General features: G+C 46.6%; 2 protein-coding genes across 2 annotated transcripts; both read left to right on the top strand.

Moving 5' to 3' along the window:
• The first annotated feature begins 32,254 nt into the window (after positions 1-32,254).
• LOC149997567 (CDK5 regulatory subunit-associated protein 2-like) lies at positions 32,255-62,273 on the top strand. The gene is made up of 9 exons (XM_090257307.1): positions 32,255-32,319; positions 42,916-43,026; positions 46,475-46,551; positions 52,957-53,080; positions 55,737-55,891; positions 59,323-59,485; positions 60,552-60,605; positions 61,467-61,586; positions 62,050-62,273. The coding sequence occupies exons 1-9, from the start codon at positions 32,302-32,304 to the stop codon at positions 62,227-62,229; spliced, it is 1,002 nt and encodes a 333-aa protein (XP_090113433.1). The 5' UTR covers positions 32,255-32,301; the 3' UTR covers positions 62,230-62,273.
• Positions 62,274-64,698: 2,425 nt separating this feature from the next.
• LOC149997566 (protein PIMREG-like) lies at positions 64,699-69,105 on the top strand. Its single transcript, XM_090257488.1, has 5 exons — positions 64,699-64,911; positions 65,395-65,727; positions 66,982-67,277; positions 67,740-67,835; positions 68,425-69,105. The coding sequence occupies exons 1-5, from the start codon at positions 64,699-64,701 to the stop codon at positions 68,450-68,452; spliced, it is 966 nt and encodes a 321-aa protein (XP_090113614.1). The 3' UTR covers positions 68,453-69,105.
• Positions 69,106-70,342: the final 1,237 nt, after the last annotated feature.

The raw sequence follows: 70,342 nt of genomic DNA, 5'->3' as shown, positions 1-70,342 counted from the left end.
ACCCTGAGATGACTGGTTTGGAGCAGAGGAGTTCCTGATTCTTTCCTCACCACTGGAATTCAGAGTGATCCAGGATAAGGAATAAGCAACAGTCCTTTATTACTTGTCATGGCATCCTCCAGCCCCAGCCCCTGTTCACAGGGTGACATTTATCCTTCAGGTCTCCTGTGCATTTCTCTGCACATATATGGATTTAAATGCACACTTAAAACCTTTTTTAACCTAACCTGTTGGTACGTATTTGCAACATTATTTTTTTCTGGATGGCAACATGTCTTACTTCTCTTTTTATGTTATTAAGTACAAATATACCAAGATCATTTGGTAGAGTGTACCACCAGGTATGTATTACAGTTTTGCTCTATTGGTGGCCAGCAAGGTTACTTCTCGGTTTTGCTGCTTATAAACAGTGAATGCTTCAGTGAACAGCTTTCTAAATGCTTCTGGGTGCATTGTGCCTGCGTGAAAGCAAGTATTTCTCTGGGGGCAAATACTTAAAAAAAAAAAAAAAAGACGGGGTTGACATCAAGTGCATTACATTTGCTTCTATTTTATTGATTATGATATTACAGTTGTCGTAATTTTTTCCCTTTGCTCCCCTCTGCTCAGTACCTCCTTACTGTCCAGGAACTCCCCCCCTCCCTTAGTTCATGTCCATGGGTCGTGCATATAATTTCTTTGGCTTCTCCATTTCTTATACTGTTCTTAACGTCCCCCTGTTTATTTCGTACCTACCAGTTATGCTTCTCGATACCTGCACCTATTCCCCCATGATTCCCTTTCCCCCCTCCCACTGACAGTCCTTCATATGATCTCCATATCTATGGTTGTGTTCCTGTCCTAGTTGTTTGCTTTGTTTTTGTTTTTAGATTCATTTGTTGATAGTTATGAGTTTGTTGTCATTTTACCATTTATAGTTTTGATCATCTTTTTATTAAATGTGTCCCTTTAACATTTCATGTAATAAGGGCTTGGTGATGATGAACTGCTTTAGCTTTACCTTGTCTGGAAAGCACTTTATCTGCCCTTCCATTCTAAATGGTAGCTTTGCTGGCTAGAGTAATCGTGGTTGTAGGTCCTTGCTTTTCATCACTCTGAATGCTTCTTGCCAGTCCCTTCTTGCCTGCAAAGCTTCTTTTGAGAAATCAGCTAATAGTCTTATAGGCACCCCTTTATAGGTAGCTCTCTGCTTTTCTCTTGCTGGTTTTAATGCTCTTTACCTTTCACCTTTGGCATTTTAATGATGACGTGCCTTGGTGTGGTCCTCTTTGGGTCTAGCTTGTTTGGGGCTCTCTGTGCTTCCTGGACTTGTATGGCTACTTCCTTTGCCAAATTGGGAAGTTTTCCTTAATATGTACTATTTTTTCCTTATGATAGCCTTGGGTTTTGTTTGCTCTCTTCTTCTAGTTCCTCATGGTGTACTGTTAGGTTATGCTTGAGAATTTCTCCTCTTTTAGTATATGTATTTTCAACTATAAATGTCCCTCTTAGGATTACTTTCACGGTGTCCCATAACTTTTGGTATGTTGTGTTTTTGTTGTTATTTATCCCAAGATATTTCCTAATTTCCCTTTTGACTTGTTTAGAAGTGTATTGTTTAATTTCCACATGTTTGTGAATTTTCCAGTTTTCCTTCTGTTACAAATTTTCCGTCCCATTCTATTTTGATCAGAAAAAATACTTTGGGTGGTTTCAATCTTTTAAATCCTATTAAGACTTCTATTGTGACCTGATGGATTGTCTGTCCTGGAGACTGTTTTGTGTATACTTGGGGAGAATGTGTATTCTGCTGATGTTGACTGTCGTGCCCTGTATATGTCTGTTGTATATCATTGGTTTATAGTGTTATTATATGTAATTGGTTCATAGTTTTGTTCAAGTCCCCTCTTTTCTTACTGATGTTTTTGTTTTTTTCTACCCATTACTGAAAATGGGATATTGAAGTGTCCAAATAGTATTGTAAAACTATTTATTTCTCCCTTTGATTCTGTCATTTTTATTTGATATATTTTGGGGCTCTGTTATTATGTGCATATGCGTTTATAATTGTTTTATCTTCTTGCTGTATCAAGTTTTTATCAATATATATTGTCCTTCTTTGTCTCCTTTAACTTCTTTTAAAGTCTATTTTGTTGAACAAAAATATAGCCACCTTAGCTCTCTTTTGGTTATTACCTCCATGGACTATATTTGTTCATTGTTTTATTTTTAATCTATTTGTGTTCTTTTATCTAAAGTAAGTAAGTCTCTTGCAGGCAGCACATAGATGAATACTATTTTCTTTTTAAATTTAATATGCCTGTTTCTGCTGTTTAATAGGGGAGTTTAGTTCATTCACGATAACATGATTACTGTTAAAAGATTTACTTTTGTCACTTACCTATTTGTTTTTGGTATGTTTTATGTGTTTTTTGTCCCTCAATTCCTCCATTACTGCCATTTATTATTTAGCTTTCTTTTAAAAATTCTTTTTAAAGTATATTTTATTGATTATGCTATTACAGTTGTCCCAATTTTTTCCCTTTGCCCCTGTCTTCCCAGTGCCCCCCTCACCTGGTACCACCCTTCCCTCCAACAGGTGCCCCACCTTAGTTCGTGTCCATGGGTTGTGCATATAAGTTATTTGGCTTCTCCATTTGCTTTACTATTCTTAATATCCTCCTGTCTATTTTGTACCTACCAACTATGCTTCTTCATCCCTGTACCTTTTCTTCCGTTCTCCCCCTCCCCCCTCTCTGCTTATAATCCTCCATATGATCTCCACATCCATGGTTCTCTTCCTGTTCTGGTTGTTTGCTTTGTTTTTTTGATTCAGTTATTGATAGTTGTGAATTTGTTGTGATTTTACTGTTCATCGTTTTGATTTTCTCCTTTTTCTTAAATTAGAGCCTTTAACGTTTCATATAATAGGGGCTTGGTGATGATGAACTCCTTTAGCTTTACCTTGTCTGGGAAGCACTTTATCTGCCCTTCCATTCTAAATGATAGTTTTGCTGGCTAGAGTAATCGTGGTTGTAGGTCCTTGCTTTTTTCATTTTGGTTACTTCTTACTAGTCCTTTCTTGCCTACAAAGTTCCTTTTGAGAAACCAGCTGATAGTCTTAGGGGAACTCCTTTGTAGGTAACTCTCTGCTTTTCTTGTGCTGCTTTTAAGATTCTCTCTTTGTCTTTCACCTTTGACATTTTTAATTATGATGTGTCTTGGTGTGGTCCTCTTTTTGTCTATCTTGTTTGGGATTCTTTTTGCTTCCTGGACTTGTATGTCTATTTTCTTTGCCAAATTAGGGAAATTTTCTATCATTTTTTCAGATAAGTTTTCAAGTTCTTGCACTTCCTCTTCTCCTTCTGGCATTTCCATGATTCAGATGTTGGCACATTTGGAGATGTCCCAGAGACTTTTTATTCTCTGTTGTTTTTAATTCTTGTTTCTTCATTCTGTACTGGTTGAGTGTTTATTTCTTCCTATGTCCAAATCATTGATTTAAACCCCAGCTTTCTTCCTTTTACTAGGGGTTCCCTGTGGACTTTTATTTATTTCACTTAGTGTATCCTTCATTTTTTTTCCCTTATGCCTTTTCTGTACTCAATGAGTTCCCTGAGCATCCTTATTACCAGAGTTTTGAACTCTGTGTCTGACAGGTTGTCTGTCTACATTTTATTTAGTTCTTTTTCCGGAGTTTGGATCTGTTTTTTCGCTTGGGCCATATTTTATTGTCTCCTCAACTTGGCAGCCTCCTTGTGTTTGTTTCTGTGTATTAGGTAGAGCTGCTTTGACACCCTGTCTTGGCGCACCTGTTATGTTGTAAGAGGAAGAGCCTTAGGTATTGCCAAGGGGTGGCCCTCTGTTTCACCGCTTTGTGGCACTGTATGTAGATGGGGTCAGAGAGGGAACAATGTCGCTTGCTCAGCACTCAGCCTGTTTCCAGTCACCTTACCCACTTCCCATATGCACCTGGTACCTCTCTAGCTGTTTCCTACATGGTGGTTCCCAGAGTGGGTGCGTTTGCAATTATTCTGGGACTGTGGGGGCCCTCTAAACAGACTCTCCTGAGAGATGGGCAGTTTCTTCTGCCACCCCAAGCCCCACTGGTTTTCATAGCCAAAAGCTATGAGGCTTTTTTTCCCCAGCACTGGAACTTTGGGTTGCAGAGTCTCGTCTGGGTCTGGAATCGCTCCCCAGGTGTCCCTCCTGGCTTTTATCCACCAGACTTGAATGTGGGACCGCCTGTTCTGCCAGATGCCGCAGCTGCCTTGCCACCACCACTACACCATCTCCTCTCCACCCCAGCTCCCTGCTTCTACCCGTCCTACCCATCTGGATGAATATTTCTCCCTTAAGTCCTTGGTTGTTGGACTTTCATACAGTTCAATTTTCTGGCAGTTCTGTTTTTTGTTTTGGGGTCAGCTGTGATCCTTCTTATGGTTGTATGAGGCGGCAAGGTGTATCTACGTATGCCTCCATCTTGGCCAGACGTCCTCTCTTCTTTTTAATTCTCGAAGACTTCTGTTTAAAGAAAAATTTATAGGGGTGACGTTGGTTAATAAAATTGTATAGGTTTCAAGTGTACAGTTCTATAACACAGCATCTGTACATTGTATGTGTGTTCGCCACCCACAGTCAAACCCCTTCCTGTGGCCGTGTATTTGAACCCCATTGCCCTTTACTACACACCCACCCAGCCCCTGTCCTTCTGGCAGCCACTGTAGTGTTGTCTGTGCTTATGAGTTTTTAATCTGTTTGTTTGTTGCTTTCAGTTTTATATCCCACATGAATAAAATCATATGGTTCTTGACTTTTTCCAGCTGACTTATTTTGCTTAGCATGATATTCTCAAGATGTATCTATTTGTCGCAAGTGGCAGTACTTCATCTTTTCTTGTGGCTGAGTAGTATTGCATTATATGTATGTACCACGTTTTCTTTATCCAGTCATCTATCTGAGGACACTTAGGTTGTTTAACGTCTTGGCTACTGTGACTAATGCTGCAGTGAGCATAGGGGTACATATATATCTTTCTGAATAAATGTTTTTACATGTTTTGGGTGGAGACCCAGAAGAGAAATTGCTGGTTCATATGGTAATGACTCGATTTTTTTGAGAAACCTCCATACTGTTTTCCATAGTGGCTATATCAATTTACATTTCTACCAGCAGTGTATGTGGGTTCCTTATTCTCCACTACCTCTGCACCACTTAGTACTACTCGTCTTACTAGTAACAGCAATTTTAACAGTGTGAGTTGGTATCTCATTTAGTTTTGATTTGCATTTCCCTAATAGTTAATGAAGTTGAGCTGTGTTCATATATCTGTTGTCCTTTTGTATGCCTTCTTGGGAGAATTGTCTGTTTAGGTTCTCTGCCCATTTTTAAAAAATTAAATTGTTCTGTTGTTGTTGAATTGTATGATTTATTTATCTATTTTGGATATTGTCCTTTTATGGAAGGTGGTTGCAAATATTTTCTCCCATTTGGTTGGTTGCCTTTATTGAGTTGGGTGCATATATCTTGATAATTGCTGTGTCTTCTTGATCTGTTGTCACTTTTATCATTATGAAGTATCCATCATTGTCTCTTGTTACCTTTTTATCTTGAAATCTCTTTTGTCAGATATAAGTATGGCCATACCTGCTTTTCTCTGGGTGCCACTTGCTGAGAGAATCATTTTCCACCCTTTCTCTTTGAATCTATATTTTTCCTTAGAGCTAAGATGTGTCTTCTTAGGCAGCATATGGTTGGATTTTATTTTTTAATCCAGTCTGCTACTCCATGACTTTTTATCAGAGAGTTCAATTCCTTTACATTTAGGGTGATTTTCAACGTATGAGAATTTCCTATAGTCATTTTATCTTTTGTTTTCTGATAGCTCTGTGTCTGCGTTGTTTCTTTTCCCTTGTGTTTCTGTGTGTTTTAATTGGGTGGTATCCTATGATTTTTTTCCCCTATGTTTTCTCTTTTTTAGGTCATGTGTCTCAGTACTGCTTTAAAAAAAACTTTTTTTGTGTGTGTGTGGGGGGGTACTTTTAGGCTTATGCAAAAGAAGGTTTCATCTATACTGTAGTTCTTTTCTTCTATGTGCATCTTATCTCCATTCCCCTTTGCAATTTCAGACCTTTACCTCCTCCCCCTTTTATGTTTATATTTAAGTGTATAATACCCTATTCTGAATCAGGGTTGCAATTCCCTGCTTCTTTCTGTTAGTCTTCTTACTCATAATTCTGTATCCTTTTGTTTTTTTGTTTGTTTTAGTTATAATAACCCCCTTCGATATTTCCTGTAAAGGCAGGTCTTGTGGTTGTAAACTTTCTCAGTTTCTGTATGCTTGGACAAGTCTTTAGTCCTCCTTTATATTTAAAGGATAACTTTGCTGGGTATATTATCCTTGGCTGGTAATTTCTCTTTCAATCAGTTAAATATTTGATTCCACTCTCTCCTAGCTTGTAGGGTTTCTGCTTAAAAATTCAATAGTAACCTAATGGGCTTTCTTGTATAGGTTATTATATTCTTTTCCCTGGCTAACTTGAGAATTGTTTCTTTGCCATTAACTTTTGACAGTTTCAGTATAATGTGCCTTACAGATGGCATTTTAGGATTTGGATAATTAGGTACTTTGCTTGCTTTTTGGATTCGAGGATCTAGCTCTTTTCATAGGTTTGAAAAGTTCTCATCAATCATTCATTAGAGTAGGCTCTCTGTTCCCTTCTCCCTCTCTTCCCCTTCTGGTATAACTATTATATTGCTTTTTCTGGGGGAGTCAGGTAGTTCTCATAGCGTTTATTTATTTACTTGTTTATTTATTTTACTCTAAAATCTCTCTCTTCTATCTGCATCACTTCCAGAGTTTTATCTTTGATATCACTAATTATTTCTTCCATTTGGTCAGCTCTATTTCCTAAGTTTTCTAATTCATTCTTCATCTCTCTTATTGAATTTTTAATCTCCAGAATCTCTATTTGCTTCTTTTTTAAGGTCTCAATCTCTTTGGCAAAACACTCCTTCTGTTTTTTTATCTTATTTCAGTGTTCATTAAACTGCCCATCTGTGTTTTCTCGCCTCTTGTTGAGTTTTTTCAGAACTGTAATCCTGAATTCTCTGTCATTAAAATCACATATTTCCACATCTTTAAATTTATTTTCTGGAGCGTTTTCATGTTTTCTGCGCTGCCTTGTCACCTTGGTTACCATGGTATTTGATGGATTCTTTCTCTGCACAGGTATTTATAAGAATGAAATCTGCTTTTTAAAAAAAAGAAAAAAGTAAGAGTGCCACTTCTGTATTTAGTAAGTTGATTAGAAGAGGTCTTTCTGTTATTTCCCAGTAGGTGACACAGAAACGCAAGTTTTGAAGTTTCTCTTGCACTGCTCTGGCGTCTCAGATCTCAGCAGGGGAGCAGAAAAATGCCCCGTATTCCCTGGGAGGTGAGCATCTTCTCTGTGACCAGGTGGGCTTTGTCTCATAGTGTCACCCCCAGGGGGGGGAATGTTGTGTCCCATGAGGTCCAGAGCCCATGACGTGCCAGCATTGTCCTCTGCAACTGGACGCTGCCAGCAGTGCGGCACTGCTGCAGCTGTCCCATGGGCCTCGCCCTGGGCGCGCACGGACAGGTGCGTTGGGGAAGGGTGGGTGGGGAGAGACTGGCTTGTGCCTTTTTGGCTTTGTTCTCCTCCCACTAATGGTGACTGCCAGACCTCTCTAGCTCCACCCGGTCCCTGGGATTAGCCACAGCATGTGCCTGCCACCCAAGGAGAAATGCTTCTGTCTCTGCAGGTCTCAGGGCTGTTACAGCTTTTTAGGGGCCTGCTGCTAGCTCTCAGAGGGTGATGGGAGGCAGCCAGGACCTGTGGCTTTGCATTTGTGCCTGGCAATGGCAGCTACCAGACAACCATGGCCACACCTCTGTTCTCCATCTCTGCCCCGGTCACTGGGTCAGTATGTGCTGACCATGCAGGCAGGGGCGCTTCCTCTCCCTCTCTGCTCCACAGGTTTTCAGGGAGTGCCTGCTGCAATCTGATTCCTCCCCTCTCCTGAGACACACAGCGAGCTCCTGGCTGTGTCCGTTGCCCGTCTCTGCTCTTCTCTCTTTCTTTCTCCCCTGTTCACTCTGGTTTACCCACCTTCGGATGTTTCAATGTGTGGATCTCCCAGATGTGTTTGTGTGCTGAGCAGGGAACCCTTTGCTGAATTATAGATGTTCAACTTGTTGTAACTTCAAGGGGAAAGACCAGCAGAATCTCTCCCACCACCATGCTTTTGACATCATCCATTACTGCCCTTTCTTGTGTTTAGTTGATTACTTATTGTGCACCATTTTGATTCTCTTTTTCTTTCCTTTTCTGTATTTTTTAAATTTATTTTTTAGTGATTGACTTGGGGGTTACAATTAATATCTTCGATTTATGAGAATCTTGTTTGAAAAATAATAACTTAGTTTGAGTGGTTTACAAATACTCTATTCCTATATCTCTGTCCCCTCTGATTGTATTATTGTCACACAGTGTTTCTTTGTACATTTTATGTCCACTGACATAGGTTTTATGCATTGCATTGGTCCCTTAAGTCATATAGAGTAAAAGGAGATACAAACTACACAAAAAGTACAGTAACACTGGTTTTTATATTTATCTGTATAGTTGCCTTCACCAGTGTTCCTTATTTTTCTTAATGGCTTCAGCGTGAAGAACGCTCTTTAACATTTCTTGAAGGGCAGATCTACTGGTAATGAACGGCCTCAGCTTTTGGTTATCTGGAAATGTCTCAGTTTCTCCAATTTTGAAAACTAGTTTTGCTGGATACACAATTCTTGATCGACAAGTGTTCTTTTTCTTTTCTTTTAGGACTTTAAATATATCATCCTATTGCTTTCTGGCCTCAGTGGTTTCTGATGAGAAATCAGTTCATTTTATTAAGAATCCCCTGTAGAGAACAAGTTGCTGCTTTCTCAACTTTCTCTTACTCTTTGGGCTTTGACAGTTTTATTATGATGTGTCTCAGTTTGGGTCTCTTTGAGTTTGTCCTGATTGGAGTTCATTGAGGTTCTTAAACGTGTATACATACTTATGACTTTCCTATGAGTTGAGAGGCTTTCAGCCATTGTTTCTTAAATTTTTGTGCCCCTTTTCTCTCTCTCCTCTTTCCGGAATTCCTATGAGCATATGGTGGTGTGTTTGATGAGGCCCCACAAGTTCCTCAAGTTCTGTTCATTTTTCCTCATTCTTTTTTCACTTGCTTCTCAGGCTAAATAATTTCAAATGTTTTACCTTTAGGTTTACTGACCCTATTTTTGCCTGCTCAAATCCACTATTGAATGCCTCCAGAGAGATTTTTTTACTTCAGTTATTGGACTTTTCAATTCCAGAATTTCTTTTTGTCTCCATTTTAATAGACTTTTTAAAGAGTAGTTCTGGTTTAACAAAAAAGATGAATGGAAAGTACAGAAATTCCCATATATCCCCTCCCCTCAAACACATACAGCCTCCCTCACTATCAACGTCCTGTGCCCTGTGGTACATTTGTTACAATTGTTGAACCCACAATGATACGTAATTAGCATCCCAAGTCTATTGTCTGCATTGGGGTTCACTCTTGGTGGTGTCCATTCTCTGGGATTTGACAAATGCATAACATAGATCCATCATGATAGTATCATAAAGAATAGTTTCACTGCCCTGCAAAATCCGCTGTGCTCTGCCTTTATCTCTCCCTCTCCTCAATCCCTGACCCCCACTGATTTTTGTTTCCATAATTTAGCCTTTTCCAGAATGTCATATATCTAGCATCATACAGTAGCTTCTCAGCTTCGCTTCTTCGTTAGCTATATGCATTTAAGACTCCTCCATGTCTTATCATGACTTGCTAACATTTCCTTCTAGTGTCTGGATATATGTTTATTTATACATTCACCTACTGAAGGGTGCTTAGAGGTTTTGGTTCCTTGTATGCAACTTTTACCTCTAAATTCATATTCTCACTTTGCTCATATATTTTTCTGAGTTCCTTTTGTTCTTTGTCCATGGTTTTCTTTAGCTTATTGAACATATTAAAGACAGGTGATTTAATATCTTTGACCAACATTTCCGTTGTTGAGACTTCCTCAGGGATGGTTTCTGACATATTCTTTTTTTCTGCGAATGTGCCATGTTTTCCTATTTCTTTGTATACTTTGCACCTTGTTGAGAACTAGACATTTTGTTGCGGTAACTCTGGACATCTAGTTCTCCCACTCTTCAGGGATTGCTGAGGGCTGGGCTTCATTTGCGACTTTTCCAAACTATTTTTGCCAAGTATGTGTTCCTTTTGTGTGGCCACTGAAGTTTCTGTTCCTTTATCTCTGTAGTCAGCTGGTGATGCGACAAAAATATCTTTAAATGTCCGGCTCCTGAAAGGTGCATAGAGGATTGAGTAGTATCTCTTTAATAGCCTGGAAGCCACAGCAGCTGTTAGGGATTGAAACAATGGCCACCACCCTCTGTGCTGGTCCCTCAGAAATCAAAAGCAGCAAAGGCAATCAGAACTTACAACCCCGATATTTGGAGGACAACATCCTTATTGCCCATTCAGGTTCCAGCAGATTGCACCAGGAACATGAGCAGCTGTCCCCATTGATGCCTATATGTTGGGAGCTGGACAGAGCTAACCCCCACCATGAAATAGGCTGAAATGCACCAAAATTTTGCTAGCTTCTCAATCCCAGAGCTCCAAAACAGCTACTTCAGACAGATGCTACCAGCCCAGTAGGTGGAGGGGCAGATCACGGGAGCGTCCTACTCTGCCATCTTTCCTGACAACATTCTCTTCACAGCTCAGTTTTGACTTGAGGTGGCCACTTACTTCCTAGCTATCCAAGCTCTGTAGGTCACTTGCTTGTTCTCAAGAAGGTTTTAGAATCTGCTCTAAATACCCGAGGCTCTTAAACATCATGATAATGAATCTTGGTTTGTGAGAAGTTGTTGTACCAGATCCCTGATTGGCACTTTGAATCTGGAAGCTAATGTCCCTTAAATCTGTTTTCTCAGAATTCCTGTTAGTCAAGCTTTGGACCTCTTGAAATGATTCCATATTTTTTTGTCTTTTCTATCCCTATTTTCTGGGAACTTACTTCAGTTACGTTTTACAGACCTTCTCCTGATGCTTTCATTCTGAGTATTATATTTTTTCAAAATTGAAAGTTTTAAAAGAAATTTTGCTCTCTTTTATTGTAATTTTCCCATTACCATTTAGCCCCCTTATACCCTCTCCTCCCTGCTGCAATCACCACACTGTTGTCCCTGTTCATGAGTCTTTTTTTCCTTTTTGCTTGATCCCTCCACCGCCTCTCCCCCCCGCTCAGCTGAGCTGTCATCCTGCTCTCCGTCTATGAGTCTGTCTCTGTTTCGCTTCTTAGTTCAGTTTGTTCATTAGATTCCACGTATGAGTGAAATCATATGGTATTTCTCTTTCTCTGACTAGTTTGTTTCACTTAGTGTAATGTTCTCCAGGTCCATCCACGCTGTCACAAGGGGTAAACTTTTCTTCTTTTTTATGGCTGAGTAGCAGTCCACTGTGTAGATGTCCCAGAGTTGTTTTATCCGCTCACCTATGATAGACACCTGGGCTGCTTCCAGATCTTGGCAGTTGTAAACAACGCTGCAATGAACATAGGGGTGCTTATATTCTTTCGAATTAGTGTTCTGAGATCCTTTGGATAAATTACCAGAAGTGAAATTGGTGGGTAATAAGGCAGTTCCATTTTCCATTTTTTTGAGAAATCTCCATACTGTTTTCCACAGTGGCTGCCCCAGCCTGCATTCCCACCAACAGTGCATGAGGGCTCCCCTTTCTGCACACCCTTGCCAGACCTTGTTATTTGCTGATTTATTGATGATAGCCATTCTGACCAGTGTGAGGTGATATGTCATTGTGGTTTTAATTCGCATTTTCCTGATGATTAGTGAACATCTTTTCATATGTCTGTTGGCCACATGTATCTCTTCTTTGGAGAAGTGTCTATTCAGGTCCTTTGCCCATTTTTTAATTGGATTGCTTGCTTTTTTTTTTTTTTTTTTTTTTTTGGTCAGCTTTACAAGTTCTTTATAAATTTTGGCTATTAATCCCTTATCAGATATATTGGTGAATATGTCCTCCCAGTCCGTGGGTTGTCTTTCTACTTTCACTTCTCTTATTTAACATAACACTGGAATTCCTAGCTATGGCACTCAGACAAGAAGAATAAAAGGCGTCCAAATTGGAAAAGAAGTGAAACTATGTTTATTTGCAGATGACATGATACTTTATAGAGAGAACCCTAAAGATTCCACCAAAAAACTACTAGCACTGATGAATGAATTCAATAAAGTAGCAGGATACAAAATTAATATCCAGAATCAGTTGCATTTTTATATGCCAAAAATGAACTATCAGAGGGAAATTAAGATAACAATCCCATTTACAATTGCTTCAAAAAGAACAAAATACCTAGGAATAAATGGAACCAAGGATGTGAAAGACACCCCCCCCGCCCCCATAAACCCCTGTGCTGTGGAAGTGGACAGGAGGGTATGTCCCTCTCTTCCAACCACCTTCCTGGGTTTTGGTACCACTGCAGCACGCCTTTTTTGTGTTCTGCTGGGGCGGTGCAACGCACGCATGCGCCGCAGTCTTCAGTGCTTCCCCACCCCTCCCCATTTGCAGGCGGAGGGGCCTTGCCACCATTACAGTGGGACAGGAAAGAAGACATTTTTAAAAGCCTGGCCGCACTGTGCTGGTGTGAAGTGGCTCGGTAGGTTAGGCGTCGTCTGGCAAAGAGAAAAGTCTCCGGTTGGATTCTCACTCGGGGCCCATGCTTGGGTTGTGGGTTTGGTCCCCTAGTGGCTGGGAGAGAGTGTCTGAGGAGACCCCCTGATCTTCTGCCTGGGGGACAAGGGCCATTGCCTGCCAGGAGATGAGAATCTGACTGAGGGCAAGCCCTCTTTATGTAAATATCTAACCAATACTTTTTTCATTACTTTGTCCTCCCATTCCCCACTGTCAGAGATACTTGGTGCCTTCAGTTCAAGAAAGCTCCTAGGGTTCCGTCCCCTCTAGGACATCAGAGTAGAGACATCTTAGACTGAAGTCACTCACCCCACCATCTGCCTCCCAGCTTCCAAAACGCTGCTGCTATCTGTCCCCTGCTGTAGTAACTTCTTCCATTGCCTTTGAGAACAAATATTTTTTCTGTTCTCTTAGGAGGGTTTCAAGAGGGCAGGAAGGTAAACCCGTGTGTTTGAGTTGCTATGTTAAACAGGGAGCCACCGGCCTTTTCTCAGCTTCCTTTCATTAAAAAGTAAGTAAATAAACAAGCACCTTGCAGAATGTTTAAAAGGCCAAGTTGTTGGGGAAGCAACTGTCGTGGGATCAGACAGAACACTGTGGTGGAGGCGACGCGTTCGTACCATGGGGAAGTTCACCAGCGCCAGCACAGATGCGAAGCTGACCGACCGCAACAGGAAGGAGTCCCTGATCCCTCGTGGGGACAATGCAAACAGACAAGAAGTTCAGGAACGGACAACCTACAGTGATAAAAGACAGAAGAGAAGTTACCTCTGGAAGCAGGGCCCAAGGGACTCTTTATTGTGCAAGAAATGCTCTGTGCCTTCATGTGAGTGGTAGCGTCAGAGACGTGCGGTGGCCCCTCTTACCCAGAGTTTTGTTTTTAGCACTTTCAGCACCACTCAGTAAGCCATGGTCCAAAAATACTATATGGAAAATTCCAGAAATAAACCATTTATAGTTTCAAACTGTGCACCGTTCTGAGTAGCGTGATGCTCTCTCACACTGCGCAGCTCCGTCCTGCTGTGACGCGAACCGCCCTTTGCCCAGCATCTCCGCAGAGCGCACTCCTGACCCACTGGTCACGCGGATTAGCGGAGCAGCCGTGGCGGCGCTGCACAGCTGCGTTGTTCTAGTTAGTAACGGCCCCAAAGCACAAAGGCGGTGACGCCCACCAGGCAGACACAGCGAGGAGACGCGTAACTTTGTTTCTTGAAGTGGAAAGGTGAGCACAGTAGAATAAAACCTTTTGAGAGAGACCACATTCACGTAACTTGTATTACAGTACATTGTTATAGTTGTTCTGTTTTATTATTAGTTATTGTTAATCTCTTACGGTACCTAATTTACAAGTTAAACACATACCATAGGTATGTGTGTGTAAGAAAAAAACAGCATATATAGGATTTGGTACTCTCCGCAGTTTCAAGCATCCCCTGGGAGTCTTGGAATGTATCCCCCAGAGAAAAAGAGGGACCACTGTATACATAAAGAAAAACTTAACTAGCTGCACACTTGAGATTTGTGTGTGTTGCACACAACATTGCGTGTGTTTCATACCCAGTTAAAAAATGGAGGGACATTGTCAATTATTGAGTGCTTGCTGTATGCTGGACACTAGGTCTGCTTTTCTTTTCATTTATTCATTTAATGAGCGCCTACTTGTCCTAGGCACTATCTAGGTCCTCAGGTCCCAGCAGTGAACAAAAAATTAGACGGAGCCCCTGCTGCATGATGCTCACAGTTAATATCAAATAATCACACTCATAAAAGTGAAGTGACAAGTAAAGGGCATATCTGTATGCAGAAGGGGTGTCTCCTTGCCTGGGTGGGGGAGTCAGAAAGGCTCCCCTGAGGAAATGAAGTTGAAGCAGAGATCTAAAGGATGAGGAGGAAATAACCAGCCAGGAGGGGAAGAGGACATTTTATGTAAGTGGAACAGCATGTGCCAAGGTCCTGTGGTAGGAAGAGGCACGCCACGTTCAAGAGGGCAGCGAGCAGCATCAAGCAGGGCACTGGTGATGCAGGGGAGATTGGAGACGCAGGCTCAGGGAGCTGAGGTGGCTGCCCCAGACCCCCTGGCAACTGCAGCAGTGGGTGGAAGCCAGTATTATCTAGTTCTCCTTTTGCTCACTGAGACAGAGAGTGTGGACGTGAACGGGAGAGGCTGCCTGTTTCCACCTCCGGTGGGGTGCCAGCTGTCCTCATGCTCGCTGCCTCTCAGCTCCACAGGGCCTGCTGATGGGGGTCACCATGGAGCTGTGCCCCAAAGAACAATGCTGGGACACCCTGCTGAACATCTGCGTCTCCTGCAAGTCCATGTGCAGTCATCCAGTTCCACGCTCCTGTACAGCGTTCTGCAGTGAGTTCTGGGGCCTGAGCCAAGGGGATGGCTTCCCAGCGGCCCCTCCGGCCCCACTGCTCTTGGGTGCCTGAGGAGGGGTTGTGGAAGGACACGTACGGTGTGGCATCTCTCTACCCTCATCTTTCTGCTGTGGCCACACTGGCCTCTCTGCATTTCCTTGCGCATGCTGCCTTCTTTCCCACCTCCGGGCTTTGCACATGAAAAGCATTTGCTCATCTTCTTCCCTGGCCTCCTCCTACCCAACACTGAGTGTCAGCCCAGATGTCGGAGGGCTCCTCTGACTGCCCAGGGGGAATTAGGCTCCCTGTCCTGCTCTGTTCTCCCTTTCTTTTGAAACTTTTTATTATAGAATTATTGGACATAGAGAGGATAACATAATAGATCAGCTTTAAAAGCATGGCTTTCTATTCCCCAACCAATTGTTTTAGCTTACGTATTTTAAAGCAAATCCAAGAACTCATGTCACTTACCTGTAAATACTAAATCATGAATCCCTAACATATAGGGTCTTTAAAATATACCTTCAATGTCTTATCACCCCCAGCAATGATGCCTTAACATTGTCTTTACTCAGGCCATACCTAATTTTCTCTGGTTGTCTTGAAAAATACAGTTTGCTTGCTGTTCTTTTGCATAATTTGTTATTTTCTTTAATGGAACTAATCACAACTTGTATTATGTTCTGTCGTGTATATTTGCTACATGTCTGTTTCAACTACCACAATGTGAGTTCCTTTCCTTCCTGGAACTTAACACAGTGACTGACACATAGCAAGTGCTTCATAAATACTTGCTGAGTGGAGCTCAGAGAGGCTTAGTGACTTGCCCAAGATCACACAGTATGATAGTGGATAGCCCACCCAACCTGAAGGCCCCATCCCCGCGCCCCACCGTAGGCAAGTGACCTTACGCCCTGCCCTTTGTCCCCGCCCCTGGCTGCCACTGGCCGAGGGCTTCCTTTGGTAGGCGAAGATCGGCGCTGCCATTGGCCGACAGGGCCGCCGATCACTGCCCCTCTGGCTTCCTCCTCCCCTGCGCCCGCCCACCAGACTGCCCCGCCCCGGGAGTGCGTAGAGGCTCCAGTAGCATCTGCTGCGGCCGCGGGGCGCCCGGGGCGCTGGTGGCGCCCCGACCGCAGGGACCCGAAGCGGCCCGGCACCTGAGAGGCGGGCCCGAGCGCAGGTAGGCAGCGGGCCCAGGAGGCCGCGTCCATGGGCCCGCGACGGCCGGGCGGCAGGGACCGCGCGCTCTGTTGGGGGCGCGGGGCACGGGGCGGAGGTGCCCGGGCGCGCGGTGCATCGGAGCACCGTGGTGCGAGGGAAGGCCCGGCCCGCATCCCGGCGCTTGCGGAGCCACCCTGCGTACGCGGCCCGGCTCTGAGGCGGCGGCCGGCCGGGGCATGCCGGGGAGCCCGCGCTGAGCCCGGCCTCCGTCTCCCGAGCCCGCCGTGGATGGTGCCGCCGCCGGCCGCCGCGCAGCGCGCCGGACCGGGCCGTCGGGCCTCGCCGAGCAGCCGCGCTGACCACACACTTGTCACAAGTGGGAAAGATACATGTGTGAGGGGAGCTCCAGGGTCCTTGAATAGCCCTGTGGCTCCGCTTTTCTGTAGTGAGAAGTTACAGTGAAAACTGGGGCCACCGAACTGGGATCCTTCATTGCAGGAGGGCTAATTGCGTCTTGGAATGGCAGGGGCCAGGAATTTCCCGAGTCTGATTATTTTCCTTTCCCCACGGCAGGGTTACATGGGTGAAAGACTGTAGGTGCCTTGGGGGAAAGCCAGGAGAAAAATTAACAGTATACAGTTTGGGTAGTGTACTGGGGTCCTTCCTCAAGGGGTCTGCCGACTGGCTCAGTCAGGAACACAGTTAAGGAGCCATGACTCTTTGTGTTGGTGGTTCAATTGATATTTCTGCTTATTTGACCTAGGACTCTTCTGCTTATATAGATTAAGTAGGAGTTTAATAGACTGCCCATGTTAGCCCTGACTGGTGTGGTTCAGTGGGCTGAGTGTCATCCTGTGAACCAAAATGTTGCTGGTTCAATTCCTGGTCAGGGCATGTGCCTGGGTTGCAGGCCAGGTCCCTGGCTGGGGGTGTGTGAGAGAGACAACTGATGGATGTATCTCCCTCACATCTTTTTCCCCTCTCTTTCTCCCTCCTTTCTCCACTCTTTAAAAACAAATAAATGAAAATCTTCAAAAGAACCAAACAGACAGCTCATCTGCTTCTCTTCCAGGAGCACCATGATCCACTAGCCAGAGCCAAAGGCGTCTGTGAATGAGATTGTCCTGGTGATGTGTTTGGCTCCGCCACCCTCTGTCTTTGACCGGTGAGGACCATTATTTGGCCCCTGCCATTCCAAGACGTAATTAGCCCTCCTGCGATGAAGGATCCCAGTTCAGTGGCCCTAGCTTTCACTGTAACTTCTCACTACAGAAAAGAGGAGCCCCAGGGCTATTCAAGGACACTGGAGCTCCCCTCACACATGTATTTTTCCCAGTTGTGAGAAGTGCGTCCTTTGGGTCCTCCTGGCATGGGTGGGCAGGTCCTACATGACAAACCCACTCTAACAGGCTAATTTCCCTCGATGTTTCACCTTCACTTAGTGTGCATCCCCTTTTGGTCCAACGGACCAAACTAACTGAGAATGCTTTCTAACCCCTCGAGCTACAACGTCAGGTCCAGAATCTCTGCTTAGTGGTCCTGAATTAATAAAAGTCGGCCTGATCCACCTGGCCCAACTTTATGTTCATTCCACTAATATCCCTGAGCTTTTCTTTATATAGGCCTATTCATATTTACTGTTTCTTCTTGCATCGATTTTATAGAAATTTGCCTATTTCATCTAAATTGCGTAATTTGTTGGCGTATGGTTGTTCATAGTACTCATTTATACTTCTTTTTATTTTGGCAATGGCATTGGCGATGTTATTTCTTTTACTTCTGACTTAAGTAGTTCAAGTTTTTTCCCCCTCCTTTATGCTTAGTCCATCTGGCTAAAGATTTGTGAATGTCGAGCTTTCAAAGGACCATCTTTTGCTTTCACTGATTTTCTCTATTGTTTTTTCTACTCCTATTTATTTCTACTCTAATCCTTATACATCCTTGTTTCTGCTCGCTTTGGGTTTACTTTGTTCTTCTTTTTCTGTTTTTCGAGGTGGAGAATTAGAGAAAAAATTTAAATTAACATAAGCATTTACAGTCATAACTTCCTTCCAAGCTCTGCTTTAGCTGTTCATCCCGTAAGTTTTGGTGTGTTGTGTTTCTGTTTTCATCTGTCTCAAAGTGCTTTCAGTTTCTCTTATGACGTTTTTGACCCATTGGTGATTTAAGAGTGTGTTGTTTATTTTTCAGTTATTTGAGAATTTTCCAACTTTCCTTCTGTTATTAATTTCTAATTTAATTCCCTAGTAGTCAGAAATGTGCTTTATAGGATTTCAATTATTTAAAATTCAATGTAGCTTGCTTTACGGCCTACCAAATGGCTTATCCTGGGGAATTTTCCATTTGAGAACGGGGGGATGTGCCCCAGACATGGCTCCAGTTCCCGGGCTTGCTGTGCCGGACTTTGGGAGAGTCGCTTTGTCTCTCTTGGCCTCAGTTTACTGATCTTAAGTGTGTTTGAGCCCTAAATGTAATAAAGGGTCACAAGGAGAGATTGGAGAGTGTTGCTGACCATTCGGCTCACGGGAATGAGCTTGTTTCAAATTAAATGCGCAAATTACTACTTGAGTTGGGATTCTACAGGTCGGATTTTTCTAAAGGGAGGCAGCACAGGATTATCTGGTGAAGTTCAAGCCAGGGTGGAAGGAAGCAAGGCTTTTGGAGGAACATATCGGTGGTGGTCCGTATCCTAGGGAAGCATAGAGCTGGTTATGGACTCTGACGGTCCCCAAGGGGCCGGATTCCCAACTCCCGCTTAAATTAAGTGACCGAGGCCAACTTTGGCCTCAACAAAGATGGCACCTTCCCTGGCCTCGGCCTGACTGACCTCACCAAACATGGCCTCCACGCTGTCTTTCCTTGGTCTTGGTGGCCCAAGCGCCGATGTCCTGCCCTTAGTTAAGATGGCGCCCGCCCGCGGTTCCCTGCCCGGCTTCGGGTCCCGGCCGGTCGGCTTCTCGGCAGGCACCGCGGTGGCCACGCCTCGTTTCCGTAGGAAGAAGCGCCGGGAAAGATGGCGGTGGCTGCGGTTTGAATTGCAGCCGCGCCGCCGGAGTCCGAACAAGAGCGGGATTGGAGGGGGCGGGGACCTGGGAAGCCGGGCGGGTCGAGACCGCGGTGGGGAACCAGTGGTGCCGCCGCCACCCCCACCAATGCCACCACCTCCTCTGTGTCCGCGATGGACTCGGTGTTGGAAGAGGACGTCACCCTCCCCGGGTCTCTCAGCGGCTGCAGGTGCGGCGCGGGTTTTGCGGGTTCGCGGTAACGAGGACGGGGTCCCCGCTGATGGGGGTTCGCTTCAGCGGAGAATTGGGGTTTGATCTTGAGGGTTTCCGGGCAGAGGCAGGTGTGCATGTTGGGCTTCTTGTGCGGAGGTCTCTTTGGGGACCCGCCAGCTGATACTGACCGGGCAGGGCTGGGGTGCCGGCGCCACACTCGCCTTTCCTATTTCGGGACGTCCTTTGAAGAGGAGGTGAGGGGCAGGTAACAGGCTTCTCTGGAAGAGCGGGAGGAGGGCCACCTCTTGGAGTGTGGCCGTGAGCGGGAGCTGGTTGAGGGGCATGGCCGTGAGGGTATTGATGGTTCATTCTGGTTTCGGGGTTTGCTTTCATTATGGGGAGTGTAGTTGGTCTGTCCGGACTTTGCATATGGGGTCACGTAGTGGCTACTGAGACCGAGGCAGTGGGACCGCAGTGGTTAGGAACCTTGGTTGGAGTTAAACAGAACTGGATCTCAAATCCAGTCCTTTCAACTAACTGGCGGTGTCACCTTGGTCGAGTCGTTTAACCTACTTTCCCATCTGTAAAATGGGGCTAGTAGTAATATCCACTCAACAGAGTTGGGGTGAGCATTAAAGGAGAATATGCTTGCCCAGCCATTTGCTTGGCAAGGAGAGTGCCTGGCACATAATCAGTGCCTAAAATGATTGTGTTGCCGTCATCATCACCTTCTTCATCATCGTCATCATCGTCGTCATCGTCCTCAATAGCAATATAAATTAGGGAATAATGACCAAGAGTGGCCTCCCAATGGGCCTGTTTCAAGAGGCAGTTGGAGGCCACAGTGCTGGTGGGGCCAGGGTCTCTCCTGATGGGGAGGCCTGACAGAGCCTTGCGCTGCTCGAGTGCTGGGCACTGTGGTTGTCTGCGACTCCCGGTTGGAGAGTGGGTGGAAGGATTCGGAGGCGAGCGTGGCTGAGACGACACGGTGTTTATCCAGGTCTGCTGGGGACAGGCTGCTGCTCTTAGTCAACAGACCCTAATGGAAAGGGTAACCGTATTATTTGTTGTGCAAACCTGGACACTTTGAAGAGTGAAATGGGCACAGTATTTGTGCCTGGACAGCAGGCATCAATAAGTCCTATATTGAGCAAACGTGGACAAATACTTTGTTTATTGCCAACCTACTGTGTATAAAGTAGTGCAAGGCCCTTTGGAGCTCCTGCCTCATTGGATCCTGTGGTAGTTCATCATGGCTCTTCCTCATTGTCTTGCTCCCACTGCCCCAATATATTGTGGTATGATGTCTCACCCAGATTGTCCTGTTTTCCTTCCCGTCTCTAATATTAATTTACTGTTTCCATGTGTTGCCATCCTAACTCATAAGTTCTTTTAGGAATGTGATTCTGATCACAGTTTGCTGCTTTATGTGTTCATTGCTTCTCATTGCCATTAAGATAAACCCCATTATTATTCTCTCAGATAGCTTTTCTCATCTCAGTGCCAGTTGGCCAGACCTAGCTGGGTGTCAGTCCCAGTTCTGCAACTTAACGGTCCTGTGACCTTGGATGGCTCTCTTACCCTCTGAGCATCAGTTTTCGTCATCTGTAAAGTGGGTGAGCCTAAAAAGGTTAAGCCAGGTGCCTGGCCCAGGGTAGCAACTTAACAGGTCATCAGGTATTTTCCCTTCTCCCCCTCTCCCTGACTTTGCAGGACCCAGGGGGCTGTGTACGTTCCTGGCAGTGACTCCCTTATTCACCTGCTTCAGACCCTCCCTGGCTTCTTTCCACACTCAGTGTGAAATTGTTCGATACAGCTTCCAAGGTCCTTCCTAACCTGGCCCCATCTACTTCATAGCCTCCCCGTCCTCCCTCTCCCTACCCTGTTTCCTCCCCAGGCTCTTCACTCTTTGTCATGAATGAGCTTGCCTTGTTTTTTCTTTCTGCTTGGCCTGTGCACTTGCTGGTCTTGCTGCCTGGATTGCCCTTACTACACCTCTTTGCCTTATTAAGGCCTGTTATTTTTCAGATCTCAATTTAGATGTCATGGCCAGGAGACCTTCACTGACATTCCGCCACCCCTTCTGGGGCCCTCGTTACTCTCCTAGCTGCCCCATCCATCACCGACCCTACCTCAGTCCTTATCTTGCTGAATTTTATTGACTGGCGCTGTCCAATAGAAGTATATATTCAGCCTCATATGTAATTAAAAATTTTCTAGTAGCTAAATTAAAAAAGTAAAAAGAAACAGGTGAAATGAACTTTAATATATTTTATTTCCATATTTCCATATATTATCATTCTAACTGTAAACAAGAAAAATTATTAATAGTTATTAAAAAGAATTTGCATTCTTTTTTAGCTTACTGAGTCTCTGAAGTCCGCTATGTGTTTTGCACTGACGGCGCTTCTCAGCGTGGATTAACCAGATCAGGTGCTCAGCAGCCTCATGTGGCCGATGTCCCCTGTACGGACGGTGCAGATATGCTGTTCACTTGTCTGTCTCCCAGATTAGACTATGACTTATTTGAGAGCAGGGGCTGCATTTTGATCGTCTTCGTAACCCTAGTTCTTCACCTGGTAACTGGCTCATAAATGGGGCTCAGTAACTTTGTTAAATCACTGAGTAAACAGCCATTGTTTGACAGTGTTACCCCCTTTGTATAGGTGAGGACACTGAGGCTCAGAGATGGGAGGTGAACAGGTCTGGGATCCACCAGAAGTACCTGATTGAGCCAAGATTTCATCCGGGCCTGCTGACTCCAAAGCCGGGTTCTCAGCACCCTGTCCTGCCTTCTGACTAGTTCTCTGTACCCATTCTGACAGGCTTCTGGGAGGATTTTACAGAACTGCTGGTACTTGAACTGGCCTTAAAGACTGGCAGAAATATCCTGAGAGATTGGCTCTCCATTAGGTGGTCACAGAGGAAGGGAAAAATCCATAGACTAAAAATCACCTCATCATCTGCTAATGAGAGCACTCTCCTGCTTGGTAATTTCCAAGCCCCAGTTTTAGAGACTAAACTGGAGTCCAGTTTGTCCTTAGACTTTTGTTGAATTAAGGTTCGTGGTGCGTCATTCTCCCTAAACCCGATCACCTGTGGGTGTCCCAGAGCACTCCAACCTGGTGACATTTAGGCCCAGATCCGGGCCCCGGGGGCCTCACCCAAGCTAAAACCTTTTATTAAGCCCTACATGGTGGTGTTGAAAGAACCTGGGCTTTGTGCTCAAATGACTGGATCTGAATCCTGCTTTAGCCAGCTACTTACTAGCTGTATTGCTTGAGTAATTTACTTAATCCTTCTGAGCCTCCGTTTCTCTTCGGTGACTTTATCTGTGTAGATATTACCGGATAATATCTCTTCTATTTGGGTGTCTGTGTAGATTAATGGAAATTATTAGAGCCCGGCACGTACTGGGAGTGTATTAAATGTTAAGTTGTTTTTCTTATATCGCTACCGTGTTGCACTGTTTCCTGGACAGAATCGTCCGATCCTCACCCCTGGGTCAGTGGCTTCGATTTCTTGCCCAGGATTCTGCCTCTCCCTAACTGAGCTTACGAAGACCCGGGCTCAGTTTGTTCACCTATAGGTCCCTCCGTCGTGTGGCCACTAAGTGCTTGCTGTCTGCTTAGGGGCAGACCAACAAAGAAATGTTTTCTTATTAGTTTGTGTTTTCCTAAAAGTTTGTACACGGTTTGTTCTCCATCAGACAGAGGGTGCCTTTGCGGAATTTTGTAGAAGGGGGTTGAGAAAGGGGATGGTGGAAGGGAATTTTCAGTGAAGGCCTACGAACTTGATCCTAGGCTGACCTTGGATCAGGGGTATCCCTAGACCGTGAGGTTTGAGGGGAGCACTCCTCGTCACCCGTGTAAACTCTGAGGACAGTGGCACGCCTGGCTTGTTGCCCACTGTATCTTTAGACCCAGGACCATGTCTGGCACATAGAGGCTCAACAAATATTTGTTGAATGAATCAATTTTGTTCATTCTCTGTGTGAAAAGATAAACATTATGTAAATATAGGTCGGTTATTCAGTAGTGAAATGCTGCTTTGTAATCACTGAAAAAGTGCAGTGTCAACTTATACAGTCTTTCTGGAACACAGCTTGGCATCTATTAACATTAACAATGTGCCTGTGTGTTTTTAAATAGCTTTTTTGAAATATGATTTATATGCCATAAGGTTCATCCATTTAAAATATGCTATTTAATGACTTTCCAGTATTTTTACAGTTGTCCAACTGTCACTACAATTTAATTTTAGAATTTTTCATCACCCCCAAGATATGCCCGTTAGCAGTTGCTCACTGTCTTCGTCGGCTTGGGCTGTAAAAAAATTACCAAAGGCTGTGTGACTTACAGGCAACAGGAATTTATTTCTCATTGTTCTGGAGGCTGGAAGGCCAAGGGCAGGGTGCCAGCACGGTCCGGTCTGGTGAGACTTCTCGGGGCTGACTTCTCATTGTATCCTCGTGTGAAAGAGAGTAGAGAGGAAGCAGGCTCTCTCTCATCTCTTCTAAAGACACTGTCCCACTCCTGAGGGCTTTGCCTTTATGACCTCATCTAATCCTAATTCCCTGCCCAAAGCCCCACCTCCTAATGGCGTCACATGGGAAGGGTAGGGTTTCAGCTTGAATTTTGGGGGGGACACAACGTTCAGTCCATAACATTCCCCATTCCTCCTCCTTCCCCACCTGAGTCCTAGGCCACCGCACAATCTACTTTTTGTCTATAGAATTTCCTATTCTGGATGCTTCATGTAAATGGGATCTTATGCTCTGTTGTCTCTGTGAGATGGATCCATGTCGTAGCATGTATCGGTACTTCATCCCTTTTTATGGCTAAATGATACTCCATTGTATACATGTGCCATGTTTTGTTTATTCATTTATTGGTTTGTGGCATTTGTCTTGTTTCTACTTTTCTGGCTATTATGAATAACATTGCTATGAACATCTACTTGTATACAGGTTTTTATATGGACATATTTTTATTTCTCTCTAGATATAAACCTGGGAGTGGAATTGCTGGGTCATGTGATAACACTATATTTAACATTTTAAGGCACTAACTCTTTTCCAAAGTGGCTGCACCATTTTACACTCTGATTGGCGGTGTATGAGGGTTGTTATTTCTCCATACTCTCACCAACACTTGTTATTGTTTGTCTTTTTATTGCAGCCGTCTGTGAAGGTATGGCCTGGGATTGATTTGCATATCCCTAATGACTAATGATATTGAGCACTTTTTCATGTGCTTATTAGCTATTTGTATATTTTCAAATCCTTTGCCTGTTTAAAAAAACTTGAATATGATTAGGTCTCGCGGTTCCCCTTGCTCTCTCTACCCACAAGAAATCCTCATGCATGTGCACAAGGGGATCTGTATGAGGATATGTGTCCAGCATTGTTTGTAAAAGGCAAACTTGGAACAAATTGAATTATCATGAGGGTATTGTGTAAATACAGATCCTTTCAAAAGTATCTTTCAGACTGTGGCCCATAGCAGCTCATGAAATTCAGTTGCTTAGGTTGCAATCAGAATTTTACAAGATGCAGTAGAATAAAACAGAAAATATTTCAAGAATGAAGGGTACTATGTTTCCTTCTATGGGTTGTGGGCAATAAGTTTGGGGAAAGCGTGCTTTAGAATGCTCTGTGGGAGTGAAGAACATTGAGGGAGATCTGTTCGTACCATCATGAAAATATCTTTTGGACGCATTCAATGAAGAGAAGATGCTGCAGAATAATATGTAAAGTTTGATTGCATTTATTTCTTTTTAAACCACAAAATAAAACTATGTCTGTCTCTGTAAACACAGACAGAGGTCTGGAAGGATACATGTCTGGCCGCCAGCAGCGGCTACCTCTCAGGAGGGGCTGAGATGGGAGTGAGGAGTGGTCAGGGAGAAGTTTAGGCTTATCTGTGTTGTGGTATTTATATATTTCTTCTCTAAGGATACATAGCATGGAAGGACGAATGTTGAGAGGCAGACGGAAGCGCACTTGCTGGCGTGATTGTTTGCTGAAAGGGACGTCCAGACCCATCCGCAGCTCTCACAGCACTTTACCCGTGAAATGCTCAGGCCTTGCTGGGTCTGTGGGGTGAACGGACAATTGTTGCTGCACAAACAGACACAGGAAGAGATCGCTCCTGTCGGGTGGCCGTAGAGCGGGACAGGAGGATGAGATGGAGGAGCTCGGGCGAGTGGCCACTTATTCGTTCAACAAACAGCTGGCAGACAGCAGTCGGGGTGGCTCTGCGCCGCGGTGAGCGAGCACTACAGACCCTCTGCCTCGGTGCATTCGGCCCTTGCCACGGCCGCCGGAGGAAGGTGCGAGGGGTGCCAGGGTGGTTGTAGAGGTTCAGAGCATGGAGTTTGAAATCCGGCCAGCTTGGCTTTTGCGGCTCATTAACTTTTCTTGGCCTCTGTTTCCTCATTTAAAAAAATGACAACATTTAAAACCTGCCACTTTGCCCTGGCTGGTGTGGCTCAGTGGATTGAGTGCTAGCCTGTGAACCAAAGGGTCACCGGTTTGATTCCCGGTCAGGGCACAAGCCTGGGTAGCGGGCCAGGTCCCCAGTTGGGGGTGCGTGAGGGGCAACCACACCACACATTGATGTTTCTCTCCTTCTCTTTTTCTTTCCCTTCCCCTTGCTCCAAAAATAAATTTCAAAACCTTTAAAAAAATAAAAGTAAAAACTGCCACCTACCACAGAAGGGCCATGGTGAGGCTTAAATGGGAGGCTGCCTGTCCTGCCCTGTCCTGTTCTGAGTGTGGTGCCTGCTCAGCGTGGGTGCCCCACAGGCTCAGCTTGTTGTGTTTTGCTGGATTTGATCTCAGCTTTGCCACTAATGCTTTGTGATTTTGAACAAATAAATTCCTCCCCTTTTCTGGGCCTTGGTCTCTTCAGTCTATACCGTGATAAAACCATATCTGAGCCCTCTTTTTTGCTTGCATAGTTTTGATATCTTCTGAGGTTCCATGACTCCCCAACCTTAGTTCTCAGGCTAAAAACAAGTCATCAGAATGGGAAGAGCGAGCTACTTAGAGCTGAAGGGGTGATTGGAACCAACTGGAGTGTGCAGGTGACAGATTTATAGCATCTTAAAAGTGGGTAAAGTGTCCATCAATAGACGAGTGGGTAAAACAACTGTGGGACGTTTACGCACTGGAATACTACTCCGCTGTAAAAAAGAAAAGTTTACCCTTTGCGACAGTATGGATGGACCTGGAGAACATTATGCGGAGTGAAATAAGCCGGTCAGAGAAAGGCAAATGCCATATGATTTCACTCATATGTGGAATCTTATGAACAAACCGAACTAAGAAGCGAAACAGAGACAGACTCCCAGATGGAGAGCAGATGACAGCTATGGTGGGGGGAGGTGAGCGGGTGGCGGGACTGAGCAAAAAGGAAAAAGGACCCATGGATGTGGACCACAGTGTGCTGATTGCTGGGGGTAGGGGGATATGAAGGGACTAAATGGTAATGGAAAAGAATACAATAAAGATTAAATAAAAATAAATAAATTTTAGGAAAAAAAAGTGGGTAGGTAAAGCCGAAGTGGAAACTGGGCAGGAACCAGACGGGAATTTCTGCATTACATAGTGGTTTCTTCTAAGAGCTGGGATGTCAGATGTCATTTTTCACACTTCAGTGTTTGCCTGTTGTCTCAGACCGGATTCTTTGGTTTTGCCTACCAGGTAGTTTTCAGTCATGATTGATCTTGGCTTGAGTAATCGATGGACATTTCAGCCAGTGGGAGTCATTCAGTGACCGTGCTGGGGAGAAACCAGAGGGGGAGTGTAGAGACTAGACTGTAGGCTGAGCTTGACCGGCACCTGGTGTGTGCCCTTGGGCCTTTGGGCCACCATCTGCCAGAGGTGGCGATTAAACTTGATTTTAATTTTTAAGAAAATTCAGTTTAGAAAATGGAGTTTGTCTTTCTAGTGATGCTTATTAGAGGAAATTGAGAATAATAGAAAATAAAAAGAGGAAAGTCTCTCTCATTTCCATAAATTATGATTTTAAATATTTACTTTGTCTTGTTAATATTTTTATACCCCATCTAATTTCCAAGAAGGATTAGAGGTGACTTTAGTGTACATGTATGTTTTTAATTTTAATAATTGAGGGCATATTCTACTTCAGTTTTTTCCCGTTATCTTTATAGCAGACACATTTTATGTAATCATTCTCTTGATGTTGGAATTTTATGATATCCATTTTTTTTTCATTTGCTTGGCACTCATCTTGGAGTTGCACGCCAACTTTATAAGTTTGGTGATCAGGCGAAATGGGCTTCGGAAGAGAATGGATTTAGATTTAGAAGTATGGAAAGAGCAAGCTGCCAGGGAGTCAAGCTGAGCTTCCATTAACTCCTAGTTTACAGCTTGGGACAGAGGTGCATCATTGGGGGTTAGACACAAAGGGCCTGGATTCTGGACTTGGTTCTCTACCTAACTACCACACAGCTCTTGGATAGGCCACTGAAATTATCTGGGTCCTAGTGCCTTCCTTTGAAAAATGCATGGACCCTCGAGGAATTGGGTAGTTCTTGTGATCGTAAATCCTTTATAAACTATAAAGCGCTGTATGTCTCTAGCTGACAGGGATATTTTGCTTCCGTTTCTGGGGTACCCAAAACATGCAGGTACCTTGCTGGGCGCTTGTGTCTTGTTTAATTGTCAGTTTCTCCTTTCATAGATGAAGCAGGGCCTGGAGGGGTATGTGGCAGAGCTTAGAATAGAATCCAGGACAGTGTCTTTCATGTTAAATCACTCCTTCTGTCATGGTTGAGTTTTCTGACAATGTCCCCAGATCTTCACTGAACCTATTTTTATTTATTATTAAAAAAATGTTTTATTTATTTTTAGAGAGTGCGGGAGGGAGAGAGGGAGGAAAACATAGATGTGTGAGAGAGACATCTTTCAGTTGCCTCTTGCACACCCCCAGCTGGGCACCTGGCCTGCAACCCAGGCATGTGCCCTGACTGGGAATCGAACCAGCGACCTTTCAGTCTATAGGCCGGCGCTCAGTCCACTGAGCCACACCAGCCAGAGCTGAACCTCTTTTTATATCAACATTTCACGTAGTAACACTTCCTGAATCAGTAAATTTTGCATTTTTGTTTGACAGTCTTAAAGCATCTGAATTGGTGTCTGATTCTTGGAAGCTGATTTTTGGTTGTGATAGATATATTAATAATAGTAATGACAAAAGAAATAGATGCCACTTATTGCATGTTTACTGTGTTCTTTGTGTTTGTTAACTCATTTAATCTTTACAGCTAGAGGGTGGTATTCGCATGTAACAGGTTAAGAAAGTGAGACTGCATCTATCACATATATGGCATACAGAACACTTGGTGTACGAGTGAGTGAATGAATGAATGAATGACTGGCCTTCCTGAAGGTCACTCTGCTATTAAGTGTTAGAGCCAGAAATCAGCTCCAAAGTCCAAGTTCTTAACCTCTGCACTGCATGCCTCCCAGGTAGCTCAGCTGTGTGCCCCTCCTTGGCCATGGCCTGATGATTGTCATCTGCAGTCTGGTCAGTCTTCACAGTCTCTGTTGTTCAAACACTAACTCATCTCTTATGCATATATTCTCTCTTGGTGGCATTGTACCCAAGTTACCAGATGACCTGAAAGGCATCAGCCCCATTGCTGGTTTAGGAAATGGTGGTAAGTATGCAAAACTGGGCATGTTTTTATTTTTATTTTTAATTTAAATTTTTATTGAGAACAAGGGAAGTAGATACCAGCCCACGAGGGCCTTGAGGCCTTGAGCCTGGGAAGGGGCTGTGATGTCTCTGGGACCCAAGCCTACCCTTACCTGCTAGGTACTCACCGTAGGTGCTCAGTATTTTATGTATGTGTTGATCCGTTATTCATCGCCTGTCATAAACAATGGACCAGAGGGATCGATGTCCTCTAGGGCATATTTCCCAAGTTTTTTTCTTGCTACCAAGCTTGTCGGGATTCAGTCTGTGTTTGCTAAACTGCATGACGGCGTGGAGGCTGGACATGGGGTGGGTGACTAGGGCAGGCACGGAAGGTCTGTTGGTCCCCACTGCTGAGTGGCTGGAGGCTGAGGAGAGCTGCTGTCTGAACTTCCGTGTGCCAAGGCCTTCCTGGCAGGCTGCTGGATTCCCATCTGCCAGCGGAGGCCCAGCACTCCTACCCGGGCCTGCCCTGCGGGGGCAACTAGCGGGTTAGACCACAGGAGACAGCGCTCAGTGAATAAGCAGTCTGTTGTGGTTCGGCTGGATTATCAGGAGACTTCTGCTTTGCATTCCTCATAATTTTTGTTCCGAGGAAAGCGCAGGCTATCGGAAGTATCTGTGGGAAGTGCTGATAATTTGACTTGTTGAAATATCTTAGAGATATTTTGACTTGTGTTTTATTCTCTTCTCCAAAGTGTTGAAATATGTGCAGAAGGAAGAAGTGTTTAGAGCAGGTCCTATAAATGTCACAAGGTCTTTTGTGGAGAATACTTTAGCTTATAGGTCACCCTTAGGTTTTCCTTCAGAATATGTTAACTTTTACTTTTAACGCAGACCCAACAATTCTTGTTCTGCTCTTCCTGCCCACAGACGGTTAGAAGCAGGGAATTGGTAGGCCCATGTGTACGTCTGTTTCATGCTAGGCTCTGCGCTGAGCACCGGGGGTTCAACCTTGAACAGGTTCCAGTCAAGCCGAGAACACAGACAATTAAAGAATTATCATGATAAATCACATGATGACTGTAATGAGCGAAGAAGTATCAGGTGCTGTGAAAGCGAGTAAGAGGGAGGTGTATGTTGGTGAATGGAAGAGGTGGGTCAGGCAAGGGTTTCCCAGGGAACTGGTACTGGAGCCAAGACTTGAAGAATGAATAGGACCTGGATAGGGACACAGACACAGGCGACTGAGCGGGGCCTGTGTGAGGAACAGGAACACGAATCTGTGTGCCCTGAGTCTGGCGTACAGGGCTCCACACAGTCTGCCCCTGCCCACTCGTGAACCTCTTCCCTGCTGAATGGTTCGGATCACCGTGCCCAGTCCCACCTCTGGGCCTTTGCACGGGACGTTTCTTTTCCTTTTGCCCCTCATCTGCCTGCTGCCTCTTTAAGACTTAGCTTGCAACTCACTGCCTTCCCTGGTGCCCCTCCACCTGACTTAGGAGTGCTTTCCTCTCTGAAATTTATACGTTTCATTTCATTTCATTTCGTTGCTTTCTGTTGGCTATTTTTAAAATACCCGGAATTGGCCCACTTCTGGTCTAATTCTGACTCAACGCTTTGCCACCCTGGTCTAAGCCTCTGTGAGCTCTGGTCCAGATTTTCCCAGTGTTCTGACTGGTCTCCTCATTCCTAAGCGCCTTTCAGTCTGTTCTCAGAGAGGCAGCCAGAGGGAGCCTATAGAAACTGAGTCCGAGCCTGTTACTCTTTAGTTCTGAATCCTGTTGGCTCCTTAGAGTCCAGAGAAGAGCCTGCAAGGCCATCCCCCAGTACCTCGCTTTCCTGCTCTCTATCCCTCTTCGCCCACTGGCGTCCTGGCTGGTCCTCAGGTCCGCTAGACATGCTCCCACCAGAGGCTTCTGTCCAGACATCACCTTCTCAGTGAGACCTTGCTTAGTTTAACCACCTTATGTGAAATTGAGTTCCTTACCCCAGCCGTGGTACTTCTCCTCATCCACTTTATTTTTCTCTAGCATTTATCACCTTTTAACACACTATGAAGTCGCCCTCTTGTTTTGTTTATTGTCTGTCTCCTCTTTCTAGAATACCAGCTCCGTTTGTTTTGTTTCCTGATCCAACCACATCTAGATGATGCCTGGCAGAGGAGAGGCCCTGCGTGCGTATTTGCTGGGAGGATGCTTTCCTTCGCCAGCACGCGTTTGCTCAGCAGCTGAGAAACACCAGGCCCTTCGTGCAGCGTGACGGCGGGTGCCCGTCTCTGTCTTGCCCCCTAGATCAGGGACCTCCTGGGCCCAGGATCAGTGTCTCTTTTACTGTTGTTTCCCCAGCACCTGGCACGGTGCTCGGCACAGAGTAGGGAAGTAGTAAGTGTTTGCTGAATTCAAGAAGCTGGGGGGAAGTTTGGGTTCTGGCAAAGTCTTCAGTCATTCTGTAGCGGCGATCGGCAGTTTCTGACCCTCTGCCTGCTTTTGCAAATAAGCTTTTGTTGGAACACAGCTTCTTTATTTGTTTATGAATTGTCTGTGGCTGTTCTTGTGCTTCAGCAGAAGTGTCCGTATTACTATATTTTCACAGATTTCAGGCTTCGTATATGGCCCACAGAACCTAAAATGTTTGTTGTCTGGTGTCCTAACAGTTTTGCCGGCCCCTGCTGTCAGGTCACTTAGACATACTTTGTTTTAGTTGCCGACATGTGAGATGATATCCTGGTTAGCCAAATAATTTTATGACAAACAGTAAGGAAGTACATATCAGGACAGCTCTGCTTTGCCACATGCCCAGTGCATTTTCTGGGTCCGTCCTCTGACACATATATCAATACACTGGGGCTTGTTGAAGTGATTTGTAAATATTTGAAACCTAATGGTTTAGAGTTTTCCCTGGACACCAATCAGTATATCGAAACAGACAGAAAGTACCAGCAGACTATACTGTGGAAGCTGTTCATGTATTTTCTTCTCTGGGCTCTAGTCCTTAATGGGGATGCTGACGATTTGCATACCGTGATATTCTGTGTGTTTTACCTTTTTAGAGTGCTCCCAAAGGTGTCAGAAAAGAAAGTGTCTCCCACCGGAGCCCGGAACATGAAGGACTTTGAAAATGTAAGTGGAGTTACCAAATTTCTTTCCCTAAGAAATCATGCCTGCTGCTGTCATCTAAGCAGACCCAGGAGGGAGCTGTATTTCTTGACGAGTGTCTAAGCTGGATAATGTCAGAGTTTGGAGGAATGCCATGTCTCACGGGCATTCTCTCTGCAACTATTACATACCTGTGCAGTTGGCTCTTTAATACGTGGGCCGGTTATGGGTTCTAACAGGATCAGTAATTTCCAACTTAGGGGAAGGTGGTGTATTTCCGGTGTCCCGAAGGTGAGGATATTACCGTACTGCACAGTTGAGAGGAGCTCATATTTGTCAAGGGCTTTCTTATAATGTCAGGCACCTTATTTATGGTCCCCATTTAATCTTTGCTACAAGCCTGTGAGGTATTTTATATTACCACCATTTTGCAGATAAGGGATCACATGATACTTTAGCAGCAGAGCTGGGATTTGAATCCAGGTTTTTAATGACTCCAGAACCATTATTTTTCCCACCACTTCGGGGCGACTCCTTGCGTTTTGTAGGCTTCGTCTCTGTTGCTGCTGAGTGATGTGTGAGCAGCCTGGATCCTTGGTAATTGTCTGAGGATGGATTACTTGGTGATAGATTTGGCTTCTGTGCCTGATGTCTTTGGGCACTGTGTCTTTCATTTGTTAGCGGAGGGGGCTCGTTGGCAAATAACAGGAAAATAAGGTGATTTTCCCAATTCCAGATCTTTTTAACAAGTTACCTGTTCAACACTCTCATTTATCATGGGAAGAATTAGACCCTTCTTCACTTGTAACCAAATGAAATCCACACTACGCGAGATACGGGAGCTGTTTATCCGAGAGGAGACGGAGGATGCAGAGACAAGGATGCTCCATTATGTCTCTCTCCCCAGTTGTCTTTCCCGAACAGAGCGGTACTGTCTCTGGATTTAATTCAGAATACTCATTACTGCTCACAGTTATCTGCAAACCACCAGTGACCTATTGAAGAAATGACTTGTCAGATCTCTAATGGAAACAAGTAATTTCTGAGCTTTGAGTTGTTATAATTTCAACTGTACAACTTGATCTATGCTGTGGGGTCTGGGGCCTCAAACGAAGGCGATTTGATTATTTCACATTGTGTATAATTAAAATGTGCTCTGCTATTAAAAGGTTGTTCCTTTTTTATCGTAAGAGTAACAATGGCTACTGTTTATTGAGCTCTTGCTCCGAGCTGGGCACTCATGTTTGAGGCTCTTCCTATAGCAATGCGTTACATTGATATTAAAGCAGCTCCACAAGATGCAGAGTTATTTAACTTACGAAGGGCAGCCTTCTGAATTTTATTTCCAGTTGGAAACATTTTACAGAATCCTGGAATTTTTGTTTCACATTTTATCGCCTGCCTTTTGACCTGGGAGGAAGCTTAGAGTTGAATCCACCCGTCTTTACTGTCTTTACTCCGTGTAGGGGAAGCTGAGGCCCAAGGGTGTGACCACAGCTTCTGGAGCCAGACTGCCTGCTCATCCCCTTCCGCTGGGTGGTCTTGGGCCAGTCACTTAGCCTTTCTGTGCTTCCCTTGCCTGGGAAACGGGCATGAAAATCGTGTCTGTTTCGTAGTGCTCTTGTGAGGATTTAAGGAGCGAGGCTGTGGGAAGGACATGCCTAACTGAGTTCACCTTATGTGTCAGCTCTTGATCCTTCTTATTGGCATTGGTGTATTAATTATTGTGAATTTTTTCCTTCTGTGCATGTGATTTAAGTTTTCCTCGCTCAGACGTACTCTTGATGACCTAAATACTATTTTTCTTAAAGGTGAGGGGAGCCTTCTATGCCAATATATTTTAGGATTTATGTTTTTTGGTTTTTGTTGTTGTTGTTGTTCTTGTTCTTTTATGACTGTGGTCCTTTGGCTGCTGTTAGGTTTTTGTGGCATTAATATCTTTTACTATAGCATTTTCAAGAGCAAATTCTTCAGTTGAAATTGATATAGCCACACTGTTCTCAGTGTCTCCCTTTTGGGTCTTTAGAAGCCACTGAAATTTTTCATCTGACCTGAGCTACCAAATACATGACTTCTGTGTTGCGGTGGTCTGAACTTTCTGTGGGGGGCTTATAGGAAATGCTCTTGGCATCTCATGCTAATTTTAGAGTCAGCATGCATACTAAAGAGGAGGCTGGAATGCCTTTGGTTTAAAGGGGAAATTTATGATTCCTCTTCTATAGCTAGCATCTATCAAGACGTAGCCCTCCTTCTTGTTTTGCTCAGAGTTCATCTGTTCGTCAGTCAATATTTTCAGGTATATACCCTATGCCAGGCTGTACCAGGGCTGGGGAATTTGTCGTAGGTTAATACTAGGCACGTCTCTCTGTCAAGAGGCTCACTGTCTAGTTGGGGAGATGGAGAGGAAAATAGTGCAGTGACAGAGGTAAGTACAGGGTGCTGTGGGGCACAGAGGAGGGGCCCTGAACCTGGCCTTGGGTGTTCAGGGAAGCCTCCCTGGAGGAGGTGTTCCTTGAGTTGGGTCATCAGGGACAAGGAGGGATTTGCCAAGGCAAGAGGACTGGGAGAGCATCCCGGACCCACGTGTAAATGTAGGGAGAAGCATGGGAGGGTGTGATGAGTTGGGAGAACTGTAAGTTCTCTTTGGCTGGAGGGGGGCGGTTGGGTGAGGGGCCTGAGAGGAGCGAGGCGGTTGCAGCGGGCAGGGGCCAGCTCCTGCATGTTACATTTTTTTGTTGGATTTTGCCCTTCAAATGAAGGGGAGTAAATGATGGATTTTAGTGTGGGAGGGAAATGAACGAATTGCACTTTCAGGCCGCTCAGGCTGGCGACAGCAGCGAGGCAGCAGGGCTGGTGGCGGTGTGGTCAGGTAAAGGGCTGCCGTGTGTGGCCTTGTGGGGGCGGGGATGGTTCTGGAGCTAAGGGATAGGGTCACAGGATGTTTAGAAGGAAGTCAGAATTTCAGAGCCAGAGGAATGCCAGAAGTCCCTCCACCTGACACAAGGGGACTCTGAAGCCCAGAGAGTGGGAGCGCTTCTTCAGGCCTTGAACTCTGGTCTCCTGGCCCAGGAAGTCTTTTTTATTCCACTCTGCTGTCCCGTGCAAGCCTTCACTCTGACACGTGAAAACCACATGCGTTCTTGGGTGTTTAAACTGGGAATCCGTTGCCTAGTGCCTTCATTAGCTGAAGGTGTAATCACCCCTATGGCAGGCCTTATGTAGGATGTTGGCAGATCAGTTTGGTCTGCAGTGGGGGCCTGTCCTGTTGGACTCAGAGTCTGGTTCAGCACATACGGTCAGTCCAGTAGCAATCTTTATTCGTGCATAGAAGACCTTAATTCCGGCTTTTTCTGTGACTTCACTGACAGAGAATGGCAGAGGTAGCTTTCCACCTCTGTTAATACTACTGATGGATACTATTATTGAATGACGGTCTAAAGTTCATAAAGGCATTAAAAGGAATGGATTGGGCCATAATTTATATAATCTTTTATTGTGGGACATTCCAAATTGTTTCTAAGTTTTCACTACTGCAAACAAAGCAATGATGAATATCCTTGTGCATATATCTTTTTTACAGATACATGATTATTTTCTTAGGGTAAATTCCACTGCTCATGTCTCACACCCACCTACCCTGAGGTGCTGGTATTCTTGTATCCAGGACCTTGTTCTTTCTTGTTGAAAATTCTTGGTCTCAGCTGAGGCAGTTCGTCAAATTTAATATTTTATCTGAGGAATGGCTGGGAGGTTCACATCTTCCAATTTGTGCTGTTACCTCTATGTTGCAAATTACTTATTATTACCTGGGAATAAATAGCTTCCTTCACCTCCACCCCTGCTTTGTTTGTCATAAAAAAATATTACTCAGGAGCCCACTAACTCATTTTGGGAAACTATCCTCAGGAAACAACCCAGTAGAAGGAAAAAGCGCTGTGTGGGAGGTTGTTTGTTGTCACATTGTGTATAATTATGAAAAATTGGGAACAAAGGAATTATATTTTATGTTTGTTATTTCTTTGGCTTCTTTAAAAAAAAATTCTCACTCAAGTATATGGTTATTGATTAAAAAAAAAAATAGAGAGAGAGAGGTGGGGTTTGGGGAGAAGGAAAGAGAGACATCAAGTGTTAGCCTCCCGTATGTGCCCCGACCGGGGGTCGAACCTGCAGCCTAGGCATGTGCCCTGATCAGGAATTGAATCTGCAACCTTTTGATGTGTGGGACAGTTCTCCAACCAACTGAGCCTCCTAGCGAAGGCTCTTTGCAGTCTTCCAGTAAGCTTGTGATGAAGGTATTTCACAGATGAGGAAGCTGAGATTGAAGAGATTAAGTGACTTTCCCATGAGCTTGTTGTGATTGAGAAACTCAAAGGAGGCAAAATTCAAGCCTGGCCTTTTTTATTACAAAGCCCGAACACTTTCCACTGGGTCACATTGGCTGCATAGATGCTCAGTAGGGAAATGTGAGGTAATTGATAGTGAGTCAGTTCGATAGAGTTGAGGGCAGTCATTTTAAGTGATAATTACGTGTAATTCTGCAACAACAATTTAAGATACCAGGGGAAAGCAATGGAATATCCAAATTCACTTATTTTATACTTTTATAAAAAAATGTATATTTATGAGTGAAAGCTGCAAAGAATATAACAAGAGTTGATTTCATAAGTTGATTTCATTATATTCCAAATATTGTTTGGGGTTCAGCTTTAAAATTCTCTTACTGCTACAGTACTGGTTGTTAATAAATAGACGTTTGCCTAGGAACAGTTTTCTTGATGACTTGGGGACACCGGAGGGAGTATTGGAATCAGAAACGAACTCCCAAGCGTCCTCCTCGTTTTACTGACCCTACTCAGCTGCTGCTGGCAGAGTCACCGTACGTGCGGCGCTGTTTGCCTGAGGTGGACTCTGGGCAGCAAGCGTTCATGGGTTTTGTGATGTTCAGGTGAGCTGTCTAACGGTTTTGGGGTTTTCAGAGAGGATGAAAAATGGGCGGTGGCCCGAAGATCTGCCTCCAGAGGGCTGCGGGGGACATGAGTTCCTTTTGAAAGCCGGCCTTTGCTCCCTGCCCGCTGATGCTGGGCTCCGCCAGTGCTCTCGCGCCTTTGCTCGTCACCACGCCCCTGGGAGGTGGTGGATCTTTATCCGCACTTTATAGCGGAGCCAACAGAGATGTGAAATAATTTTCCCAAGGTCACACGGCTCACCAGTGGCAGCATTGGGAGTTCGGTCCCTCCTGCTGGCCCCAGGGCCTTGCTGCTAGCCCTTGCTGCCTTGAAGCAGAAGGTCATGTGGCGGGTGAGCCTCAGCGTTGGAGGCCCGGGCTCTTGCAAGCCTTTGGAACCGCTCACCAGACTGAGGTGCCTTGCTTAGTTAAGGTGGGCCTGGTTGGAGTTGCCTGGATTTTTTTTTCATGTTGATTTTTATTTTTCTTCCCTTTTTGGCTAAAACAGGACCTGAGCATGGATGGTTCCCTTTGCGGGGGGTTGCAGTTCCACAGTAACACTTGGGTTCCGAAGGCTGGGATGTGCCAAGTGCAGCCCTTGCACTGGCTTGCTTTTTTTTTTTTTTTTTTAAATAATTTATTTGTTTATTTTATTTTTAGAGAGAGGGGAAAGGAGAAAGGGAGAGAAACATCACTGTGTGGTTGCCTCTCACTCGCGCCCCCAACTGGGGACCTGATGTGCAACCTAGTCATGTGCCCTGGCTGGGAATCGAACCAGCAACACTTGGCTTGCAGGCCGACGCTCAATCCACTGAGCCACAGCAGCCAGGGGCTTACTTTTGAGCATTAGGTTTCTGAGTCCTGTTTGGTGGGTTCTCCATTTTGAGATATTTGTTCCTACTGTTTTCAGTTTTTCCAGCTCAAGTTTAAAAATTTTTTTGAGCTTATTCTCTTAAAGGGAGAAATTCAAATGAGAAGGATATGATTATGTTTTAAGTTCTTATGCTGTGCTAGGCACAGTACTAAACATTCAGATTAATTTATTCTAATCCTTATAATAGCTCTCTGAAATAGTTATTATAATCCTATTTTTATAGATACAGGAACACGCATACGGGAAAATGAACTTGACTAAAGTCATACAGCTAGTAAGGTAGTCTGGACTATATTTATTGATTAACTTGTTCATTCATTTAACAAATGTTGATTAACACTATGTTCTAGGTACTGTGCTAAAACATCAGGGCCATGAGTTGGTAAGGCCCATGCCATCAAAAAGTGGATTATTTTCATATAATAAACATAATAAATAATGAACATGTCAGTGAATAAGGTGAATCCAGATCGTGGAAAGTTCTAGCAAGACAATAAGAGTTACGTGTTAGAGCGTGACTCGGTGGAGGTGGTAGAGATGGGGGCCACTTTAGGTTCGATAGCTGGCAAGGGCCTCTTTGAGTCGGTGATGTTTGAGTTGAGATGGAAAGGAGGAGACCGAGCCACCCTGGCAAGTGCTGCAGGAAAGGCGATGCAGACAGATAGGGGCTGGGCCCATCTGAGGACCAGCAAGGAGGCCAGTGAGGCTGCAACCTTGTGAGCAAGGGAGAGGATGTCGAGGATGAGACCGAGAGGCGGGTGGGAGCCTGATGACGTGCCACGCTCTGTGGCCGTGGCGGGGAGTTCTAGTCCAGGGGCGGGGGAGCAACAACAGTGGTGTGATAAGAACCAGATCTGTCTGACTGATGCCTCCTTGCATCGTATGGCCTTTGGGAAATTCTTACATGGATTTGTTCACCCGTCCAGCTGTTGGGTATTTAGTAACTGTCCCTTACGTGTTAGACTAGAATGCACAAGAAGATATGGTTCCTGATGTCTTAGAGATGGTTTGGGTAGGAAGGCCATCCCCGGCTGGTACAATGCCGTGTGTTAACGGCTAGGATGAAGAAAGTGGACGTGGTATGGAAACATTTAGAAGGGCTGCCAGTCCAGCCCGTTGGGGCTTTCAGAGAGAACTCGATGAGGGAAGTGGTAGTAAGCAGAGACCTAGACCGGCGTTGTTGTGAAGATGGGTCTGTGTTGCTTTTGGGCCTGTCTGGCATTCTCAGTGACCTTCTGAGGGCTTATTACCTTTCTCTTATTTTTAAAGAAAATGTCTTTACCTATAAATAGGACAAATATTCTTTCAAGTGTTGTGAAGAATTTTAGCAGTGTGTATAGTGTGGGCATTTTAAGCAAGCTCCATAAATATTTTATTGGTAGCTGAGTAACAGAATAAGGTTCCTCTTTATAGGCTGCAGCTGGCAGGGCAGACGTTTTTTGTTTGAATGAATGTTTTATGTGCTGTTTCCTTAAAACATTCAAAAGGAGGCTTTAGTGAACCTCCCAATTGTTTCCTGTGCTGTTCTTGTTAGTCACAAAATTGTTAACAAGAGGGCCAAGGGCAGACAGTTTGAAAACATAATGTAATATCTGCTTATCATGTTCTTTTATCCAGTCATAAAAGTATGCTTATTAAATAGAGTACTATATGCTATTACCCATTATTTTTTTAAATGCTGAAAAAAACCCAGTGGGTATATATGTGTCGGGATGTACTAGTATTCAAATGCAGCTGTTAATATTTTACTGTATTTCATTTTAGTTATTTTAAATTCAACTTTATTGAGATATAATTTACATAAAGTGAAATTTACCAATTTTAAGTGTTGGGTGAGTTTTGGCAAATGTATACTCTCTTGTGACCTGTCGTAATCAAGATATATATATTTACACACACATGTATATAAACATACGTATATACATGTATATGTAGTTATAATTTTTTAAATACGTCTATACTGTTCTAGGTTATGACCAACATCACAATCAGATTATAGAACAGCTCCATACTGCCAGAATGCCCCCATGTGTTGTGTCTTTGTGGTCAAACCCTCTCTTTACCCCAGACATCTGGTAGCTATGCTCTGTCGTTCGTCCCTGTGATTTTCCTTTTTCCAGGTGTCCCATAAATGGAATCATAGAGTATGTAGTCTTTTGAGGCTAGCTTCTGTTCCTCAGTGTAATGTCTTTGAAATAAATTCATGTTGTGTGTATCGCAGTAGCTGAGTATTATTCCATCATATGGATGAACACTGTTTATTCTTTCATCCTTTGAAGGGCACTTGGGTTCTTTTCACATTTTGGTAATCGTTAAGGAAGCTGCAGTAAGCACTCACATACAGGCTTTTGTGTGAACATGGGTTTTCATTTCTTTAGGGTAATTACCTAGGAGTGGAATTGCTAAGTCATATGATAAGTGTAGTGTTTTGGGTAAGAAACTGTCAAACTGTTATCCAGAGTGGTGGTGCCATGTTGCATTCTCATCAGCAGAGTGTGATAATGCCATTTGCTTCACATTCTCATTAGCACTTGGTATTATCAATTTAAAATTTGTTAAGCTATTCTAGGAGGTGCATAAATGGTTTTAATTTGCATTTTCCTAATGGCTAAAGGTGTTGAAAATCTTTTCTTGTGCTTATTTATCCTGTGTATCTTCTACTGTGAAGTTTCTTTTAAAATCTTGCTTTTTTATTTTATTTTTTTAGTTTTGTTATTTTCTTACATTTTGAGAGTTATTTATGTGTTCCAGCTACAGTTTCTGTATTGGGTATGTGATTTGCAAATGTTTCTCCTAGCGTGTAGTTTGCTTTTTTATTCTCTTAACACTGTTTTTGAGAGCTAAAGTTTTAAATTTTGTTGAAGCCCAATTTATTGTTAAAAAAATTTTTTTTAATGGATGATGCCTTCAGTGTTATATTTAAAAACTCTGCTGAGCCCTAGGTTCCAAAGGTTTCCCCCTATGTATTCTTCTAAAAGTTGTATAATTTTACCTTGCCTCCTTTGTCATAGATAAATTGACCATATAAGCGTGGGTTTATTTCTGGGCTCTCTGTTCTGTTCCTTTGATCTGTGTGTCTGCTTTTGTGCTGGTACCAGACAGTTTTGATTACTATAACTTTATAGTATAATTTGAAATCAGGGAGGATGATACCTCCAACTTCGTTCTCCTTTCTCAAGATTGTTTTGATTATTCAGGGTCTTTTGTGGTTCCATATAAATTTTAGGTTCTTTGTTCTAGTTCTGTGAAAAACGCCATGGGTATTTTGATAGGGATTGCATTAAATCTGTAGATTGCTTTTGGTGTGGACCTTTATAGGACATTAATTCTTCCAAATCCATGAGCATGGTATAGCCTTCCATTTATTTGTGTTTTGCTCAGCTTTCAGAGTACAAGTCTTTTGCCTCCTTGCCTGAATTTATTCCTAAGTATTTTACTCTTTTTGATGCAATTGTAAATGGTGTTGTTTTCCTCATGTCTTTTTCCGATAGTTTATTATTTGTGTATAGAAACACAACAGATTTCTGAATATTAATTTTGTATCCTGCAAATTTACTGATTTCATTTATTAGTTCTAATAGTTTTTTGGTAGACTCCTTCCTCCTCACTCATTAGAGAGTTAGTTGCAGACATTTTGACAGCACACGTAAGTACTTCACCATGTAGCTCTCACTTAGGATATTCTGCTACAGAATCATAATACTATTGTCTAATATAAAGTTGTTATTCAGATTTCCCCAGTTAATTCCCACATAGCTTTTTTAAAAAATATTCAAGATGCACTGTATGATTTCATTGCACTTAGTTGTCATCCCTCAAGTACTTCCATTTATTTAGAATAATTCCTCAGTCAGTTTTGACTTCAGATTGTCATTAAGATTTTTGAAGAGTACAGGTCTGTTATTTTGCAGAAAGTCCTTTTATTTGGATGTGTCTGATTGGCAACTTTGGATTAGGTTCAGGTTAAAGGTTGTGGGCAGAAGTATTTTAAGTGAAATTGTTTACTTGCAGTGAGTTATTTCAGGAGGCACAAGATGCCACTTTGTCCCACCAGGGCGATATTAAATACAGTCAACCCTCTCTATTTACATCTTTAGCATCTGGATTTGACCAACCATGGATGTATTTCCTTAGAAAATATTTTCGAAAGTATAGAATATAGTCAAATACTACACCATTTTACGTAAGGGGCTAGAGCATCTACTGATTTTGGTTTCCTTGGGGGTTCCTGGAACCCATCCCGTGTGAGTACCAACGGACAACTGTGTGTGTTCTTGATTAATGTGATGCCTGCTAGGTTTCTGAATTTTCAATATACCTTTTCCTTTTGTTATTAATAAACCACCTCTGGGGTGATGTCTTGAGATTGTGTGAATATCATGTTGTCCAGTGATCTTCCATCTGATTCTTTTAGCGTTGATGAGTCCTCCCCGAGGCAGTCATTCCTGTAGTGGTTGTGTGACGGTGGCTTCCTGTTCCTGTTATTCTTCTGTGTTTATTAACTGGGTTTCTTTTGTAAAGAAGGGGTTCCTTTCTCTTTTTACTTTCTTTCCTTATTATCAATGTGAAGTCTTGAATTCTTCCTTCTCTTGGTCATTATTCATTCTGATGCTCACATGGTCCTAAATTTGTTTGGAGGGAACCACTTAATTCTGGGCTGGCACAATTGTAGCACAGGCACGCTTTCTCTAGTGTTTAACATTTGAATCCATTTGTAGCCCTGGAAGCTATCAGAATTAATGTACGTGACATCCCTTAGATTTTTACCCTTTTTTGATAACCACCTGTGCTTATTTTCCAGCAAATCACTGAATTGAAGAAAGAAAACTTTAACCTAAAGCTTCGCATCTGTTTCCTTGAGGAAAGAATGCAACAGGAACTCGATGGCCCCACGGAGCACATCTATAAAACTGTAAGTGGCCCCCCTTCTTGCTGCCATCCCTGATGTCTTTTCTCATGGTGCTCCAAGCAGAAACGTGATTAATATTTGCTCTCAGAGTGAGCATGGATAGATAGAGCTGCTTTCATTTAATTTGCATTGATTATGGGGAGTATAAACACAATAAGATGACCTTAGTATTAAGTAAAGAGATACAAGATTAATTTTAAGGGATCCTTTTTCTCCTCTTAAAATTGGGCTTCTGATTTGCTATATTTCAGTTGGCTTTTTAAACTTATCCATATTTAGACAAAGACAGTGAAATGGAAGAATGTCTTTGGAATTGAAACTTATTGTTACCCACTAATTTGTGTGACTGTAGGCAAGTCACTTCAGCTCAGCTGGGCTTGCTCCAGAGGGCAGTGATAATCCCTCTGTCATAGGGTCATTAGTGTGGATTAAAATGAGATGACAGATGAAAAGTCCCAGCACGCAGTCAGTGCTGGACAGTTACCATTGTCCGATTGAGGCTTCCGCGGGCAGCCCAAAGTTAGGACTGTCCGTGTTCCTGTGCTGTGGTTCTTCCGTGGGTTTTATATACTTGCTTATAACTGTCAGGAAAAAGGTTTGTTTCCAGCTGAAAGTCTTGGCCTGGAGGCTTCTGCCTGAAAACAAACCTTGGTTCTGAAACTTGAAAAAGAACTTGGCTTTCTTGAAAAGACATGAGTACAAACAATATCTCAGCACCTATTTCTTGGCTTGCTCCAGTAGATTAGCCCTTGGCCTGGGAATTAGTCCATTGTTTTCTCGTCTGAAGTTTGCACCAGTGGAAACTTTTGAAGGAGGAAAAAGAACTCTGCTTGAGTTTCAGTGAATGAACTTAAATGGACTTGTCTTGAAGAGAGATTGTTCTGTACTGTACTTTGAGCCTTTTCAAGAGTTGAAAAGCTCCCTTGTCCCGCAAGACACAATTTTTTTTCTTTGTTGTGGGGGTGGGAAGACAATGAGGACATCCCCTTTTCTGGAAGGAAGTGGTGATAAAAGAAAAAACAACAGCCTAAAACATTTTATTTGTAAGTATAGTTATCATCTATCTCAGCACTTCTAAGTGATAGGAAACCAGAGCATGTGAATTGCCTTCTTTGTGTCAGGCGCTGTCCTGGGCCTTTGCACATCAGCGCCTTATTTTACTTTTCAAGATGGCCCTTTGCAGCAGCGATGAGCTCACTTGCAGGAGAGGAGCCTGAAGCTCAGGGGGCATCAGTAACTTGCTTGATGTCCTAGCCACTGTGTGAGGTGCGTTGGAGCCCAGGCCTGCCTGTCTCATTGTACCACGCTGTTTCAGCTACTCTTTTCCGTTGTCCGATTAGCTGACCCGACTTCGTCGCACTTTTATTTCAGTTTAAGTTTTTATATAGCTACACATGATTCAGAGTTCAAAAAGCGTAAAAGGTGTGCACTGAAAACACTTTTGTCTCCTAGTCCCTTAGGTCTAACCAGATTACTGGTTCCTCAGGCAGAGAAGTTTTATGCATATGCAGGCAAGTGTGTATGTGAATATATATGTGTATAAGCCCCCTTTTTATATCAATGGAAGCATGTTCTGTTCTGTAACTTGCAGTTTTCCTTAATAATATCTTGGATATCTTTCCTTAGTAGTGGGTTAAAGCTTCTTTATTTATTTATTTTTTTAGTACCGATATTCTATTTTATGCTAATAAGGTGTTTTGATTTTTGGTTAAGAAATTATGATTGTCATATATTTAAGTTTATAACTTGAGGTGTTGGGCTTGCGAAGAATAGTCTAGCGGACATGTTAGCTCTCTGTTCTACTAAATTTGCTCGGCTGGAGTGCCAGCTGGTGCCTCAGAAAGCAGAGCACTCAGAATCTCTGAAATCAGCTCCTACGTAGCTCTTTGCTCTTGTGAGAGCTGGAAAGGAATCCTCAGTTCGAACGCTGTTCCTGTCGTTTTCACAAAACCGCCATTGAAGGCATGGTGCACTGTCACTCGGTGTCCTTTATGCAAAGATCATTTCCTTCTAGGAAAAAGTCCTGCCGCATAAGTGACTTCTTTAGTTCCTGTTGTTTGACGTTGAAGACAATAACATGTTCATTAGTTCACTTAGTCCTGAAATCCCCCCCGTTGGGTGGACTTTATGATTTTCTTTTGCCACTTGGGGGATCTGCAAGGAGAAACGTCGCTTTCTCACCTCCTGCACTTGTGCTTCTGAGGACAGTTACAGGCCTACACTTCCAGTTTTCTGTTCAGTGTTCGCTTGAAGGCAGAGCCTGTGTCTGCCTTGTTTACCTGTGTCCTCGGTGCTCAGCCCAGTGCTTGGCACGTCACAGGGACGGTAAATGTCTGTGAAGAGAGGGAATGAATAAATGAGCGTCTACTGATTTACTATGGTTTCCATTTCGTGAAGAGTGGAGGCAGGATTTGAACCCATGTCCTCCTGGTCCGAAGCCCATGACCTTTCCTTTCTGGCTGACTTCTCAGCCTGGGGATCCCCCAGAGCTGCTTGGCTGAAAGGAGGGAGGCATATCCTCCGAGACTGTAAATTTTACTGGAAATGTTATTTTGATTTAAAACGATATTCATGTATTATGGAGTAGAATGTAAACTTGGCATGAATTATTAAAACAGGAGCAAGATTTCAAAGAGAACCTGGAATTAGAGCAGTTCTCTGAAAACTTTTCAACCAGACCCGTTTCCACTCCGTGAATTCATCTAACACTGTCTGGGCTACATTTATGGACTGGTTTGAGAAGCCAGCCACCGGCCCACTGTCTCACGTTGGGAGCCGCTTGCTGAAGACTCTTGTCTTTGGATTCGCATGTGAATCGTGAGCTCCAGGCCACGTGCGACTCCCTTCCTTCTGGTCAGTTACAAGGAAGGCATTTGGTTGGAGAACGCAGCGGTGTCCCTAATAGCCAGCTTGTCCGTGCAGCTGCGGCTCTTTGGTGAGAACCCTGGAATCTCCCACTGAAATGAGACAGGCAGTGACGAGGCCTCCAGTTATGCACCCACATGTTTTCTTTTTTGAAGCTGTAAAGCGTTTCCACTGCCACAATCAGCACACGTATGATGGTAAACAACCAGAAGTAATTGCCTTGGACTGGTAAAAGCAAACTGCAGAATTGCTTGTAAATTTGCTTGGTGGAGGGCAAACAATTTTTAAATCGGCCTTTCTCATATGACATTTATGCCTTGGTGTTTGAATGCTCTGGCTGTTCGAAGCTTGCAAAATTTACATAATTGTTCCAAGTCTTGTGAAATCTGGGGCTTTCTTTTGAGACCACCAGGGTTTGGAAATTCCCTTTTCCCTGTGCCCTGAGGCTAATGAGGTTTGGAATCTGACGGCTGCCTATTACAAGCGTGGTGTGATCAGTCCACTCTGAAGATGGTTTCCCCACTGTAGGCACAGTATGGCCTGTAGTTTTACACTGTTTCTTTTCTTCCCTAACCTCGTCTGGAAGAATATCGAGCTCAAGGTGGAAGTGGAAAGTCTGAAGCGTGAGCTCCAGGAGAGAGAGCGGCTGCTCATCAAAGCCTCGTGAGTACCCGTCATCCTGTCACATGCTCGGGGGTCGCCCAGGGCCCCCCTGTGGCGGCTGCGTGGGTCAGTGAAACAGAGCCTCGTGCTTCCTAAGCCTCTTGTTCCCCAGCTGGGCTCGGGGGACCCCAAGGAGGCTTTGTTTATATATCATTATTTTTCAACCAACTTTTAAAGTTTATAGGAAAATGAACAGATCTTACACGTACAGCAGGATGAATTTTCTCTCAGCAGAGACACCCATGGGACCACCATCCCGACCAGGAACCAGCACATCACCAGCCCCCAGGAAGGCCCCTTTGTGCTCCCAGAACTTACCCTCCTCCCACAAAGACGGCCACTTTGCTAACTAGCAGTATCGCCATTGCTTAGTTCTGCCCGTGGTAGAAATGGAATCCTACACTATGCTTTTGGGTCTGGTCCCTTTCCTCAGCGATACATTAGTGAGATCCGTTCATATTTTTTAAGTATATCATTAGCTCACTCACCGCTGTAGAAGTCCTGGGGGCATAAAGGGGACCTGAGGGACTCCTGCGGCAGGTGAGGCAGAGGATGGGGCTTCAGTCAGAGTAGCTTGTTTTTCTCTCTGTTTTGCTTAAAGAACATTTGAAGACTATTATTTTAATTAATTAAGTATTTATTGAACAACAAGCACAGTTCAGGGAATATAACCTATGACTCAATTGCTCATTCATTCGTTCATTCATAAACATTTATTATGTAATTACTCATGCTACACATGGAGGATTTTTGAAAACAGATATTTCCTTACTTTAAGAGCTGATCAGAGACTGGTGACAACTCATCCTAGGAGCCAAGTGTAATGGAGGTGCAGTGATAGTTTGTGGGGACAGTGGGGTACCAAGTGTGCTGAGTTTCAGTTGGTGAGCGTGGCAGAAAACTGCCCAGGGTGGACTCGCCAAGGATCCAGCTGAAAGCTTATGTGGAAATGCTTCATCTGTCACGGCAGCAGAGTTCCTGCGGGACGTGGAGCCGGGAGCGCGGAGTCTTCCGCTTAGGGCGCAGCTGCACTCTGGGCCGGGCCATGTGGCTCCTTTTACTGCCCCAGGGCCGGCAGCCGGAAGGCCGACTGCTGTAGCCTTGAGCGGACGGCAGGTTCCCAGGCCTCGCTTGACCTGGCACGCGTGGCATGTTCTGAGTGAGTGAATGAATGAGTGAATAAACGGGGAAGACACGTTTTTGTTCTTGTTGCTGTAGTTTCCTTTTCCTTTTTCAGAAGCACATCATTCATCATTCCCTGGGCGAGGAGTCAGACCTCCTTTACCAAGCCCGGCAGTCAGTGGTCGCGCTCGGTCCCGCTCCTGCTCGGCGCCCTGCCTGCTGCAGATCTGGACCCGGACCGCTTTCAGTCAGGCGTGTGCACAGGGAAACCCAGACTCCCCAAGGCTCTGTGCACGCAGGGCAGCACACGGGGCTGGGTGCTTTGGGGGCCTGTGCACATGTTTGTCTGCATAGATTCTCTGAACCGCCGCAACTAGTGTTCAAGACCCTTTTGGTCTGATCTTACTGGTCAGTTTATTGAGAAAATACTTCTTAAACCACTGTTCTGTGCTGCACCGGACCCTGCTCCTGGGGATGCAGTGCTGAGCCAAGCAGGCACGTGGGGCTTGCGTTCCAGTGGGAGCGATGAGGATGAAGCGCTTCAAGAATGTGTGTATCAGTGAAGTTGGGAGGAGAGCGGTGAGAGAAACAGGGAGCCGTGGAAATGGGTGTGTAATGTGGGTCCCCAGCAGGGAAGGGCCTGAGGACGTAGCATCGGAGGTGAGATCTGGGGGGTCGGGAGGGACCAAGCAGTGAAAGGGCGGAGAGAAGTGTTGAAGGGGAGAAGAGCGTGCGGGACTGAGGGCAGGGGAGAAGTCCAGGGGGCCTTGCCTTGCAGGGTCTGGAGGCCTCATCAGAGATTTTGGTCTTTATCCCGAGATCAGAGAGAAAGTAGTCACGGGTTTTAAGGAACTGACACAATCAGTTTTGTTTTCTAAAAGGTCAGTCGACGCTGAGTGGGACATGTTTTGTAGAGGGAGCAGGCGTAGAAGCAGGGGGACCAGTTAGGAGGCTAGCGCAGTAGTCGGTGACGGATGAGTGACAAGAGATGGATAGGTGGATTGGAAAGACACCGAGGAAGCGGGATCAACAGGGCTAAGTGATGGATGGGCAGGGAGCTGTCAAGGGTAGGTTGGGGGTCAAGGTCCTGAGCTGTGTTTAAGAATGCTCACAGTGACTTAGCTGCCCCAGCTTTCTCTCCGCCGACTTTCTACCGCAAACACAGCTCACAGACACTGAAACGCTCTGCCTTGGCCCTGACAGTGCCCCCCCCCCCCCCGCAGGCCCTGTTGTCCACCCTGCAGAAGGCCTCCTGCGGGGCCACACGTGGCTGCCTCAGCCCACTTTCACCAGCTTCTCTGGCATGTAATGACGGTCCCGTTTGTGCGCAGCGCTCTCCAGTTCATAAAACACTTAACATCTTTTTGCAGTCCATCATTATCCCGAGGGCTCTTCAGACCTTGAGGCAGACCTCATTTGAGAGAGGAGGGAATTTCTGTTTGGAGAAGGGAAGGGCCGTGACTAGAACCGCTCAGCCAGAAAGATCATAGCTGGGATTAGAGCTCAAGTTTGTGACTTCTGGTCCAGCACGAGGTTTCATCTTCTTTTTTTATTTCCATGCGTGTTTCTCATTTCTTCAGAGTGACCGTACATCTCAGCCAAGGGGCTCTTCCTTAGTGGGGTTCAGGGCCGGTGGAAAGGGCAGGGGCTCTGGGCTGGCTCTAGCAATAGGCAGGACTGTGGCCTCCGAGCCCTAGAGCTGCTCAGCTGTTCCTGCTCCACAGAGCCCTTGTGTGGGTGACCTGCCGTAGGACACGCACGCCGTCTTCCGCTGACCTGCTCAGCGTGCCGTTGCCTTTACCTCTCACTGCTCGGCACCTCGCGGTGTGTGTGTGGTGCGTACCTGTTGATGGAAAAGTATCTTTTTGTTAATGCCCTCCACTTCCTTTTTGAGTTCTGTGGTTGTTTCTGTTTTGGGTGGTCGGCTTTTCCCTGAAGAACTATAATTAGAATGGAAAGAATCAAGAGGAAATGTTGATGGTTAGGAAGAGCAGCGAGAGGGGTGTTTACAGAAGGTTCATTTTTGCATTGGGTGGAAAGCTGGATGAGACCAGTTTCTCTCAGCCTTTCCTCTCCTTAGGTCTTGCTGTCTGTCTCCTTGGGAACAACAGGCTGGCATGCAGCACTCGGATCAGAGAGGAAGGAGCCCTGTCCTATGAGGGTACTTACATTTTTGGAGAAGCGTCTTAGCCTCTAAGCCTGTGCCTGGCACTCGACATGCTATATTGCATTTGCTTTTACAGCAGTTATTTGAGGCAGCCACAATTCCCATTTAAGTGAAGAGGAAACTGAGGCTCAGAGGAGCGGGGAACTCGTTCAGGCTGGTAACAGATCTGGAGCTGGTCTGGTTCAGGAGCCCACTCTGCCTTGCTGTGAAGTAAACCTATGTGCTCGCTGACAGTCCATTGTTCTATTTGTCAGTTACCATAAGGGGACATTAAAAACAAAAGCAGACATATTGTTGGGAGTAAATTTTATTTCTGTAGCTTTAAAACACAAACAAAAATAATAATTCCATTAGTAGAGGAAAATTGCACTGTACTGCTGAGTGTAAATTTTATTGCTACAGTAACTGTAATATACAAAGATGATAAATGAAAAGTTGGAACATTTATTATTGGGAGTATATTTTATTGGTATAACTAAAATGCGAACAAACTGAATAATGCCAGTACTTGTTAAAAATTGTAGTCGGCTGCTTGACAAAGTACAGGAGGCTGACTGTAAAACACCAAGGTCTGATCTGGGCGGACAGGAGGGGCTGGTGTATTTGCCCTCGCTGGCTGGAGTGGGGCGTGGGGTGGGTTAATTGAGGGAGTGAGCCTTTTCTAGAGGAGGCTCTAGAAAACCCTGGGGCTAAAACCTTTGTGGTGGTTTGAGGAAGCTCAAGACTGGAAAATTCTGGATCCAAAGCTCAGGAAGGAAAAGCGTCCAGTCCAGCATTCTTGCAGCCATATAGCATGCCCTCTTGCGAAGTGACAGAAATGATCGGGAATCTGTGAACTCCAGACAGTATTGGTCAGGAAATGAGCTGAGGGAGTGGGCTCAGGACGTTTCATGGCATTACTCAGGAAGTGGCCGTGGTGGCCTCAGTTCTGGCCAGCGGATGATCCTTTCTCAGCGCAGACACCAGCCGGGGGCAGAAGGAGGCCGCTCCAGGCATCTCAGCGGGGCAGGCACTGCGCTGGCCTTGGCGGCAACAGGCTGCCATGCAGCACTCGGATCGGAGAGGAAGGAGCCCTGTGCTGTGACCACCACATGTCTTAGCATGTTCATTCCAAGAGGTCACCGCCTCATTTTTCCCAAGAGGAAACTGAGGTCTCAGAGGTAATTCACCCGGAGTCACACTGAGGACAAAACAGTGAGAATTTGGAAGCGGATCTGTTCAGCTTCAGAGCCTATGTTCTTTCTTTCCAGCTGTTCACATTGAGTCCCATTACAGTGATGTCACGGCCCTGGGGCCTTCGGAAGGCTCATGGTGAAAGGAGACACGAGAAGAATAAAGTCTTTATTTGCAGGCAATTCATGTTTGAGGCTTGGGCAGCAAGGATGGCCCTCTTGACTGTCCTTGTTCTCAGTCCCAAATTCACATGGCCTGTACATGTGCGTGTCCAATCACATATCTTGGTTGGGAAAGTCTTACACACCCCTCAAGTAGGGCTTGGGAGGCTGCTGGTGAATAGATGTGTTCTGTTGCAGTTTCTCTGAGAAACCAGCTTTAGGTGGAGCCATTTCCTTTATATTATTCTGCCTTTAGGAAACCCGCAGTCATTTCAGAAACCGATGAGACCTGCTCTGGGTACATCTCACAAATGCATATCCGACCCTGTTCTTCTTCTGGGGAGGACCAGAGTGGAAGGCGTCAGTGGTTTGGTCCTGCGTCTGATGTGGGTGTGCCCTCCCCCCGTGGCTTGTGAGGCGGGGGGCGTGCTCCATGGTGCCACAGCAGCAGGACTCTGCATTTTATGTTTCTGTAGCACGGGGTGTGGGCTGCTCGCCCCTCTCCTCTCCTCTCGCCCTCAGTGCCAGCTGGTGCCCACCTAGGTGGGCTGTAGCTAAAATGCTCCCCCTCCAGCCGGCGGAAGACGAGGCATGCAGTCCCATGACTCCTCAGGTTCAGTTTTGTTTCATTCTTTTCCCTGTACTTTGGTTTGTCAGACCAGCTCTCTGCCGTTCCTACCCCCGGTGGAGGTGTACTTTATTGGAAGTTTCCTGGTGGGAAATTTGGCAATAATTGTCAAAAAAAATCTTCAGAGTGTTTACACTTTGACCCAGTAATTCTCTTTCTAGGATTGACCCTAAGGAAAGCACTGGACAGTATACCCACGGGGATGCTTTCAGCACAACGTTGCTTATAGTAACAAACAATAAAACTGACAGTTGTGGGACACTTACTGCTGATCACCATTCCCAGAGCTTCATCACTGTCATCAGAGAAATGTGTAAAGTCAGAGGCAATCTAAATGTTTTAAAAATAGGAGTCGATTTAATGTAGTACATTTTATACAGCAAATTAATTTGCAGCCTCTAAATATTAATGTATATTTATTGACACAAAAGGATGTTTATACTGTGTTCAGCAATAAAGTCAGATCACAGACGTATACTCTATGATTCTGTTTTTGTAGAAAACGCCTCAAAGGCTGTATACTAAAATGTTAGCGTAGCTATCCTGAGATTATAGGTGATTCTTACTTTATTTTAAATAGTATGTATTTTTTTAAACATTTTTCCTTAATCCTCACTCGAAGATATGTTTATTGAGTTTAGAGAGAGAGGAAGGGCAGGGGTGGGGTGTGCAGGGAGAGATGTCGATGTGAGAAAAACATTGATCGGTTGCTTCCCATATGCGCCCTGACCGACGATCAAACCCACAACCTAGCTATGTGCCCTGACTGGGAATCAAACCCACAACCTTTCGGCCATGGGACAATGCTCCAGCCAGCTGAGCCATACCGGCCAGGGCTCATCGGTTGCTTCTTGTATATGCCTTGAACAGAGATTGACCCCACAGTCTTGGTGTATAGCGATGATGCTCCAACAAATTGATCTACCCAGCCAGGGCTAAATAATATGTATTTTTATTGATACATCATTCACATATAACATTGTGTAAGTTTAAGGTGTACAACATGTTGATTCGATACATTTATATATTATATTATCAGTGTTTTTTGAGTTACAGATACTAATTAATATAACAGGTCTGTAGGAATATTCCTTGTTTCTTAGGGTGAATGCAGTCACCACCTGATGGTCACCCTCATTTGCCTCTTTTTGCAGCAAAGCAGTTGAGAGCCTCGCCCAGGGGGGCGGCTCTGAAGTTCGGCGGGTGAAAGAGGATGCTCAGAAGAAGGTGAAGCAGGTTGAAGATCTCCTGACCAAAAGAATATTCCTTTTAGAAGAGGCAAGTCTGGAAACCCCGAGGAGAATGTGTTCCTTCCAGTGGGTTAATAACGGAGTGGGCAGAATTCTGTTCTTTTCCTCATAAACTGTCAGAGTTTCTGAAGACATGACAGCCATCCTCGTTGAGCATCTCCGTGGTTCCAGCCCATTCTGGGTGCTTGACATACAGCATTTATACCCTTACATCCTGCAAATTGGTCGTTATTGTCTCTTTCCTACAGGCGAGGACACTGAGGTGCGGAGAGAAATGCTAACCAATCCAAGCTTAGTCTTGCATAGAAATGGGTGACTGATCTAAAACCCCGTGTTCCCGCTGCACCACTCCTCTTGTTAGCTGGTTTAGTGCCTTTCTTTCCCTGAAGAGGACACCGAGGCCCAGAGAGGGGGAGTGACTCACCCATCACGGACATTATGTGTCCATGCCGCCCGTCCCCAGCGTCCAGCCTCCTTGCCACCTTCCCAGCGTCCCCAGCGTCCAGCCTCCTTGCCACCATCCCAGCGTCCCCAGTGTCCAGCCTCCTTGCCACCATCCCAGCGTCCCCAGCGTCCAGCCTCCTTGCCACCATCCCAGCGTCCCCAGCGTCCAGCCTCCTTGCCACCAGCCCAGCGTCCTCAGCGCCCAGCCTCCATGCCACCAGCCCAGCGTCCCACCAGTGTTGATTGAGTGCCTCTTTTCCGGGGGGCACTGTGTATAGCTCCTCATCTTCCTGATTCTCAGGTGCTTCCTATGACTGATGGGAGTCAGGATGTTTCTTGGTTAGAAAATCCTGGTTCAATATGTTAAAAAGGTTGCATAAATTAGTTACTTATGTCTTGATCTTTGGAGTCTGTTGTTTCGTCTTGCTTTCTCTATCTGCAACCCTGATTCTTCTAAGCAGACATGAGGAGAAATAGCACCAAAAAGCACGTCTGAATTCAAAGAGTGGGTATATTTGTACTGTATTTTGAAGCTTACAGTGTCCTTCTCCAGTTACGATGTTCACTGGAGCCCTTCTGTCAGCTTCATGGGGGTGTGTAGATATTAGGTTGATCGGATAGACGAGGAAATGGGCCCAGAGAGGGTGGGAAACGAGTCATGGTCATGAGTGGTAGAGCAGGGACCTCTGTGAGTCCAAGAAGGGTCTCTGAGTCCAGGTTCTGACTTTTAGTTAAGATAATTGTGAGCCTTTTAAGACGCTTAACCTAATCTTGCTCATTCATCTTATTTTTCTCAGTAAGTGCTTCCCACTGTCTTAAGGTGCCCGCACAATGGGCAGTACTAGGTTGAATCCCTGCTCTGTCACTTACTAGCTTTGTCACCCTAGATAAAGCAGTTCCCTTCCCTGAGTCCCTGCCTCTTACTCTGCAAAATGAGGCTAGTGCTACCTGCTTTGCTGTAGTAATTGTAATAACAGCGGTGCTACTACCAGTTTCTCAGGGGCTTACCGTATGTGAGGCATCCTTCTCAGCGTTTTGCATACATTGATTTAGGTGATCCCCTCAACAGACCTAGAAGGTAAGTGCTTTTGTCATCTTTTAACAACCAAAAGGAAAACGTGACCCTCGCACAGAGTGGCTGAGTCACTTACTTAAGGGGACACAGGAAGTAAATGCCTGGTGGTCTGGCTGCAGAGCCTGCACTCTGAACTGCGGTAGTCTGCCAGTTGTTAGGGTTGAGTGAGAATCAAGGGTATTTACAAACAGAGCTTCTTGTAAAGCCCGGTGTCGAGTAGGCTCTCAGTAAGTCAGAGGTTTTGTTGCTTGGTCTCAGAATATTGGGAAATGATTTTTCCCAGCTACCACTATGATTGACAGACAAGTCTCTTGGGAGACAGTGTTGGGGGAGGTCCTAGAGGGGAAGGATTGGGGGGAAGAAGCCACATTTTTCTGAGTTTCCTGTGATACAGCAGGCATTTGGCAGGTCTCACAACAAGTCTCTGGTAAATGGTTGTTATCCCTGTTGTGTAGATTGGAAAGATGGGGCTCAGGGAGGTTAAGTGACTACCCAAAGGTCACACAGCAAGTAAGTGGGAGCTGGGCTTTGTACCCAGTATGATTTGACTTCTGTGTTTGTGATGTGATTCGAGGCGGTTGGCTTGAGTAGTCCCAGGTTACTTTCATGAGCCCCAGGTCCCTTATCCCTAACACAGACCCTGGCTGCGTGATTTAGATAACTTCCTTGCTGGTTTCTGTGAGCGCCTCGGAAGAACCTAGAGTTTTTCACCACCTAAATCTCTTTGGTGATACAGAAAATGTACTTTAGAATTGTGTAGTCATTACCTTAAAAAAAGCTAGTGGGGTTGGTGGGGTGTGGGATGAATTTGTGTGGAGATTATGGTGACTCTTTGAGATTTACGTATGTTTAGGTATTGAGAGGCGCATTTCTCCTTGTTCTCATTGAGCTGTAAATATTGATCTGATTTTTCAAAACCAAAACAGTTCTCGTAGAGTTGAGTCTTTTCCATAGGAAATGCCTATTACTCTTCAGGATACAAGAAGGAAGGATGACTGGCAAATGTATTTATTACTGATTCTCCCCATGTATGTATAGTACAATTCAGGGAGGGGAAATGTGCCGGAGAAAAAGTCATAAATATTTATATTTTAATCCAATTTCCTTTCAAAGTGTTCCCAATTGTATTGGAAAATTGCATCACATGCATTTAATTTAACTCTAGGATGTGAAAGCCGCCCAAGCAGAACTGGAAAAGGCCTTTGCAGGGACAGAAACGGAGAAGACTCTGCGGTTAAGCTTGGAAAACAAGCTTTTGGAGATGAAGAAGATGCACGAGGGGACCATGGACATGGCTCTGGGCCTTGAAGAGAAAGACAGGTCTGGCTCTGTCCCTCCGATACCTGACAGTCATTTGTCTGGCAGCATGGGGGAAGAATTGTCTCTTCCCTGTCCCCTTCCTTTCCTCCTTGTTCCCACAGTAAGGACACTAGGATTCTGAGGACCGAGAGAGAGAGGTAGTAGATAGAAATTCATGCTGGGATTTTCCACTCAGATACTGAGTATAGCATTTGGCTTTGGCTGTAAGCTTCCTGGTAGCCAAAGGGAAAAGGGAAAGACTATTTTGATTTCTCTTTTTCCCTTAATCTTGATGATGACAGGATTAAGGTGACAGAACTAGGGGATAAGAGAGAGATGTATTTTAGAAGGTAGAATCACATGTTGGCGCGAAGGGCTTGGTGGCTGATTGGATTTGAGACTGAGGGAAAAGGCTGCAGAGATAGCCCCTCACCCAGGTGAGCAATAGTGGGATGGTAGTGCAGTTTGCTGAATTTAGGGGGGAAGAGGGAGAAAGATGTTTGGGGGCAGAGGGGCCGGGAAGATGAGCTTTCAGCTGGGACATGTTGGGTTGAGGGACTGTGGGCATCCAAGAGGGGAGTCCAGAACATACTTGGGTATATGGATTAAGGCCTGAATTAGAGGATTTAAGGATCCATTCAAGAACCAGCTACTGAGCAAGGCTGCGTTGGGTGTGGGCAATGCAGAGAGGAGCACTGTCTTCCTTCTATGGAGTCCCCGCGTCTGAGAGGGGACAGAGGTACAAACAGGGTTCTGTGCTGAGACCTAAGTGAGGGAGTGCCCAGCTCTGCTTGGGCGTGGCGCAGGGAAGGCTCATGGGAGGAGGCGTGATGGGGTTGCGGGGGAAGCCTTGCCTCCCCGAGGGAACGGCATGAGCAGTGGTGTGGAGCCTGGCTCAATTTCTAGGTAATTCCAGAGGAAAGTGCAGAAACTTGGATTCTTGTCTTTTGGGGAAAGGGAGCTTGGGAAGGCTTAATGCTTATTGAGTAATCACTGGTCCAAGTGGTGGGGTGTCCGTGGACGTGGGTTGTCTGGTCAGGGCCTTGCTAAAGGCTTCGTCTTCCTGGGGTCTCCCGCAGGTCTAGCTGGGTAGGCGCAGAAGCCTGACTTGTCAGAACTGCGAATGCGTCTGACGCAGGGGTAGGTGGGCCCCAGCCACGTCCCAGAGACTCAGGCAGCAGGGAGTCCTCTGGGGCTCTGCTCGCTGAGGGTGTTGTGTGCTTCCTCCCTGCAGGCAGGCCTGTTTAGGAAGCTGAGCCAGTGACAGAAGGTGAGGGCTCAGCACAGAACTGGAACAGGGTCCCCGGTCAGGCCCTGGTGACGTCAGATCTGCCACACAGTTGGACGGGGCTTGGGGCAGCGCCCTCACAAGGATGTTTTGCGCCCTCACCACCCTTTTCGAAGGTACATGTGTTAGCTACTTGTTGTCCTTCGATTGGACTTCAAAGCTAGTCTGTATCTTCCAGGCAGCTGACAGTGAGGAGCCTTGCAGGTCAAGTCTGGCCAGCAGATATGTTTTATCTGATTTCCTTTTTCTTTTGAAGTTTTAACTAGTCGCTAATATTTTTAAAAGTCTTAATTTTATGTAAGAGCCTGGGTTTCTGGATGCTCTTGGAAACCAGGAAGGTGCTGGAGGATGGGGCCATGGTCCTGCCCGAGCGCTGCTGCCCCCTGAGGTGGGCCCGGCCCCTCTCATGTCCGTCCCCGGCTAGAACTTGCTTTAAGGTAACTAAGAAATCAGTGTTATCAAGGTGTGAGTTGCACACGACACAACACCCATTTTAGTGTACAGTTGGGTGACTTTCTGTCTCTCCCGTTATGTGATGATTTCAGAGCCGAGCCCCTAGAGGGCACTCTTACTCCTCTTCCTGGTTTTGGGAGCCTTGTACTGGTGCTGCCGGTTCCCTCCATGTCCGGTTGTCTTAATCCATTTGGTGCCATAGCAGAATATCCCACTCTGGGTCGCTTATAAACAATAGAAATTTATTTCTTACAGTTTTGAATGCTGGAAGTCCAAGTTCAGGGTGCCAGCATGGTCAGGCGAGGGCCCCCTCTCAGGTCCTTTTTCTCATTGTGTCCCCACTGGCGAAGGGGCAAGGGATCTCTGGAGCTTCACTGATAAGATACCAGTCCCATTCATGGGAGTTCCACCCACATGACCTCATCTCCCAAAGCCTCCCCCCACCCCCATAATGCCATCACTTTTGGGGAGGTACAAATGTTCAGCCAATGCACTGAGGTGAGGTGACAGGACACGGAGGGGCACTTTAATGAGCAGACCGGACTCTGGGAGATTCAGTCCCCACGGCTCACCCACAGTCTGCTTCTCAGTGTTACACCCCCACCCCCCACCCCCCCACCCCCCGTCAGCAGAGGAGTGAGCAGAGCCTCCCTCTGCAGGGGGCGCCGGCACATGCGTCCCCTTCCCGTGCGCCGCCGGGAGCTCTGACTGCCCTTAGCCCCTCCTCACCTTCACCATGGGAGCCGGTCCTCTTTCCGCCCCAGTGCGTTGCTTTTTAGGCTCAGCTAGAGACACTCTTCGTAGGGTCCTTCGACAAAATGCTCATCATCCGTGCTAAAAGGAAAAGTAATAATTATAGCAACTGTCATTTGTTGAGTTCTGCCATATGCCTGGAGCGGTGGAGGTTCGTTTTAAATAGCTTATCTCCATTCCACATAAGCAAGTTATCCCCATTTTATAGCTGAGGAAATGCAGGCTCAGAGAGCCGATACAATGCGGCTGTTGTCAGAGAGCAGGTGATAGAGGTAATTTGGTGGCCTCGAGAAGGACGTGTTCGGCTCTACCTGAGGGGCCGCCGGGGGTGTCGGTTGGCAAAGGCCCCCCTAGGAGAATAATGCCGAGCTGAGCCTGGCAGGACTATGGGTGTTTATCAGGTGGAGGTGGGAGTGGGGTGCAGAGAGGCGTGTGCGCGAAGGTCTGGGGGTGCAGCACAGCCCGGCTTCTGTCCTAGGCCCTGAAAGCTTGGCCGGGCCCCCTTGCGGAGGAGTTTGGTCTTTATCTCGGAAGACAGTGCATTTTAACCTTTGACCTGAGATGCCTTGGAGAGACGTCCTTCCTTTTTTTTTTGCATTTACCAGAATAGTCTGCTTTATTGGTCATGTTTATTTAGCTTTCAGTGCCAGATTTTTATAGGAAAGGAGATTTCTTGGCCGAAGAAGTAGTAATCCACTGCTCTCGGTGGTGGGGCTGTTGGATGTCTGAGCAGGGCTGTGACTCAGTCAGACCCCTAGTCTGGTGCCTGGGAGGCTGGGGGTGAGGGGTCACGTGAATTCTGGTCCTTAATCTCCGACTTGCAAAATGTGATTTCATTCGTGTTCAGTCATTGGATGTGTCTACTTTGAAGATGCATGGCCCCATTTCCTACCTCCTCCTGCTCCACTGAGCTAAGAGAACAGCCTAGAATTAATATTTAAATTTTGTTCTCTTTTAGACCGATTGAGGACTTGAAGCTGTCTTTGAAGAGCAAAGAGGCTTTAATTGAGTGCCTTCAAGAGGAGAAATCTCAGATGGTGTCTCCTGATGAGAACGTGTCATCGGGAGAGCGCCAAGGACTTTCTGCTGCTCGGAGGGAGGAAAAGGAGAGAGACAGTGAGGTGAGGCGGGAGGACACGGAGCGGGGACTTTACTGAGCAGGCCAGACTCCGGGAGATGGGATGCCCCTTCAGTCCCCACGGCTCACCCACAGTTCGCTTCTCAGTGTCACCCCCCATCAGCGGAGGAGTGAGCAGAGCCTCCCTCTGCCGGGGGCGCCGGCACATGCTTCCCCTTCCAGCCTTGTGTTCATGGAGGGGGTTAAGGAAACAGTCCATACCTGCGCGCCTGTTGCACTGTGTGTTAATTTGTTGCTGCCCAGAGACTTTATTTTCATCCTTTGGGTTTTCTTGGAATGACGTTATGGTACTTACCTGGCTAGAGGCAGGCTGAAGGCCATCTCTGGTCTGAGACTTCAGAGGCAGCGGGGCAGGGCACTCACTGGTTTGGGCGGCAGCCCGCGGAGGGATTCAGTGCGCCGCCTCATTTAATCCTGGCCGCGGGTGAGGCGGGGATCACGGCCCCTCGCCTTGGCTCAGAGCAGTTGCTATATTTTCCTAGGCTCCAAGAGGTGGGTTACTAGTACTGACCCGAAAGCCTCCCTGGACCCCTCCCCACACTGGGTGCCCTCCTCGGCCAGCTTTTGGAAGAGGGTGGGCAGGACCTGGACGTGCAGGTAGGCCTAGTCCACACCGTCCCGTTCTTGCTGGAGCCTGGGTGGCTGCTGTGTGCGGTATGTTCTCCTTAGGAGACACTCTGGGTGCTCATGGAAGGTCTCAGCTTCTTTACGGAGCAGGGCCTCCTCTGTCCCGCACACAGCAGTGAATTCTGTGGCCTCACCAGTTAGATGCTGGCTGTCCTCAGCCGTTGTCTCTTGCTCCTCAGAACCGTCTGTCTCACTTCCTCGGCCTTGTCCCTTTTCATTGTCCAGTGGCTCCTTGGTTTACTCTGTGTGGGTTGCTCATCTTCACATTTTTCTTCACTTGGGTGGGACAGGAGTGGGCACTTGCTTTCCTGAGTTCCACAGCAAGGGGAACAACAAGTAAAGGAGGTGTGCTCATTCTTAGGGTTCTGGGGAAGCTGTGGATTGTGGGTCCCTTCTGGGCACCAATTAATGCGTTTTCATAGGCTGCACAAATGGAGCGCCAGACGGAGAGAAATCGCTTTGAAGAGAGGATCCAGGTATGTTGATACAATTCTTAAAAATGTGTTGAAGATTTATCCTTGGCTCTTGCTTTATTCTGAGTGCAGCAGGTAATTCTGTGTGGCATTAGCTGTCACTCATCGAATGCTACTGTCTGCCAGTCGAGCTTTAGGCCCTATGGAAAAGGTTTCTCAGCCTTTGTAATAACTCCGTGAGGCAGGCCTTCCCATCTTGCAGATGTGGCCCGTGAGGCTCAGAGCAGTGAGGTCCCTCATCCAAGGTCACGTCGCTTGGCGGAGGTACAGCAGGGATTCAGACTTGCAGTCTGATTCCAAAGCCATTGCTCCGCAGTCCCTTAGTCACGGCAGCTGGCTCTTGTAGAGCACCTGCCAGCTTAGAAAGTACTTGCACGTCCGTGATCTCATTTGATCCTCACGACAGCCTGGGAGGGAGGCAGCAGTGATTATCTTTAGAAATGAACTCAGACGATAAATGTATATGTTCTGTCTCCATCAAACTAAGTTCTCTGCTCGCTTTCGTAGCATTAAGGAATGAAATTAATGATCTGTTGTTTCCCCCAAATAACCTGGTGTGGTTTCAAAGACACCGATGTGACTGCATTCAAATTCCAGAAGGCACTGGAGTCCTTCCTGTAGGAATAGCTGTCATCGTTCTAACTGATCTGATCCCCTTCCTTCCCCCCGGCCCTGCTGCTGTGAGCGGTAACACAGTGACTTGGAGCTGATGCCACTACGTTCGGCTCTACTTGGAAACATTAATCACAGGCTGACAGGAATAAGATAGTATAACTGCATTTGAATGTGCTCTTAAAGATATATTTACAATGCATTTTGGTTGGAACACATCACTTTAGTGAATCTTTTTCTAATCTAATTTAGGCACTTCAGGAGGACCTGAGAGAGAAGGAAAGAGGAATTGCTACGGAAAAGAAAAATAGTTTGAAGAGGGATAAAGCCATTCAGGGTCTAACCATGGCATTGAAATCAAAGGGAAAAGAGGTATGTCTGATACACCTCAAGTGAGATTTTTCCTTACGAGCTTCACACTGAGTTTCTTCCTGGCTCTTGCCTGCCGGGCCCCAGCCTGCCAGGCCCCTGCCCGCTCTGTCCGGCTCAGCCTTCTGTGGTCCTGGAACCTGGCAGCACCCTGACCTCCCCGCATTGGCCTCATCCCCTTGCTTTGTCCCCCTAATTCCTTAGCTAAAGTGCCATATGCCAAGGGGAGCCTGCTCAGGTGTGGTTCCCATCCCCATTCTATCCCCTCGCCGCCCTGGCACTTGGCATTCGTGGCATTTTGCACAGGGTCATGTCTGCTGCTTCCCTCCGACGGACAGTTCCGTGAGGACAGGGAAACCGGTAGAAGATTTACTGTTGGACATGGAGCTCCCAGGGCAGGGCAGGGCTGGAGCTGGGCCCCAGAAAGCCTCAGCTCGGAACCAGGGATTGGTTTTCCTCCTCACAGAAAGGGGCAGAAGCCCCTGTACCCTCCACCGCTCAACCAGGAGCCTGCTCACCTCAGCACAACCTCCACCGCGCCCCCCAGCTTCACCGCTCCGTGCAAGGCAGAAGGGGAGCCTTTTCATTCAGAAGGAAATGTTTCCCCTGGCTGGTATGTCTCAGTGGATTGAGTGCTGGCCTGTGAACTGAAAGGTCACTGGTTCGACTCCCAGTCAGGGCACATGCCTGGGGTGTGTAAGCCAGGTCCCCGGTTGGGGGCGTACAAGAGGCAACCTGTCCATGTATGTCTTCCTTTCTTTCTCCCTCCCTTCCTCTCTCCCTAAAAATAAATAAATAAAATCTTTTTTTAAAAAGAGAGAAAATTTTTCGTCCTCCTTGTTCTCGTTGCCATGGAAACTGATCTTCCTTCACCTAGCCTGCCAGTTATGGTTGTGATTGAAGGGGGCGAAAAGCCCCGTGCAGAGAGGGTGTTCACTCATTCCTTCCTGTTGCTTGACGAGACCACATAACCAAAGGTTGAGAATTCAGGTGTTAGCTCTGGCTGGTGTGGCTCAGTCGGCTGGAGCAGGTTCGAGTCCCAGTCAGGGCACATGCCTAGGTTGCAGGTTCAGTCTCGGGCTGGTGTGTGTGAGGGAGGCAACTGATGGATGCTTCCCTCTCTCTCTCTCTCTTCCTCCCTTGTACTCGAGTGAGGATAAAAAAAGTTAAGTTGACAAAAATAAACAAATAAAAGAATTCAGGTGTTAGAGTCAGAGATCCAGGGCTTAAGTTTCTGCTCTGACTCCTCCATCCCGAGCAAGATTCTGAGCCTCAGTTTTGTCATCTGAAATGGGAGTAACAATAGTGTCTACTTCATAGAATTGCCTTGAGGGTGAAAGAAGAATAAAGAAATGCACTTAGCACACACATCGTGGGCAGATGTAAGCTGTTGTATCCATGAACATGAAGTGTCAGGCATTGTGACAGGTACTGACAGACAATTGTGGCAAGACGATCTAATTTGGAAGACTTGTTTCTAAGTGTTTCTCTTTCCCCAGTCTTTCCCATACTTTCAATTTAGTTTTCCTAAAAATAACAACTCTTGCTCCTCCCCCCTCATATTTCACTGGTGAAGGACATGACTTCAGTCCCTACCTGCAGTAACAAACACTACTGGCATAAACAGGCTTGGAAACAAACACTTCTGACACTTGGGAAACAAGCAACCCAGCTAGGGGACCCAGGTGAACAGGCAAACTAGAGCGGTGAGCCATTGTAAAATCCATGTAGTAAATTGTCACCCGCATTTTAAAAAAAATAGATAAAATATCAAAGGACATTACACATAGTAAAGTATTGTTTCAGGAAACATTTGTTTCCATTACGTATACGAGTATGTGTGTGTGCTGGGGTCTTACTTGGGTACTGATTCCCCTGAACATGATATTCACTGTGCAAGAAGTCCCCCCCCCACACACACAGGCACACACACCAGTAGGTATTTGGAAAGATCCGAGAGGGAACATGGAGAAGGAGGCGGGCCAGGAGAGACCAGGGTGATGTTTGTTGGGGTGTTGATTTAGGTGGTGCAGAGCGCAGGAGGAGCTGGGCGGCCAGGAAGTGGTTAAACACACCTGTCTGGGAGAGGTGCAGGCTGAGCGGAGGCAGTGAGGTGCAGTGGTGAGAGGCATGGACCCTGGGCCCAGAGTGGCAGGTTTGTGTACACATACTAACTGCTACATAATGACTGTGGCAAACTGGGAACAAACACAACCTCTGCATACCCGAGTCTCCTCATCTAGTCTTAGGCTGCAAGGAGAGTCAAATGAGTTCATAATAATAAGGTGCTTGACGCAGGTTCTTGGTGCATGTAACTTGTCCCATGTGTGTTCAGGATTCTCACCATCCCGTGTGTGTTGGGGGCGCGGACGGAGGTGGGGGCTGTAACCGAGGCCAGAGGGGTGGGTGTGATCACCCAGAGATGAAGAGGAGACTAAGGACAGAGCTTCGAGGAGCCCCTCAGCAACGGTGGCTGGGGGTGGGGGTGGGGGTGGGGCGGGCCGAACCAGATGAAGATGGCACCAAGGAAACCGAGGGATGGAGTGGCCAGTGCGGCTCTGAGATCCTATAAAGGAGGGACAGGGAGCGGGGTGCTTTCTAAATGTCATAATTTTTCGCTCGTTTGGATGCTAAGGGGAGGGAGGCATTCGACTGGAGAGAGGGAAGAAGTCAATGAGCTGAGGGAGCAGAGGTGTGCTCCCAACTGTCCGCTCTTCCAGGATGCATTTTTAGGGGGTAAACGGGGGGTGGCGAGCATGGGGAACACGAGCGCAAAGCTTTGTCTCAGGAAGGCAGAGGGTCAAGAGGGAAGTTTGAAACAAAACCTCCACGGGAACTCAGGCCCCCAGTTCTTTGTGACAAAACCTCTGAGACCTCCAAGCTGGGTGGGAGGGGGTCCCGAAGCGCCCGGGGCCCCGCCTCCGCCCCGCCCAGTAAGACCCGCCAGAACTCCCTGCAGTGCTAGGAGGGGCCCCGGCGGCCGGGCGGCCGGGAGGTGGCGCCGGGGCCGAGCCTGCGGGCGGCGGAGGAATCCGGCGGCGACGGGGGCGGGACCCGCGGACACAGAGCATCAGGCAGCGTCACGCCGCACCCAGCCCCGCGGGTGTCCTTAGGGATGAATGGGGACAACCCGGCAAATCTGAGAGCGAGATTCACGGCCTCAAGAGCAGAGAGCCAATGGGATCCCTGGCGCGACAGCGAGGCGGGGACGGAGCCAATCGGCTACCAGAACAGAGCCAGGGGGCGGGCCCGCGCGGAGTTTCAAAAATCAGCTGGGGTGGGCGAGGTGCATCTGTGCTGGGCGTCCGGTGACCGTGGAAGCTCCTGGGTGAGTGCAGGCCGGGGCATCGTGGGGCTTCTGTTCAGAAGAGACCTGGACCGCGGGGGTGGGGCGTCTGGGTATTGCCAAGTTGGAAATCCGGGGCTCTGGACCGACGGCCAGGGTGTCGGCAGGAGCGCACTGGGTCAGGGCAAGTTGTAAAAGAGGCGCTGATCGCGCGCTGGGCCCATTTGCTGAGGCTCGAGGAGGGCTGATCATGAGGCGACCCTAGCAGAGAGGAGGCTGGGATGGAGAGACAGCTGTTTTAGACAAGGGACCGCAGGAAACGCTGACCAGTCTTGTTCAGCCTCTGCCCTCTTCTGGGCCTTGTTGACCATCTCCACGTTTCAGGAAGCACCTCCTCCTGGCACCCACAGTTGCCAAGTGCACCCCTCCCCAGCCTGCTTCTCCTTTACCCAGGGTCTGTCCATGTGGAGCTTGAGAATGGGGTGGAGGATGCCTTGCTGACCTGCCTTTTGACCTCCTCCCCAGGGTCTGGTGGACAGAACAGACTCTTGGCCAGGCAGATGGCCGGCCTCTCGGTGGCCAGGCGTGAGTGTCTCCATTTGCAGGAGATCGCTACAGGACCACGAGCAGCTGCAGGAGAATGAGGTGCTGCAGCCCGCGGCTGACCATCTGGAGACCCCCAGGGGAGCCCTGGGCTGCCTCTGCAGACAATTCCAAGGGAGGCCGCCCCTCAGAGCAGTCAGCCTCAACGCGGGGCCGGGCCCCTCCCGGACACGCCTGGAAACCCCAGAGCCGGAGCAGCAGGGCCTCCAGGCTGCAGCTCGCTCAGCTAAGAACGCCTGGGGTGCCGTGTCCCAGGTATGCTGACCATGTCCAGGTCCAGTGCTGCCTTAAGGAGCCCCCAAGAGCATAGGTGCCATAAAGACAAGGACTTTATTCGTTCAGTGGTGTGTCCCCAGCACCCTGAATAGTTCCTGGCACTTAGTAGGTGCTCGACAAACAGTTGAGTGAGTGAACGAGAACAGTGTCCTCGAGGAAACATCCCCCCACAACACAAGATGAAATTGTAAGCAAGTGGCTCATGGTGGGAGGACACCCGAAACAAGCTTAGTGGGTGAAGACTTCCCTGAGCAGGTCATTCCATGGAATTCACTCAAGAAAGGGGAAGAACGAGGAGCATGTAAGACCGGGGGACTAGTGTGAGTCCAGACTCAGAGCGGAGGGAGATGGAGAAAGTGAAGAGAGCTGGCAGGAGCTTAGTTTGGGTGTGGCCAGAGAGCAAGGCAGGGCAGTGAGAGGCGCCCAGAGTGCCCAAGGTGTCCACGCTCCCGAGAGATACCGGTAGTCTTGGAGCCAGTGGGAAGAACTTATAACAGCGTGGGAACCGGGCCTAATTAGCATATTAGAACTTGTTCTCCAGCTACTTGATGGAAAAGGGACTTTTCCATGAGGGGACCTGGGGGCCTGGACTTGCAGAGGAGTAAGCAACTTTGAGAGCTGCTCAGAAGGTAGATTTGGAAGGGTTTGGTGTCAGATGACATGTTTGGGCAGGAAGCTGTCACTCACGTTGGGTGTGAGATGACCGCGGACTTCCAAGTGGAGGCACAGCCGTCGTCCAGCTGGTGTGAAAGGCTCGGGGTTAGGGCTTGACTCTGTGGGCGATGAGCAGCCCTAGAACGGTGTGGAGCAGTTGAGTGTCATGATAAGAACTGCCCCTGAGATGATCTCTGTGCATCAGTGTGGAGGCTGGAATAGAGTAAGACCAGAAGCAGAGGGACAAATTATCCCATGGTATCCTGGAGGGCAGGCTTTGCCCTCGAGTCTCTGGATTAGTCTGTGTCCCGAAAGAGGGTTCGGATTTAGGTGAATGGAGGCTCCATGAGCCAGAGTGGCTCTGCCGCTGACCCCTGCACTCATACCCTGGGGGCTCTAAACTGGGCCCCGGCAGAGGACCCATGCCACATGGCATCACCCATATCCCTCGCCGCTGAGACTAAAAGCTGCTTGTGTGTGCAGGACAGCTGACAGGTGCAGGGGCCAGAGGTATGGCTTGGAGACTAGGGTGCTTGTCCTTGGCTTATCTGTGCTCACATTTCCACATACCTGTCTCAGAGAATCCAGGAGTCCTGCCACAGCGGTTCCAAGTGGCTGGCGGGAACCCAGGTGAAAGCCAGGAGGAGGAAGAGGGAGACGCAGAAGGGCAATAGCCCCACAGGTCGCAGCATGAGCCAGAGGAGCACCCGGCTGTCTGGACCCACCACTGTCCGCTCAATTCTGAGCCCCTGGGAGAGAGAGCATCACTGCCTCTCCACCCACGTGTGCCCATGCACACACCCACTGCAGAGGTCCAGGAGGGAGGCCGCCTTCCGGAGCCCCTACTCCTCTACAGAGCCCCTCTGCTCGCCCAGGTAAGCAGAAGAGCACCCTGCCCCCAAAGCGTTAATGGTCCAATGGCTTCTGGGCACCTCCTGGGGCTCCCCGGTCAGGGAGCCGGGGAAGTCCTTAGGGCCTTAGTTTCCCCATCTGCAAAAGGAAGAGGTGAGCTTAGCTGTGTCTCTATCACACTCTCCCAAGCCTCCTAGTGAGCCTGGACACCAGTTTGGCAGCCATTTTGGGACTGAGCCCCAAGTGAGGAAGAGCAGAGCTCACCTTTTTGCAGGATCACCTGCCCTTGACCTTGACCTCATGAGCCTCAATCCATCCGTTTTCTGCCAGCTGCTCTAAGTTGCTCTGATGTCACTTCCTGGAGTGAGGTTCTAGGGGGATGACCAGCCCCCATAGACCCCAGGCTGCAGTGCTGGGTTGAGAGGGGCTCCTGCCACAGATTTCCAACTAGTCACTGGTGCCTGTGGCTTTTTCCTTCTATTCAGTGAGTCTGACAGCGACCTAGAGCCTGTGGGGGCAGGAATCCAACATCTCCAGAAGCTGTCCCAGGAGCTGGATGTGACCATTGTGGCTGAAGAGAGGTGAGCTGGCTTCCCATGCTTCAGAGGGAAATGGCTGGGAGGGTCCTCCTTTTTAGGCAGGCCTCTGGCTCTGGCCCACTGTGTGACCCTGGCCAGTCCCTCCCCTCCTCTGAGCCTTGGTCTCTTTATCTGCAACACGAGAGGGCACAAAAGACCTAATTGGGGCTGGGGCGGTGGTTAAGGATGCACCCCGGATATATATGGCCCTTGTCCATCACGCGGAACTGCACCAGACTGGTACCTGGTTCCTGAAAGGCCTGCCCTGCCTCCGACACTCGCCATGGCTCCCTGATGCCCGGCCTGCCCATGGAGTTGGGAAAAGCTGCATGGCTGCTTGGAGCTCCTGGTCTGTCTGCTCAGGACCCCGTTGTGAGGGCAGATCCTGGGTCTGGAGCTGCCCGAGCTTGGAGCCATTTGTACATGGCCATGACGGGCTTTTCGGTGGGGCCTGGACGGCTTTGACTATGTGCCGAGCGTGCCAAGTTCCCACCATATTGTCGGGTCTGGTCTTGTCTAGTCCGAGTTGGGAGGGCCCCCCGGAGCGTGAAGCACCCAATGGTATCTGTCTCTCCTTCTTTCCTGTCTCTAGCGGTGACATGGCTCTCTCTTCTTCGTGACTGAGGACAGTGCCCTTCAGGTAACGCCATCCTCCCGAGCACCAAGCACCACTCTCAGCGGCCCCTGCTTCCTCCCCTCCTCCTCCCACGTGAGCACATATGCATATTTGGAGAACCGAGTCTTCTGGAAAAACCCACAGAGCTGATGGCCAGCAGGATGGGAAGTGCAGTCTTCCTGCCAGCTCGGAGCCGGAGCTGCTCACCTTCCTGACCCTGTCCCCTTCCAGCCCCTCATTTTGGGGGAATGCTATGGCATCCTTACTTCCCCTGTCCTGAGCTCTGTCTTGCAGGAAGAAAGCAACACCTGACCCCCATGTCCCCACACCTAGGGTCCGTGCCTCCCCTCGAGTTCCTGGAGGAAGTCTCTAGGACTTAGCAGTGCCCCCTGGGCCACATCTGAGCCCGGCAGAGACTACCTGCCCCAGCCCAAGGGTGGCTCAAGAGACCTGGGAGGGGTAGGGGGGGGGGTGTTCATCCTACTCCCCTTTTGGGCTTTGAGATGCCCCCACACTTGAGCCTTGTGATTGTCTCTTTTGCAACATGAAGTGCAGGCTCCAGAAGGTATCTGAGCACTAAGCACTGAGTCGTGCACCCAGGAATGGGATCTGCGAGGAGTCACCCCATGTTACCAGTGTCAGGGTATTGGGAACCAGCTCCCACCCTGCTCCAAAGGAAGGCATGGGAGCCCTGGCTGTTGTGGCTCTGTGGGTTGAGCGCCAGCCTGAGAACCAAAGGGTTGCCGGTTCGATTCCCGGTCAGGGCACATGCCTGAGTTGTGGGCCAGGTCCCCAGTTGGGGGCGCATAGAGGCAACCACACATTGATGTTTCTTTCCCTTTCTCCCTCTCTTCCCCTCTCTCTAAAAATAAATAAATAAAATCTTTTAAAAATATATACCTTAAAAAAAAAAAAAAAAAAAAGAAGGGATGGGAGAGATTTTCAGGCTCTGCAACACGGGGCCCATGGGTACCTATTTATATTCTCAGCATTGTGGGTGCCAGGGAGGAGCAGCACTGCTCAGGACAGCTCCTGCCCTTTGTAAGTTACTTTAAATATCTGCTTTGTCATTTTATGAGAAAGAAACTAGTGTGTACCTTTCCTCAATAACAGTGCTTTTCATAATAAAGACTCTCTGTATTTGACATCCCTTCTCTGTCACCTGCCCCCGCCCTCCCTCCGTCTATGGTGTGGAGCCAAGCCTTGTTCCCCTCATCCACGCTCACTCCCAGCCAGCCCGCCCACAGGTCCAGGAGACCAGGAGTAACAGGAAAGGTTTCTCGGTGTCATTCAGAGCAAAGCATATTTTAAAGGCAAATAAGGTTTTTATTTAAGTGACAACGTTTCAAAGTTAAAAACCAGCTCACATCAAAATCAAAGACCAGTTGTAAAAATCTTATAACTCCAGAATGCTGTTTTTGTCTTGTTAGAAATCTGGTATTTTACGTTTTCTTTCCCAACGGATTTTGTACAAGGCAGCCATGAAGAATATAATAAACCTTGCTCATCACAGACCAGCCACCACAGATGCTGAGAGTCACACACTTAGGAACGGTCAGACCACGGACAAGATCAGACAGGCTGCCATCACCGAGTAAACAAATAGAAAAGGACGTGGGGTCCAAGGGTGGGGTTCCCCATGAGCGAGCCGTCCTCCTGTCCTGCCCCTCCTTGGTGTCCCCTGCCACTCCTTGTCCCAACAAGAGTGGGGTTCAACTGCTATTTCTCCCAACCACCCTATTGGTTTCTTAGCAAAAAGTGCAGGACCGAGACCAGGCCTCGCTGCTTGGACTTAACCCTAAATATAATTTTTAAGGAAGTTCCCCCGACCCAGAGCGAGCGTGAGGAGGGAGGTGACTTCTTGTGGCTGAGCTAAAGAGAATAGGTTTCCAGT

This window comes from Furipterus horrens, unplaced genomic scaffold, assembly GCF_987537825.1.
Source record: "Furipterus horrens unplaced genomic scaffold, mFurHor1.1.pri manual_scaffold_11, whole genome shotgun sequence".
Lineage (NCBI taxonomy): Eukaryota > Metazoa > Chordata > Mammalia > Chiroptera > Furipteridae > Furipterus > Furipterus horrens.
Note: the sequence above shows the minus strand (reverse complement) of the source record. Positions and strands in the feature narration are given on the sequence as shown.

Excerpts from the sequence above, each read along its gene's own strand:
- LOC149997567 (XM_090257307.1), top strand. Across the intron at positions 55,892-59,322 it reads GGCCTTGAAGAGAAAGACAG|ACCGATTGAGGACTTGAAGC; the intron begins GTCTGGCTCTGT and ends GTTCTCTTTTAG. Across the intron at positions 61,587-62,049 it reads TGAAATCAAAGGGAAAAGAG|AAAGGGGCAGAAGCCCCTGT; the intron begins GTATGTCTGATA and ends TCCTCCTCACAG.
- LOC149997566 (XM_090257488.1), top strand. The coding sequence starts at position 64,699 with ATGAATGGGGACAACCCGGCAAATCTGAGAGCGAGATTCACGGCCTCA. Across the intron at positions 67,278-67,739 it reads GAGCCCCTCTGCTCGCCCAG|TGAGTCTGACAGCGACCTAG; the intron begins GTAAGCAGAAGA and ends CCTTCTATTCAG. Across the intron at positions 67,836-68,424 it reads ACCATTGTGGCTGAAGAGAG|CGGTGACATGGCTCTCTCTT; the intron begins GTGAGCTGGCTT and ends TCCTGTCTCTAG.